This window comes from Bos taurus, chromosome 2 (assembly GCF_002263795.3).
Source record: "Bos taurus isolate L1 Dominette 01449 registration number 42190680 breed Hereford chromosome 2, ARS-UCD2.0, whole genome shotgun sequence".
Taxonomy (NCBI): Eukaryota; Metazoa; Chordata; class Mammalia; order Artiodactyla; family Bovidae; genus Bos; species Bos taurus.
The window spans coordinates 128,209,592-128,281,680 of NC_037329.1; the positions used below are offsets into that span (position 1 = coordinate 128,209,592).

General features: G+C 43.1%; 1 protein-coding gene and 1 long non-coding RNA gene across 11 annotated transcripts in view; one reads left to right on the forward strand and one right to left on the reverse strand.

Moving 5' to 3' along the window:
• Positions 1 to 11,711: 11,711 nt before the first annotated feature.
• On the forward strand, positions 11,712 to 15,679 carry LOC132343452 (uncharacterized). The gene is made up of 2 exons (XR_009492280.1): positions 11,712 to 13,373; positions 15,490 to 15,679. It is a non-coding gene; the product is annotated as an uncharacterized lncRNA (long non-coding RNA).
• A 27,998-nt stretch (positions 15,680 to 43,677) lies between these two features.
• The window catches only part of SRRM1 (serine and arginine repetitive matrix 1), a 29,310-nt gene continuing 898 nt past the window's right edge, over positions 43,678 to 72,089 (reverse strand). For 2 of the 10 annotated variants that reach the window (XM_024982584.2, XM_059879695.1), the window contains exons 2-18: positions 70,268 to 70,357; positions 69,835 to 69,957; positions 67,563 to 67,733; positions 66,469 to 66,584; positions 64,353 to 64,556; positions 63,688 to 63,876; positions 63,279 to 63,398; positions 60,963 to 61,237; positions 56,069 to 56,149; positions 55,473 to 55,559; positions 54,047 to 54,191; positions 53,660 to 53,701; positions 51,137 to 51,247; positions 48,653 to 49,114; positions 47,873 to 48,068; positions 45,080 to 45,289; positions 43,678 to 44,704 (exon numbers count right to left, since the gene is read on the reverse strand). In XM_024982584.2, the coding sequence (XP_024838352.1) occupies positions 44,600 to 44,704; positions 45,080 to 45,289; positions 47,873 to 48,068; positions 48,653 to 49,114; positions 51,137 to 51,247; positions 53,660 to 53,701; positions 54,047 to 54,191; positions 55,473 to 55,559; positions 56,069 to 56,149; positions 60,963 to 61,237; positions 63,279 to 63,398; positions 63,688 to 63,876; positions 64,353 to 64,556; positions 66,469 to 66,584; positions 67,563 to 67,733; positions 69,835 to 69,957; positions 70,268 to 70,357 (2,727 nt within the window). In that variant the 3' untranslated portion in view covers positions 43,678 to 44,599. Of the gene's footprint in view, positions 44,705 to 45,079; positions 45,290 to 47,872; positions 48,069 to 48,652; positions 49,115 to 51,136; positions 51,248 to 53,659; positions 53,702 to 54,046; positions 54,192 to 55,472; positions 55,560 to 56,068; positions 56,150 to 60,962; positions 61,238 to 63,278; positions 63,399 to 63,687; positions 63,877 to 64,352; positions 64,557 to 66,468; positions 66,585 to 67,562; positions 67,734 to 69,415; positions 69,546 to 69,834; positions 69,958 to 70,267; positions 70,358 to 72,089 lie in introns of those variants that run through there. The other 8 variants (XM_015460794.3, XM_005203308.5, XM_005203307.5 and 5 more) reach the window with 8 other exon arrangements.

The following is a 72,089-nucleotide window of genomic DNA, read 5'->3' on the forward strand; positions in this document are numbered from 1 at the left end:
CGGTTCTTTAAAGTTGCTTCCATACCCCTCCTTATACCTTCCCAACAGAGTCCTCCTCTGGCCAGCCCCCCCCTATTCTGGGAATGTTTGCTCCAGTTTCAGCTCTGGGGGTGGAGCCAGTGAAGGCTAATACTAGCAGCTCTTGGCACTGTTCTGGTGCTGTTATTGGCCCACGAATGAGCACAAGACATAGCTTGACCAATCAGACTTGCTGTTCAGTCGCTAAGTCACGGCCAAGTCTTTGTGACACCATGGACTGCAGCATGCCAGGTTTCTCTGTCCTTCACTATCTCCCAGAGTTTGCCCAAACTCATGTCCATTAAGTCAGCGATGCCATTCAACCACCTCATTCTCTGTCACCCCCTATCCTCTTGCCCTCAATACCTGCTGGTATCAGGGTCTTTTCCAGTGAGTTGGCTTTTCACATCAGGTGGCCAAAGTACTGAAGCTTCAGCTTCAGCATCAGTCCTTCCAATTAATATTCCGGGTTGATTTCCTTTAGGATTGACTTGTTGGATCTCCTTGCTGTTCATCAGATTCTCAAGAGTCTTCTCCAGACCACAATTTGAAAGTATCAATTCTTAAGCACTCAGCCTTCTTTACAGTTTAACTCTCACATGCGTACATGACTATTGGAAAAACCATAGCTTTGGCTAGATGGACCTTTGTCAGCAAAGTGACGTCTCTGCTTTTTAATACGCTGTCTAGGTTGCTCACAGCTTTCCTTCCAAGGAGCAAGCGCCCTTTAATTTCATGGTGACAGTCACCGTCCACAGTGATTTGGGAGCCAAAGAAAAAAAATCTGTCAGTTTCCATTTTTTCCCGTCTATTAGCCATAAAGTGATTGGACCAGATGCCATGACGTTCGTTTTTTAAATTTTGAGTTTTGAGCCAGCTTTTTCACTCTCCTCTTTCACCCTCATCAAGAGGCTTTTTAATTCTTCTTCACTTTCTGCCATTAGAGTGGTACCATCTGCATATCTGAAGTTATTGATATTTCCTCTGCAGTCTTGATTCCAGCTTGCAATTCATCCAGCTCAGGATTTCACATGATGTACTCTGCATAGAAGTTAAATAAGCAAGGTGACAATATGCAGCCTTGACGTACTCCTTTCCCAGTTTTGAACCAGTCTGTTGTTCCATGTCTGGTTTGAACTGTTGCTTCTTGACCTGCATACAGGTTTCTCAGGAGGCAGGCAGGGTGGTCTGGTATTCCCATTTCTCTAAGAATTTTCCACAGTTTGTTGTGATCCAACAATCAAAGGCATTTGAGTAGTCAACAAAGCAAAAGTAGATGTTTCTCTGGAATTCCCTTGCTTTTTCTATGATCCAACAGATGCTGGTACTTTGATCTCTGGTTCCTCTGCCTTTTCTAAATCCAGCTTGCACATCTGGAAGTTCTCAGTTCACATGCTATTGAAGCTTAACTTGAAGGATTTGGAGCATCACCTTGCTAGTATAGGAGACGGGAGCAATTGTACGGTAGTGTCTTAGCAACTTTCTTTAGCATTGCTTTTCTTTGGGGTTGGAATGAAAACTGACCTTTTCCAGTCCTGTAGCCACTGCTGTTTTCCAAATTTGCTGGCAAGTTGAGTGCAGCACTTCAACAGCATCATCTTTGAGGATTTTAAATAGCTCCACTAACTTTGTTCTAATGTTTCCTAAGGTCCACTTGACTTTACACTCCAGGATATCTGGTTCTAGGTGAATGACCACACCATTGTGGTTATCTGGGTCATTAAGACCTTTTTTGTATAGTTCTTCCGGGCATTCTTGCCACCTCTTCATAATTTCGTCTGCTTCTGTTAGGTCCTTGTTGTTTCTGTCCTTTATCGAGCCCATCTTTGCATGAAACGTTCCCTTGGTATCTCCAATTTTCTTGAAGATCTCTAGTCTTTCCCACTCTATTGCTTTCCTCTATTTCTTTGCAACGTTCACTTAAGAAGGCTTTCTTATCTCTCCTTGTTGTTCTCTGGAACTCTGCATTCAGTTGGGTATGTCTTTCCCTTTCTCCTTTGCCATTCACTTCTCTTCGTTTCTCAGCTATTTGTAAGGCCTGTTCAGACAACCACTTTGCCTTCTTGTGTTTCTTTTTCTTGGGGATGGTTTTGGTCGCTGCCTCCCGTACAATGTTATGCACCTCCATCCATAGTTCTTCAGGCACTGTCTACCAGATCTAATCCCTTGAATCTATTTATCACCTCCACTGTATAATCATAAGGTATTTGATTTAGGTCATACCTAAATGGTTCGTGACATTATACAGGAGGCAGTGATCAAGACCATCCCCAAGAAAAAGAAATGCAAAGAGGCAAGATACTTGTCTGAGGAGGCCTTACAAATAGCTGAGAAAAGAAGAGAAGCTAAAGGCAATGAAAAGGAAAGATATACTCAACTGAATGCAGAGTTCCAAAGATTAGCACAACTAAAGACCTATATATAGAAAACTATAAAACACTGGTGAAAGAAATCAAAGAGGACACTAATAGATGGAGAAATATACCATGTTCATGAATTGGAAGATTCAATATAGTGAAAATGAGTATACTACCCAAAGCAATTTATAGATTCAATGCAATCCCTATCAAGCTACCAACGGTATTCTTCACAGAGCTAGAACAAATAATTTCACAATTTGTGTGGAAATACAAAAAACGTCGAATAGCCAAAGCTATCTTGAGAAAGAAGAATGGACCTGGAGGAATCAACCTGCCTGACTTCAGGCTCTACTACAAAGCCACAGTCATCAAGACAGTATGGTACTGGCACAAAGACAGAAATATAGATCAATGGAACAAAATAGAAAGCCCGGAGATTAATCCACGCACATATGGACACCTTATCTTTGACAAAGGAGGCAAGGATATACAATGGATTAAAGACAATCTCTTTAACAAGTGGTGCTGGGAAAACTGGTCAACCACTTGTAAAAGAATGAAACTAGAGCACTTTCTAACACCATACACAAAAATAAACTCAAAATGGATTAAAGATCTAAACGTAAGACCAGAAACTATAAAACTCCTAGAGGAGAACATAGGCAAAACACTCTCCGACATACATCACAGCAGGATCCTCTATGACCCACCTCCCAGAATATTGGAAATAAAAGCAAAAATAAACAAATGGGACCTAATTAAACTTAAAAGCTTTTGCACAACAAAGGAAACTATAAGCAAGGTGAAAAGACAGCCTTCAGAATGGGAGAAAATAATAGCAAATGAAGCAACTGACAAACAACTAATCTCAAAAATATACAAGCAACTCCTACAGCTCAATTCCAGAAAAATAAATGACCCAATCAAAAAATGGACCAAAGAACTAAATAGACATTTCTCCAAAGAAGACATACAGATGGCTAACAAATACATGAAAAGATGCTCAACATCACTCATTATCAGAGAAATGCAAATCAAAACCACTATGAGGTACCATTTCACACCAGTCAGAATGGCTGCGATCCAAAAGTCTACAAGTAATAAATGCTGGAGAGAGTGTGGAGAAAAGGGAACCCTCTTACACTGTTGGTGGGAATGCAAACTAGTACAGCCACTATGGAGAACAGTGTGGAGATTCCTTAAAAAACTGGAAATAGAACTGCCTTATGATCCAGCAATCCCACTGCTGGGCATACACACTGAAGAAACCAGAATCGAAAGAGACACGTGTATCCCAATGTTCATCGCAGTACTGTTTATAATAGCCAGGACATGGGAGCAACCTAGATGTCCATCAGCAGATGAATGGATAAGAAAACTGTGGTACATATACACAATGGAGTATTACTCAGCCCTTAAAAAGAATACATATGAATCAATTCTAATGAGGTGGATGAAACTGGAGCCTATTATACAGAGTGAAGTAACCCAGAAAGAAAAACACCAATACATGTATATATTTATGGAATTTAGAAAGATGGTAATGATAACCCTGTATATGAGACAGCAAAAGAGACACTGATGTATAGAACAGTCTTTTGGACTCTGTGGGAGAGGGAGAGGGTGGGATGATTTGGGAGAATGGCATTGAAATATGTATAATATCATATATGAAACGAGTCACCAGTCCAGATTCGATGCACGATACTGGATGCTTGGGGCTGGTGCACTGGGACGACCCGGAAGGATGGTATGGGGAAGGAGGAGGGTTCAGGATGGGGAACACATGTATGCCTGTGGCGGATTCATTTCGATATATGGCAGAACCAGTACCATAGTGTAAAGTTTAAAAATAAAATTAAAAAAAAAACACAAAGATTAGCACAGAGAGATAAGAAAGCCTTCCTCAGTAATAAGTAATAAATGCAAAGAAATAGAGGAAAGCAATAGAATGGGAAAGACTAGAGATCTCTTCAAGAAAATCAAAGATACCAATGTAACATTTCATGCAAAGATGAGCACAATAAAGGGTCAGAAATGGTATGGACCTAACAGAAGCAGAAGGTATCAAGAAGAGGTGGCAAGAATACATAGAAGAACTACACAAAAAAGATCTTCATGACACAATCATGACGGTGTGATCACTCACCTAGAGCCAGACATCCTGGAATGAGAAGTTAAGTGGGCCTTAAGAAGCATCACTACGAACAAAGCTAGTGGAGGTGATGGAATTCCAGTTGACCTATTTAAAATCCTAAAAGATGATGCTGTGAAAGTGTTGCACTCAATATGCCAGCATATTTGGAAAATATGCCAGCAATTTGGAAAACCCAGCAGTGGCCACAGGACTGGAAAAGATCAGTTTTCATTCCAATCCCAAAGAAAGGGAATGCCAAAGAATGTTCAAACTACCACACAATTGTACTCGTCTCACACACTAGCAAAGTAATGCTCAAAATTCTCCAAGCCAGGCTTCAACAGTGTGTGAACCGTGAACTTCCAGATGTTCAAGCTGGATTTATAAAAGGCAGAGGAACCAGAGATCAAATTGCCAACATCCGCTGGATCATCGAAAAAGCAAGAGTTCCAGAAAAATATCTACTTCTGCTTTATTAACTATGCCAAAGCCAGTCATTTGTGATCCATTTTGTGCGGATCCAACAAAATGGGGAAAATTCTCAAAGAGTTGGGAATAATAGACCACCTTACCTGCCTCCTGAGAAATCTGTATGCAGGTCAAGAAGCAACAGTTAGAACTGGACATGGAACAATAGACTGGTTCCAAATTGGGAAAGGAGTACAACGAAGCTGCATATTGTCACTCTGCTTATTTAACATCTATGCAGAGTACATCATGCAAAATGCCAGGCTGGATAAAGCACAAGCTGGACTCAAGATTACCAGGAGAAATATCAATAATGTCAGATATGCAGATGACATCACCCTTATGGCAGAAAGTGAAGAAGAACTTAAGAGCCTCTTGATGAAAGTGAAAGAGGAGAGTGAAAAAGCTGGCTTAAAACTCAACATTCAAAAAACTAAGATCATGGCATGCAGCCCCATCACTTCATGGCAAATAGGTCAGGAAACAGTGAGAGATTTTATTTTGGGGGGCTCCAAAATCACTGGAGATGGTGACTGCAGCCATGAAATTAAAAGACACTTGCTCCTTGGAAGAAAAGCTATGACCAAGCTGCTGCTGCTGCTAAGTCGCTTCAGTCGTGTCCGACTCTGTGCAACCCCATAGACGGCAGGGGTTGCCCACCAGGCTCCTCTGTCCCTGGGATTCTTCAGGCAAGAATACTGGAATGGGTTGCCATTTCCTTCCCCAATGCATGAAAGTGAAAGTGAAAGAGAAATCGCTCAGTCGTGTTTGACTCTTAGTGACCCCATGGACTGTAGCCCACCGGGCTCCTGCGTCCATGGGATTCTCCAGGCAAGAATACTAGAGTGGGTTGCCAGCATATTTAAAAGCTCATATTTAATTTATTATGTACCAGTACTTATGGTGCATAGCACTTACTATGTGCCAGTCCATTCCCCGTCTTGTCTTTGCTGACTGTATAGAGCTTCTCCATCTTTGGCTCAAAGGACATAATCCATCTGATTTCAGTATTGACCATCTGGTGATGTCCATGTGTAGAGTCATCTCTTAGGTTGTTGGAAGAGGGAGAAAGGCCATGTCAAGTAATGTTCAAACTACCACACAATTGCACGCATTTCACATGCTAGGAAAGTAATGCTCAAAATCCTTCAAGCTAGACTTCAATAGTATCTGAACAGAGAACTTCCAGATGTACAAGCTGGATTTAGAAAAGGCAGAGGAATGAGAGATCAAATTGCCAATATCTGTTAGATCATAGAAAAAGATAGAAAATTCCAGAAAAACATCTACTTCTGCTTCATTGACTTCTCAAAAGCTTTTGACTGTTTGGATCCCAACAAACTGTGGAAAATTCTTAAAGAGCTGGAAATACCAGGCCACCTTACCTGCCTCCTGAGAAATCTGTATGCAGGTGAAGAAGCAACAGTTAGAACCAAACATGGAACAACAGACTGGTTCCAAAATGGGAAAGAAGTACATCAAGGCTGCATATTGTCACCCTGCTTATTTAATTTCTATGCAGACTACATCATGGGAAATGCCAGGCTGGTTGAATCACAAGTTGGAATCAAGACTGCAGAGAGAAATATCAATAACCTCAGATATACAGATGATACCACTTTAACGGCAGAAAGCAAAGAGGAATTAAAGAGCCTCTTGATGAAGGTAAAAGAGGAGAGTGAAAAAACTTGTTTGAAACTCAACATTCAAAGAACAAAGATCATAGCATGTGGTTTCAACACTTCATGGCTAATAGACGGGGAAACAATGGAAACAGTGGCAGACTTAATTTTCTTGGGCTCCAAAATCACTGTGGACAGTGACTGCAGCCATGAAATTAAAAGATGCTTGCTCCTTGGAAGAAAAGCAATGACAAACCCAGATGGCATATTAAAAAGCAGAGACATTACTTTGCCTACAAAGGTCTGTATAGTCAAAGCTATGTTTTTTCCAGTAGTCATGTATGGATGTGAGAGCTGGGCAATAAGAAAGGCTGAGCACCAAAGAACTGATACCTTCAAACTGTGGTGTTGGAGAGGACTCTGAGAGTCCCTTAGACTGCAAGGAGATCAAACCAGTCAATCCTAAAGGAAATCACCCTGAATATTCACTGCAAGGACTGATGCTGAAGCTGAAACTCCAATACTTTGGCCACGTGTTGTGAACAGCTGACTCATTGGAAAAGACCCTGAAGCTGGGAAAGATAGAAGGCAGTAGAAGGGGACGACAGAGGATGAGATGGCTGGATGGCATCACCGACTCTATGGCCCTGAGTTTGAGCAAAGTCTAGGAGATAGTGAAGGCCAGTGAAGCCTGACATGCTGCAGTCCATGAGGTCGCAAGTGTTGGACACGACTGAGAGACTGAGCAGCAGCAACTGTGTGCCAGGCACTGGTCTGTGAGATTTATATGTGTAAATTCATTGAACACTCACAACTCCCTTAGTAGGTAGATGTGACCCGTGTCATTTGAGACCTCCTGGGTTTTTGCAACTCTGCTACTTATTGTATAAACTTAAACATCCTATGCCTCAGTTTCCTCATCTGAAAATAGAAGGTACTTCATAGGGTTGCAGTAGGAATTTTAAGAGGCGTAATCCGTATAAGGTATACTGATATCAGTGTCGAGCACATACTAGGTACTAAAAAAATTAGTCTTTATTATTCCCATTTTACAGATGAAATCAAGGCTCAAGGAGTCTATGACAGATGTAGTGAGTGTTTGACTCACATAATCTAGCTCTGAAGTTTGCACTCTACCACACGGCTCAAGCCTCCAGCACTGCCTGTAAGAAGCCCAGGAGATGTGCAGGTTACAGCCAGCCTGACTCACCAGCCTCCCAGGGCTGCATTTACTGAGTTCTCAGTCCCCAGACATCTCTTGTGTCCCACCTGTGCTGTGCATACCCCCAAGTCCCAGCCAGAAACAAGGCCCTACCCTTCACACCCTCACAATTTATCCCACAAGGCCATCTTGTGGGACGGTTGGTGGTAATGGTGGGTGGAGGCACCACTAAAAGATAAAATTTGAGTATTAAATATCCTTCTTCTTAAAAGTCCAGCAACCATTTCCATCCTAGGGGCTTTCAGAGTCTAGACAGATTGCTTCTTTCTTCCAATTGCATTTCTCTGCTCTCGTCCCCTCCTCCCACTTTCAGGCATCAAGTTTCTCCTTATTTCCTTCCTGGGGCTTTCTAGGCCTCCAGGCTGTGGTCAGCAAGTGGGCAGTGCCCAGGGCTGCCAATACTGGGTTTGGCCATGCAGAGACCCTCATCTTCCTGGAGGGGTGTCATGGCCAGGTTATAACCCAGCATCTTGTGGTTCTGGGTTGGAGGATTCAGGCCTCTGGCTCCCTGGCCCAGCCTTATTCCAGTGAGTGCCCAAGAAAGGAAGGATGAATTTAATGTGCTGCTCGCCCTTCCCTACCGGCTGCTCGCCCCGCCTCCCAGCGAGTCAGCATCGCAGCCAGACCTCTCAGCCTTTCCTGTTAGCTCCTCGGGCTCCGGAAGAACAGCAGGATGTGAGCTTTTCCCAGGCCGTTTTTGGACTTGGCAGAGCGGCAGGTGTTGGCAGACTGTCCCCAAGAGGCTGGACCCATTGCTCAGTTCTGCGCATCTCGTGGCCAGTCCCCGCCTCTCACCCTGAGGATGGGAGAATCCCATCCCAGGAGATGTGTAACGGATGCCCGTGGATGGGTGTGTACGCTGTGTATGTCAGTTCTTGAACAGACAGGGCAGGGTCAGAGAAGGTCTGAAGATGAATCTGGAGCCAGAGGGCCTGAGTGTAAATCTTGGGTACACTATCCTGACTCCCTGCCTCAGTTGCTTCATTTGTGAAAAAAACGGAGATAAGGGGCCCTGGTTTGCTCCCTGGTCAAGGAACTAGATTCCACATGCCACAACGAAGATTGAAGAACCATTGTGCTGCAGCTAAGACCTGGTGCAGCCAAATACATAAATTAATTTAAAAAAAAAGAGTCCCTCCCTCCAAGATCGCAAAGAGTGAATGCATTTATATCTGTCTGTAAAGACTTCAGAGGCGTGCCTGGAACATAAAAATCTCTAAATCGGTGTTTGTTTCATTAAAAACACACACACACACATAAATTCAGTAAACATTTACTGAGGGTCCATCATGTGCCAGGTCCAGGTCAGGTTTTGGTGACCCAGCAGGGAATGAAGCAAGAAGAAGGAGGACACAGTGGCTCCCAGAGAAAGGACATCTGGCCTCTCTCCCAGAGGGAGTGATTTCAGTGGTGGGGGCTGGAATCGGGAATCTCTTAGGAAATGGCCCCAAGAGCCAAGTCTAAACTTCACTGAATAGATGGGAAAGCCAAGACTTGGGGAGGGACTGGTTGTCGCCCAAGATCTTACAGCTGGAGAATAATAACAACAAGCACTGAAAGGTATGGAGCATCCTTAATGTGCCAGACACAGAGTTGTTTCATTGTGTCTTGTCACTGTCCCCGATTCATAAATGAGGAGCTGAGCACAGAGAAGTTGAGTAATTTGCTCAAGGTCCCATTGCTAGGAAACAGTAGAGCCAGGACAGAGACCCAGACAGTCTGGTTGAGCAAAAAGCAAAATGACACTGATAATCAACTGTCTTTCACTGAGTGCCCACAACACATCCTGCAAAACACACCATCTTTCATCTTCACACCACCAGATCAAGTAGGTATCATGACTGTCCCCACTTTACAGATGAAGAAACTGAGGCCCCAGGGGATTAAGTGATCAAGTTCTCATATCCAGGCAGTGGCAGAGCTGGGGTTTCTAGAAACGAGGCCCTCTGGCCACCCCAGACCTCCCAATTCCCAGAAGCTTTCCCTAGCCTGGCTGGAGCCCATACTGTCCTCTTCCACCCCTTCTGTGCCCAGGGAAGTGCATGCAGAGAATGCAGAAGCCATTGACCTACGGTCTGGACAAATGAGCATTATGAGCAGAACCTTCTGCCAAGCAGAGAGAGCCCTAAAATGCAGCCAAAGCCATGTGGACACTGTCCCAGTCCAGCCACAGCCCCACTCCCTCCAGCCTGGTCCAGGATTCTCTGGGAAGACTGGACTTTACCAGGCTCAGAACACACCAGAGGTAACAGCAGTGTTCAGCTCTGCTAGTCCTCGGCACACATTATTCGGAGGTTAACTTTCACAACAACCTTGAAAAGAACGTGCTAGTCTTGCCCTCACTTTGCAAGGGGCAGGACTGCTCTGGCGACTGATGTGTGAGTTCCAATCCCAGTTCTACCACCTCCAAGTCATGGCTTCAGGCAGCACCTAACCTCTCTGGGCCTCTGTTGCTTCATCTATTATAAGGATAATATGAGTATGTCCACCCCAGAGGGTGGACAGAAGAATGAGGCACGCTGGCACCAGTAAAGCACCTAGAACAATGCCCAGCATGTAATAAACCCTATGCACTTGCCACTTTAGGAAACTGAGGCTCAGGGAAGTTCTATGACTCGCCCCATAAACTCGTGTGTCATGTGGAAGAGCCAGGACTCGGACTCAAATCTGTTCAATTTCAAAGCAGCCTTCATCTCACATATTAAGAGATGTGAGCTCCTTGATGGATGAGCAGGATTTATAGATTGAGGGGAGACAGATTTTTTTATTATTATTAATTTGACTGTGCTAGATCTTAGTCACAGCAGATGAGCTCTTACTGATGGCATGCGGAATCTAGTTCCCTGACCAGGGATCAAACCCACATCCTCTGCATTGGGATCATAGCGTCTTAACCACTGAACCACCAGGACAGGCTGAGACAGACATTTTAAGCTGAGGAAAGCTCATCCACACAGAGGTGGGAACGGGCCGCAGAGTTGCCTAGTAGTGGTGCCAGAGTCAGGGCTCAGCCCCATGATGCCAACCCCAAGCTGGGAGCCATCCAGTCTGATGGCAATTCAGATCATTTCACAAGCATTTCTGAGCCCCTATGATATGCCAGACCAGGTACTGTATGCTAAGAAAAGAAAATCACAGTCGCCCTCAAGAAGCTCAATAATCTAGTGGAGGAGATGGATTCACACACAAACCACTGTGATCCAGCCAAATAATGGTTCTATAGTGACCAGGGGCAAAGAGCAAATTCTCCCCCCGGAGGAGCTGACAGAGGCTCTATGGAGGAACTGGGCATTTGAACTGGACCTTTTAAGAGCTGAGCAAAAGCAAAAGGGAAAAGTGAGTTCATCACAGGCAGAGAGCCCAGTAGAGTCATCGGGTACATGGGGTGTTTGGGAGAGCAGCGAGTTTGGTATACCCAGACGAAGGCAGACAAAACGGCAGCTGCGGTGCTCCACTGGACTAGGGAGGGTCTCTGAATCGGTCAGAACTCCTGGGTTGCAAGACACAGAAAACACAATCCCAAGAGGCTTAAATGAGACGGAAATTTGCCCCCACCAAAAATAAAAATTTCATTTTCCCTGCTTCAGGAAAGAGCTGTATCTAGGGATTGAAATGCTGCCACGAGGACTTAGTCCCCATCTTTCTGCTTCTCCCTGTGTTGCCTTCCTTCTGGAGCAGTTCCTTTCCAAATGAAGGCAGCTCCAGACTGAACCCATCCCAATTTCCAGCCCAGTGGAAGGAAAAAATCAATGTCTCCCAGTGGTTAAACACAGGTTGTGCAGTTGACTCTCCCTGGACTGGTTTGGGTCTACGCCTGACTACGCCTGAACCAATCACTGTTTGGGGGCGGGGCTGAGCTACTCTGATTGGCCAGGTTGGGGTCACCTGTGGCAACCCACTCCAGAGTTCTTGGCTGGAGAATCCCAGGGACGGCGGAGCGTGGTGGGCTTCCGTCTATGGGGTCACATCGAGTTGGACACGACTGAAGCAACTTAGCAGCAGCAACAGCAGCCTTTCCCTAGCCCTGAGCCTCATCCAAATTGCATGGACAGAGTGAGGGAGGGATGGCTTCCCTGGAATAAAGGAATTTAGAGATATTAAGGAAAAGGTGGCGAAAGTCCAGACTTTGAGGTCATGGTCCTTTGGGCAGTGGGGAGCCAGTGAAGGCTTTAATTTGGGGATTGAGTGCCTTAGATTAAATTTAGGCACTAGGAGTAGAGAAGGGGGCAGGTAACAGGGACAGAGTGCTGAAGAACTGATGCTTTTGAACTGTGGTGTTGGAGAAGACTCTTGAGAGTCCCTTGGACTGCAAGGAGATTCAACCAGTCCATCCTAAAGGAAATCAGTCCTGAATATTCATTGGAAGGACTGATGTTGAAGCTGAGACGCCAATACTTTGGCCACCCGATGCGAAGAGCTGACTCATTTGAAAAGACTCTGATGCTGGGAAAGATTGAAGGTAGGAGGAGAAGGGGCCGACAGAGGATGAGATGGTTGGATGGCATCACCGACTCAATGGACATGAGTTTGAGTAAACTCCGGGAGTTGGTGATGGACAGGGAGGCCTGGTGCGCTGTAGTCCATGGGGTCACAAAGAGTCAGAGGCGACTGAACTGAACTGAACTGAACAGGGACAGAGAAACTTGTAGGAAGATGCAAGTTCCTTTAAGAGCTCCTGGAGTCCTGGGGCAGAAGGCATGGGGACAAAGGGGAGGGGCAAAAGGTGCCTGGCTGCGATGCCCGGATTGTTACAGGAAGGGCTGTTTCAAGGACCAAGACCACGTCACCCTTTTGCTATGGGCCTGGAGATGCCAGCCAGAGTGTGGGCTGAGGGCCCAGCCTCCCTTCCCCCAGAACACCATGACTAACTCCTTCCCTCCATCTGCTCCCACACTTATTTGTTCCCCCACACCCGGGCCCCAGGGAGTCTGATCTCTGTGGTGTTGGCTGTGTGGTGGTCACCTCGCTGTCATGTGCGGTGGTGGCGGCGGCAGGGACTGAGCACCTTGCCCTCTCCCAGCCTCGGCCGCCCCTTCCTGAGTTTCTGACCTCCTCCTCCCTGCCCCTGGGGCTGGGACATCACCCCTGGGGCTCCAGGGTAGCCAGCTCCTCTCCCTGGTGAAAGGGGCCATTGTGAGATCAGCCTGAGAGCTGGCAGGCGCTGGGCTGGCACACGTGGCTCTCCCAAAGGCCCTGGGTCCAGCCATGCCTGTCTCTGGCTGCATGGGAGGGCGGAGGAGGTGTGAGGAGGCTTGGGCAGCTATGGAGGCTACTGGGCCTGCTGTAGGTAGGCCCTGAAGAAATGCTGCGTTCTGATTTCTATCTGCCTGGGGGCTGAAGGAGGCTGGAGGGTAGAACACCCTGCTGGAACCTTCTGAACCTTGGAGCAGGAACAACATGACAGCTGAGCCCTGGTATATCTGGGGCCTTCGGCAAACTGAAAGTCACGGTGTGCTTGACAAGGCCAGAACCCTGTTCCTCAACAGCCCAGCCAAGCCTGCAGGGCCCTGGAGGAAGAAACCAGGCATGGAGGCCATCCAGGAAAGGTTGGGAGGTTTGGGAGTGGGCAGTGAGAAAGGGAGGCACCTAAGACTTGCAGTTTCACCACAGACTGCCAGACACCTTCCAGACAGAGCCTGTGATGAGGGTGTCATATTTAGCTACTATTTATTGAGCACTTACTAAGTGTTGGGCACAGTGCCAAAGACTTTATGTCATTTAGTCCTTATACCATATAAGGCAAATGGCTCAGTGATAAAGAATCCACCTGCCAATGTAGGAGACTTGGTTTTGATCCCTGGGTGGGGAGAATCCCCTGGAAAAGGAAATGGCAAGCCACTCCAGTATTCTTGCCTGGAAAATTCCATGGACAGAGGAGCCTGGAGGGCTACAGTCCATGGGGTTGCAGAAAAGACTCAGACACAACTTGGCAACGAAACAACAACAATCTGTCTCTAGGGCTGTTGTGTGTAGTTGTTGACTGCACAGGGGAGGTGCTTCTGCTGTTTTAGTCACTCAGTTGTGTCTGACACTTTTGTGACCCTGTGAACCGTAACCTGCGAGGCTCCTCTGTCCATGGGGTTTCCCAGGCGAGAATACAGGCATGGGTTGCCATTTCCTTCCCCAGGGGATCTTCCCAAACCAGGGATTGAACCCACGTCTCCTGCAGTAGCAGGCAGGTTCTTTACCACTGGATCATCAGGGAAGTCCCCTGGCCTTATCTCTTATCGTTCACATTTCCTCTCCACACCTCATCCCTCTTACCTGTAAAGTGTGTATGTCAATTAGAGTTCTTAAGAAACCACGACAGAAAGCAACTTGGCTTTCCCTAAACGACAGCAAATGGAATGCCTTGGAAGGGTCTGGGTCTGCCCAGAAAGAATGGGAGGAGGAGCTGAACGAGGCCTTGGAAAGGCCAGCAACCAGGGCCACTCGGGGGACCTGGGCTAGGACCAATGAACAGTACCTTTGAGCTGATTCCCTAAAGGATCGACCAGGCCCTGTTATCAGAAGACGGCGTGATTGTTGTGTAGCCTCAGGCAGCCTGCGTGCACCTTGCAGGAAGACGGTCTGCTCGTAGGCATGGCCTCCATCAGGTTAGCTCCGATGGGGAAGCTCTTTGCAGGCTGTACACGAGCAGGGAGATGAGATGAGCAGGGAGATGAGATGGTTGGATGGCATCACCGACTCAATGGACATGATTTTGGGTAGACTCTGGGAGTTGGTGACGGACAGGGAGGCCTGGTGTGCTGCAGTCCATGGTGTCGCAAAGAATCGGACACGACTGAGCGGCTGAACTGAACTGAACTGAAATGAGCAGGAGACCCATGGACCTAGAGGAAACAGGGCCGTCTCCCACTCCTGCTCTGCCACTGACCGCTTCTGCACCCGCGGGCAAGTTCCGTCTGGACCAGAGTTTCTTCATTTGTAGGAGGAAGGCGATCGTCTTCAAGGCCCGCTTTTAGCTCAATAAGGTGTTGGTGACCCGCTTCAGAGGGATTTGGGGATATTACAGGATGTTTCTGGGAGCCATTGCTCAACTTGAAAGAATGAATCATGAGCGCTAGAATTTCAGGCATCCATGAAGATAATATGGATTGGGTGGGGTTTGGTGTGGTCCCACCAAGCGGAAAAACACCCAGTTCACTTAGAAGACCAAGTAAGAAGAGGGGCAGTGTGAGCACAGGGTCCTGACCTCGTCCCTCCGGAAACTCTGCCTTCAAAGGGTTGTGGAGATCCCTGCTCAGAGGTCACAAGTTAATCATGGTTGAGATTTCGTTTGCTGAAGGATTTATGGGCAGAGGAAGCATGGTTACCTGACAGGAGAAAGGCCCACTCACGTTGGAGTGTCTTTGTTTTTATGTTTGCTTGTTTGTTTAACTATTTGGCTGCACCCCACTGCGTGTGGGATCCTAGTTCCCTGACCAGGGATCAAACCCACACACTCTACATTGGAAGGCAGAGTCCTAACCACTGGACTGCCAGGGAAGTCCCCAGTGTGCCTTTGTTAAAGGGACACATCGATTTGTGCCTAGACAGAGGCACTGTGCAAAGAGGACATCCATGCTCCTCTCTGGGCCTCAGTTTCCACCTCTGTCAAATGGGGAGAAGGTCAGTATCATGCCAGCCTCATGGGCTCTTTCTGTTTTTTCTTTTTAATAGTCTCTTCCTGAGGATCAAATGGGACAATACACATGAAAGAAAACTTGAGGAAGCCTAGGGCCCAGGTGCGGGGTAAAGACAAAAGTGTAAGCCTTGTGACAGGGCTTGTGTCTGCCCAGTTCTCAGCTGCAGCCTCAGTGCAGTAAGGGGTGCAGCATAAAGATTCTGTTGAACTATTAATAGCTAACATGTGATATGTATTTATGTTCCAAGTACTATTCTAAGGGTTTCCAAGTATGTGCTCTTTTAATCTTTATAATAATATAAATACTGTTATTATCATTCCTGTTTAGAGATAAGGAAGCTGAGGTACCAAGAGACTATGTTACTTGCCCAAGGCCATGGGGGATGTGGGAAGGAAGAGGGAGAATTGGGCTTTGAACCCAGGCAGTCTCTAGAGTCTGGGTTCTTAAATATACCTTTCTGTCTGAATGGGTTACAAAATGAGTGAATGAGTGGATGAATAAATGCATGAATGAGTGAATTAGCATGGGCATTGATGAATGAGGACTGGGGTTCTAAGCTGAAGCTTCCAGAAAGATTTCCTCTCTTTTTGTCAGTCTATGGGCAGGCTCTTGTATTTATAGAAGACACTTGGCAAATGCAACATTGTGTCCAGAACTGATCTCATCATCTCACCCAAACCTGCTCATCTCCTGCTATCACTGAGGGCAGTTGCTCAAGATAGAAACTTCCAAGTCACACTTTTACTCACCTGGTGAGTCTCTGGCCAACTCCTAAAGGTCACAGCAGAAACTTTTTATCTCATGCCAAGTTCCTCCAGATGTCACTGCTTTCGACCTTCAAGTTTAACAGCTTGCTGGGCATCCCCCACCCCCGTGCTTTAAGATCTCATGAAAAATGGGCTTTCCTATCCTATCCCACTGTGAAAGGATTCATAACTAGTCTCCTATTCCAGTTAAACTGTTGCTGTAAAATGAATCAACCGAAAAACTTCGTCGCTTAAAACAATATCATTTGTTATTATTTCTCACAGATCTCTGGGTCAACTGTGCTTAGCTAGGCTGGGTTCTGTCTCACGGTTCTCCATGTGGTTGCGATCAGAGGGTGGATGGAATGCTTCTCGGCCTTTGGCTGAGATCACGTGTAGATAGTGGAGTTGGAGTGTTCTAGAGGTTAAGTCCAGTACTTTGGGGGCAGGAGGAGAAGGGGACGACAGAGGATGAGATGGCTGGATGGCATCACTGACTCGATGGACGTGAGTCTGAGTGAACTCCGCGAGTTGGTGATGGACAGGGAGGCCTGGCGTGCTGCGATTCATGGGGTCGCAAAGAGTCGGACATGACTGAGCGACTGAACTGGACTGAACTGAACTGAGAGGCTTCCTCCGCTCACATGTCTGGCAGTTGATACTGGTTGTTGGCTGGTATGTCAGCCGGGGCTGTCTGGCAGAACATTCACACGTGGCCTCTTAAGGTTCCCTGTGCACAGTATGGCAGCTGGATTCCAAGAATAAGTATTCCTGGAAATAGGAAGTGACCTTCCAGTTTCAAGATTTGGGTCATTTCCTATATTCTATTGGTCAGTCACAAAATCCATGTTCAAGGGGAAGGCGTACAAAACCCCTCGTTTTTATGGGAGGGGCAGAAAGCATTTGGGCACAATGTTTTAGGACCACCACGCCTCCTAATCTCTATGGGGGTTCTTGGGAAGGGGGTCCATTTCTCCTAGTCAGCCTCTTCACTTCCTCCTTTCATAAAACCTACTCCTGCTGAATTCTTGATCGCCTTCAGTTCTCCACTCCCATAAAGGCCCTTTCCACTCCACTGGTAACCCAAAGGTTGAACACAGCCCACCCACTTTGTAAAAACTTTCTCCAAGGTCATGTGTGAGGACGTGGTAGACTTTCACTGATCCATGGGTAATAGGTAAGGGGAGTTGCCTTTCAGTGAAGCAGTATACAGATAGGAAAACTGATCCCAGAGAGGGGAAGGGAGTTTCCCAAACACAGAAAATTAGATGCCCAGCTGAGGCTTGAACTCAAGCCTCTTCTCACTCCTGGTCCAGCTTTTGATCAATTTAACTAAGGGCTGATGCCAAAAGGAAAGACCAACACTGAGTTTGTTTAGGATTCAGTTCTGTGGAGCTTGCCCACATGGACTCCTTTCATCTTCTCAGTAACCCTGTGAGATGAGAATTAGTGACCCCAGCACTGACTTCCCAGTTGGCTCAGTGATAAAGAATCTGCTGCTAGTGCAGGAGATGCAAGAGATGCGGGTTCTATCCCTGTGTTGGGAAGATCCACTGGAGGAGGAAATGGCAACCCACTCCATATTCTTGCTTGGAGAATTCCACGGACAGAGGAGCCTGGTGGACTACAGCCCATGGGGTAGGACGTGACTGAGCAGCTGAGCACACACACACACACACAGCCCCAACATACACACAGAAAAACTGAGGTTCAAAGCAGGTGAGAGACTTGCTCACAGCGATACATGTGACTGTTGGTTGAAATGATCAGAGCTGTGTCCAAAACACACAATCGGCAGGGAAAAGGTGGAGAAACACTAGGAAGGAGAAGAATAAGCCTCTGTAAACAATGAGCTAAGAATTCTGGTGGGGGAACTGGCCCAGACCCACAGGAAAATCAGGATAAGAGGAGAAAACACTTGCAAAAGCCAAAGCTAAAAAATGACCCCAAACATCTCTGTCCAGAAGTGGGCGGGGCTCTGGTCTTTGGACAGCCATCTATAGGTTGGCTAGCAACCAACAGGCAATCTGGCATGAATGCTTTGGCCAGCAAGGGAAGTACTGGCAAGCTAACGATAAGAGAACCAATCACATCCTCTCTTACATGAGATTTGGCTCTACAAGGTGTAAAACTTATTTAGAAAGAAGCAGAACAAGGAAACAGGTTGTTGCCTTAACTTAAAACTACGTAAGTGCTGCAGCCACAGATGTGAGCATATGAGCAATGGTGAGTTCAGAAGAAGGGATTACTTAAGAGCTCTCAACCAGTAATGAGTAATAAGGGACAATGGTCCAATGCCCTAAAGAACAATTGCATAGGAACTTGGAATGTTAGGTCCATGAATCAAGGTAAATTGGACACGATCAAGCAAGAGATGGTGAGAGTGAATATCGACATTTTAGGAATTAGTGAACTAAAATGGACAGGAGTGGGTGAATTTAATTCAGATGGCCATTTTATCTAGGGCTTCCCGAGTGACTCAGTTGGTAAAGAATCTGCCTCAATGCAGGAGACCTGGGTTTTATCCCTGGGTCAGCCATTATATCTACTACTGTGGGGAAGAATCGCTTAGAAGAAATGGAGTACTCCCCCACAATCAACAGAAGAATCCAAAATGCAGTACTTGGGTGTAATCTCAAGACAGAATGATCTTGGTTTGTTTCCAAGGCAAACCATTCGACATCACAGTAATCTGAATCTATGCCCCAAACACTAAAGCCAAAGAAGCTGAAGTTGAAGGTTCTGTGAAGACCTATAAGACCTTCCAGAATTAACGCCAAAAAAAAGATGTCCTTTTCATCATAGGGGATAGGAATGCAAAAGCAGAAAGTCAAGAGATAAACTGGAAAAACAGGCGAGTTTGGCCTTGGAATACAAAATGAAGCAGGGAAAAAGCTAAGAGAATTTTGCCAAGAGAGCACACTGGTCACACCAAACATTCTCTTCCAACAACACAGGAGATAACTACACATGGACATCACCAGATTATTTTCAATACATTAGTATTTTCAATACTGAAATAAGACAGATTAAATTCTTTGCAGCCGAAGATGGAGAAACTCTACACAGTTAGCAAAAATTAGACTGGGAGCCGACTAGGGCTCAGATCATGAATTCCTTATCAAAAAATTCAGGCTTAAATTGAAGAAGCTAGGGAAAACCACTAGACCATTTAGGTATGACCTAAATCAAATCCCTTATGATCATACAGTGGAGGTGGTATACATCTCTCAAATGCATTTAAAGGATTAGATCTAGTAGACAGAGTGCTTGAAGAACTATGGATAGAAGATCATAACACTGTACAGGAGGTAGTGACCAAAACCATCTCAAAGAAAAAGAAATACCAGGAAGCAAAGTGGTTGTCTGAAGAGGTCTTACAAATAGCTGAGAAAAGAAGAGAAGTGAAAGGCAAAGGAGAAAGGGAAAGATATACCCAACTGAATGCAGAGTTCCAGAGAATAGCAAGGAGAGATAAGAAAGCCTTCTTAAGTGAACAATGCAAAGAAACAGAGGAAAGCAATAGAGTGGGAAAGACTAGAGATCTTCAAGAAAATTGGAGATACCAAAGGAACATTTCATGCAGAGATGGGCTCGATAAAGGACAGAAACAACAAGGACCTAATGGAAGCAGAAGGGATTATGAAGAGGTGGCAAGAATGCCCAGAAGAACTGTACAAAAAAGGTCTTAATGACCCAGATAACCACAATGGTGTGGTCACTCACCAATAGCCAGAGACCCTGGAATGTAAAGTCAAGTGGGCCTTAAGAAACATTACTATGAACAAAGCTAGTGGAGGTGATGGAATTGCAGCTGAGCTATTTCAAATCCTAAAAGATGATGCTGTGAAAATGCTACACAGCCAATATGCCAGCAAATTTGGAAAATTCAGCAGTGGCCACGGGACTGGAAAAGGTCAGTTTTCATTCCAGTCCCAAAGAAAGGCAATGCCAAAGAATGCTCAGACTACTGTACAACTGTGCTCATTTCACATGCTACCAAAGTAATGCTCAAAATCCTTCAATTAGGCTTCAACTGCATATGAACTGAGAACTTCAGGATGTGTAAGCTGGATTTAGAAAAGGCAGAGGAAACAGAGACCTAATTGCCAACATCCATTGGATCATAGAAAAAGCAAAGGAATTCCAGGAAAACATCTACTTCTGCTTCCTTGATTATGCTAAGCGTTTGACAGTGTGGATCACAACAAACTGGAAAATTTTTGAAGAGATGAGAATACCAGACCACCTTATCTGCCTCCTGAGAAACTTTATGCAGGTCAAGAAGCAACAGTTCAAACCAGACATGAAACAACAGATTGATTCAAAATTGGGAAAGGAGTACAACAAGGCTGTAAATTGTCACCCTGTTTATTTAACTTACATGCAGAGTACATCATGTGAAATGCTGGGCTAGTTGAATCACAAGCTGGAATCAAGATTGCTAGGAGCAATATCAACTACCTCAGATATGCAGATGACACCACTCCAATGGCAGAAAGTGAAGAGGAACTAAAGAGCCTCTTGATGAGGGTGAAAGAGAAGAGTGCAAAAGCTGGATTAAAACTCAACATTGAAAAACTAAGATCATGGCATCCGGTCCCATCACTTCATGGCAAATAGATGGGAACAGGTAGAAACAGTGATAGATTTTATTTTCTTGGGCTCCAAAATCACTGTGGATGGTGATTGTAGCCATGAAATTAAGAGATAATTTTCCTTGGAAGAAAAACCATGACAAACCTAGACAGCATATTAAAAAACAGAGACATCACTTTACTGACAAAGGTCAGTATAATCAAAGCTATGGTTTTTCCAGTAGTCATGTATGGATGTGAGAGTCAGACCACAAAGAAGGCTGATTGCGGAAGAATTGATGCTTTCAAAATGTGGTGCTGGAGAAGACTCTTGTGAGTCCTTTGGACAGCAAGGAGATCCAATGAGTCAATCCTAAAGGAAATCAACCCTGAATATTCATTGGAAGGACTGATGCTGAAGCTGAAGCTCCAATACATTGGCCACCTGATGGGAAGAGCTGACTTATTGGAAAAGACCCGATGCTCGGAAAGATTGAAGGCTGGAGGAAAAAGGGACGACAGTGGATGAGATGTTTGGATGGCATCACCAACTCAATGGGCATGAGTTTGAGTAAGCTCTGTGAGACGGTGAAAAACAGGAAGCCTTGCGTGCTGCAGTCCATGGGTCACAGAGTCAGACGTGACCGAGGCACTGAATAACAAGGGACAAGGGATGGCACTGTGCCGTATGGGTGATAAGAGCGTCATCACAGGAGATACTCGACTTCTTGAATATCTTGAAGGATGGGGGCTGTGAAGGCATCACTTCCTCTACCCCCCACATTCCTGTTAGAGAAGGCATGCGCACTGGCATTTTCAGGGTCTGCTCCCACCATCATGGGTCCTGGGCGGTGGCCGCTGAGCTGGAAGTGGCTTCCAACCCCAGCTAGCGAGTCAGATTCACTCTCAAAGAATTTGAAATTGAAACCTAGACACCAGTCTCAGTTGGGTGTTGGAACTGAGAGGACCTGCACCCCTGGGGCTGAGGTAGCCAGGAGTCCTGAGAAAGCGAGTATTCAGAGAAGGGGAGACAAGAGGAGGCGTTCAGCCCAGATGGGCGGGGTTGGTGGTGGGTGACGTCATGTTCAGGCTGCTTTTCCTGACCTTGCCCTTACACAAGGGTCCTGCCAGTGACCCTCTCTACCTCCCACCACCCTGTTTATGCGTAAGTAGGCTGAGGGGAGTCTGTCCTTGGAACTAAAGTAAGGTGTGTGTGTGTGTGTGCATTGGGGGAAATGTATTAAATGTTGTGTCTGTGAGAGCCTGTGTGCCTTGTGAGGGATACCCCCTGCAGTCTTCCCGTGTGTGACGTCAGGGGCTGAAGAAGAGGCTGTTCTTTTTAAAAAAAAAAAAAATTATTTATTTGCTTGCACCAGATCTTGGTTGTGGCCTTCAGGATTTTTTAATGGTGGCATGTGGGACCTAGTTCCCAGACCAGGGATTGAACCCTGGCCCCCGCATTGGGAGCAGAATCCTAGCCACTGAACCACCAGAGAGACGTCCCGAGACTTGGTTCTGATAGTCAGCTTTCTGTTGCAATTCTAAGTGCCTCCAGAAAACCACCTTCATTCAACAAGTCAGTCATTCTGAAAATGTTTATTGAATATCTACAACGGGCTAGGCACTGTTCTAGGCAAATGGATGAGGCAGTGAATGAAACAGATAAACCAGACTTTTATGCAAGGTCAGCCTCAGTTTTTCCATCTGGAATGTGGATCAGGGCCCTCAGGCAAGAGACTTGGAACTTGAGAAGCAGGCAAGATGGGTGGCTGGGGTCGCCTCCTTGGCTTGTGTTACAGGCTGGGCTGGGCTTGCCGGCCAGCCTGGCCCCAGACCTATTCCTGGCTACTGGACTTCCCAAGCAGCTGACCCTTACCTGTCACTGCTCAGCCATCTCTATTTGGCCTGGGGGCTGCCCCACGTGTCCTCTGATTCACCCACCTGGGCCTTCTCTAAGCCCTTCCCTTAATCTTTGTGTGTGGTAGGATCCTGGAATACCAGTTCAGTTCAGTTCAGTTGCTCAGTCGTGTCCGACTCTTTGCAACCCAATGAACCACAGCATGCCAGGCCTCCCTGTCCATCACCAACTCAAGGAGTTCACCCAAACCCATGTCCATTGAGTCGGTGATGCCATCCAACCATCTCATCCTCTGTCATCCCCTTCTCCTCCTTCCCTCAATCTTTCCCAGCATCAGGGTCTTTTCAAATCAGTCAGCTCTTTGCATCAGTTAGTCAAAGTATTGGAGTTTCAGCTTCAACATCAGTCCTTCCAATGAACACCCAGGACTGATCTCCTTGCAGTCCAAGGGACTCTCAAGCGTCTTCTCCAACACCACAGTTCAAAAGCGTCAGTTCTTTGGTGCTCAACTTTCTTTATAGTTCAACTCTCACATCCATACATGACCATTGGAAAAACCATAGCCTTGACTAGACAGACCTTTGTTGACAAAGTAATATCTCTGCTTTTTGATATGCTGTCTAGGTTGGTCATAACTTTCCTTCCAAGGAGTAAGTGTCTTTTAATTTCATGGCCGCAATCACCATCTGCAGTGATTTTGGAGCCCAGAAAAATAAAGTCAGCCACTGTTTCCACTGTTTCCCCATCTATTTGCCATGAAGTGATGGGACCGGATGCTATGATCTTAGTTTTCTGAATGTTGAGCTTTAAGCCAACTTTTTCTCTCTCCTCTTTCACTTTCATCAAGAAGCCCTTTAGTTCGTCTTCACTTTCTGCCTTAAAGGTGGTGTCATCTGCATATCTGAGGTTATTGACATTTCTCCCGGCAATCTTGATTCCAGCCTGTGCTTCCAGTAGGTGGGCAGGAATCCCTTAGAAGAAATGGAGTAGCCATCATAGTCAACAAAAGAGTTTGAAATGCAGTACTTGGATGCAATCTCAAAAATGACAGAATGATCTGTGTTCATTTCCAAGGCAAACCATTCAATATCATGGTAATCTAAGTCTATGCCTTCAGTAATGCTGAAGAAGCTGAAGTTGAACGGTTCTATGAAGACCTACAAGACCTTCTAGAACTAACACCCAAAAAAGATGTCCTTTTCATTATAGGGGACTGGAATGCAAAAGTAGGATGTCAAGAAACACCTGGAGTTACAGGCAAATTTGGCCTTGGAGTACAGAATGAAGCAGGGCAAAGGCTAATCGAGTTCTGCCAAGAGAACAAGCTGGTCATAGCAAACACCCTCTTCCAACAATCCAAGAGAAGACTCTACACATGGACATCACCAGATGGTCAACACCGAAATCAGATTGATTTTATTCTTTGCAGCCAAAGATGGAGAAGCTCTATACAGTCAGCAAAAACAAGACCAGGAGCTGACTGTGGCTCAGATCATGAATTCCTTATTGCCAAATTCAGACTTAAATTGAAGAAAGTAGGGAAAACCACTAGACCATTCAGGTATGACCTAAATCAAATCCCTTATGACTTGACTATACAGTGGAAGTGAAAAATAGATTTAAGGAACTAGATCTGATAAACACCGTGCCTGATGAACTATGGATGGAGGTTCATGACATTGTACAGGAGACAGGAATCAAGACCATCCCCAAGAAAAAGAAATGCAAAAAAGCAAAATGGCTGTCTGAGGAGGCCTTACAAATAGCTGTGAAAAGAAGAGAAGCAAAAAGCAAAGGAGAAAAGGAAAAATATAAGCATCTGAATGCAGTGTTCCAAAGAACAGCAAGGAGAGATAAGAAAGCCTTCCTCAGTGATCAATGCAAAGAAATAGAGGAAAACAATAGAATGGGAAAGACTAGAGATCTCTTCAAGAAAATTAGAAATCCCAAGGGAACATTTCATGCAAAGATGGGCTCAATAAAGGACAGAAATGGTATGGACCTAACAGAAGCAGAAGATATTAAGAAGAGGTGGCAAGAATACACAGAAGAACTGTACAAAAAAGAACTCCATGGCCCAGATAATCACGATGGTGTGATCACTCATCTAGAGCCAGACATCCTGGAATGTGAGGTCAAGTGGGCCTTAGGAAGCATCACTACGAACAAAGCTAGTGGAGGTGATGGAATTCCAGTTGACCTATTTCAAATCCTGAAAGAGGATGCTGTGAAAGTGTTGCACTCAATATGCCAGCAAATTTGGAAAACTCAGCAGTGGCCACAGGACTGGAAAAGATCAGTTTTCATTCCAATCCCAAAGAAAGGCAATGCCAAAGAATGCTCAAACTACCACACAATTGCACTCATCTCACACTCTAGTAAAGTAATGCTTACAATTCTCCAAGCCAGGCTTCAACAGTACATGAACTGTGAACTTCCAGATGTTCAAGCTGGTTTTAGGAAAGGCAGAGGAACCAGAGATCAAATTGCCAACATTTGCTGGATCATGGAAAAAGCAAGAGAGTTCCAGAAAAACATCTATTTCTGCTTTATTGACTATGCCAAAGCCTTGACTCTGTGGATCACAAGAAACTGTGGAAAATTCTGAAAGAGATGGAAATACCAGACCACCTGACCTGCCTTTTGAGAAACCTATATGCAGGCCAGGAAGCAACAGTTAGAACTGGACAGGGAACAACAGACTGGTTCCAAATAGGAAAAGGAGTACATCAAGGCTGTATATTGTCACCCTGCTTATTTAACTTCTATGCAGAGTACATCATGAGAAACACTGGGCTGGAGGAAGCACAAGCTGGAATACCAGACAGAGTTCAAGTACCAGGGCCATCACTTTCTGGTGGTGTGATCTCAGACAAACTTCTTGTTCTCTGAGCTTCCATGTCTGCCTCTATAAAGTGGGTATAATATTAGCATCTCACCTCACCGTGATGGGATGATACACAGCTGGCACAGTGTTCATGGAGCAGTAGGGCTGCCTAAGGAAACTCCTGGTTTCCGTAACAGGAGCCACAATTTTCTCCTTGGCCAGCTAGATGACCTTGTGCAGGCCTCTCCTGCTCCCATGGCAGACCCCTTCTTCCTCTCAAACAAGACCCCCCTCTCAGCATCCAGTCTCCAGAGGGACCCCACCCTGGAGGTGGGGCCGGATGGGTCTGGGCCACAAGTGAGGTCTGGTCCCTAACCCAGTGATGGTTTTAGGCAATTCCGGCTGATGGTAGGGGTTTCCCAGGTGGCGCTAGTGGTAAAGAACCTACCAGCAATGCCGGAGACATAAGAGACATGGGTTCGATCCCTGGGTCAGGAAGATCCCCTGGAGGAGGGCATGGCAACCCACTGCAGTATTCTTGCCTGGAGAACCCCTTGGACAGAGGAGCCTGGCTGGTTACAGTCCATAGGTCACAGAGAGTCAGACCTGACTGAATCGAGAGCACAGATGCACAGCTGATGGTGAATGAGGGGGAGTGTGCTGGGGGCGCCCCCCATGAGCGGAAGAGCCCAGGTCCTAAGGGCCCGTGGGCCTCTGGATAAAACCTGGCCCTTGCTGAACCTACAGCTTTGGAGGTTTTATCAACTCAATGTATTTATGGTTTAAGCCACGTTTTTTTTTTTTTGCATGGGATCTTAGTTCCTCAACCAGATATTGAACCCGGGCCCCAGCAGTGAAAGCACGGAGTCCTAACCAGTGGACTGCCAGGGAATCCCCTAAGCCACTTTCAGCTGGCTTTTCTGTTACTGGAAGCTGACAGAGTCCTGACTGATAGACGCTCCTGAGCCTCAGTTTTCCCATCTGTAAGCTGGAGATGATCATTCTCGCGTCTCAGAATTACGGTGAACGTTATAGGAGAGAACCTGTGTGGAAAGCCTAGTGACCTCTGTGTGAGGTCACTCAAGGGGCTCCCTCCCGTCTTCCTCTGCCAGGCCCCCGACCCGGTGGCCCTCACAACTGCGGCTGACTCACTTCCTGCCCCTGCTCTGGCCCCAGCTCCCCGCTGTGCCTCCCAGGCTTGAGTGGTTATCTCCAGCGGGCCCAGTATGACAAAGTCAACACAAACGTCATCCCCAGTCTCACAATGAGTCAAAGCAAGAAGGAACCAGTGCTGGTTCTCTTCATGGGCGAGAGGCAGCTAGACCTTGGGACTGAGTCATGGCTCTGCCCCAGCCTATATGTGTGTCAGCCAGCCGCATCCATGCCTCTATGTCTCAGCTATTTCATCTGTAAAATAACAATGGCACCTGCTTCCCAGATGTGCTATCATTAAATGAGCAGATGTGGTCAGGTTCTTGGCACGAGTAGGAACTCAAAACACCAGCTCCCTTAGTCCTTGACTCTCCATGACGGCTTTCTGGTCCTTAAGAGCCTTCAGTTTTAGGGGAATCACATTATCTAGCTTTTTAAAAAAATATGTACACATGTGTACATTTTTACCTGCCTCTTGAGAAACCTGTATGCAGACCAGGAAGCAAAAGTTAGAACCAGACATGGAGCAATGAACTGGCTCAAAATTGAGAGAAGAGTTTGTCAAGACTTTATACTGTCACCCTGCTTACTTAACTTATATGTAGACTACATCATGTGAAGTGCTGGGCTAGATGAATCACAAGCTGGAATCAAGATTGCCAGGAGAAATACTAGTAACCTCAGATATGCAGATGATAGCACTCTAATGGCAGAAAGTGAAGACGAACTAAAGAGCCTCTTGATGAGGGTGGAAAAAGAGAGTGCAAAAGCTAGCTTAAAACTCAACATTGAAAAACTAAGATCTTGGCATCCCATCCCATCACTTCATGGCAAATAGATGGGGGAAAGGGGAAACAGTGGTAGATTTTATTTTCTTGGGTGCCAAAATCACTGTGGAAAATCACTATGGATAGTGACTGCAGCCATGAATTTAAAAGACGATTAATCCTTGGAAGAAAAGCTATGACAACCCTAGATCGAATATTAAAAAACAGAGACATTACTTTACACACAAAGGTCAGTATAGTCAAAATTGTCGTTTTTCCAGTAGTCATGTACAGATGTGAGAGTTGGACCACAAAGAAGGCTAAGCACCGAAGAATTGATGCTTTTGAATTGTGGTGCTGGAGAAGACTCTTGAGAGTCCCTTGGGCAGTAAGGAGATCAACCTTGAATATTCATTGGAAGGAATGATGCCAAAGCTGAAGTTCCAATACTTTGGCCACCTGATGGGAAGAGCTGACTCATTGGAAAAGACCCTGATGCTGGGAAAGTGAGGGCAGGAGCAGAAGGGGACGACAGAGGATGAGATGGTTGGATGGAATCATGGACTCAGAGGACATGAGTATGAGCAAACTCTGGGAGATGGGGAAGGACAGGGAAGCTTGGCATGCTGCAGTCCATGAGGTTGCAAAGAATCAAACATGACTTAGCGACTGAACAACAGCAATACCTATTAAAACATTTATTTATTCATTCATTTATGTATTTGGCTGCATCAGGTCTCAATTGCTGCATGAGGGATTTTTGCTGCATCCTGTGGATCTTTCATTGTGGCAGGGACTCTCTGGTTGTGGCACAGGGGCTCTGTAGTTGTGCTGTGGGCTTAGCTGCTCCACAGCATGTGAAATGTTTGTTTCTGGACCAGGGGTCTAACTTGCATCCTCTGCATTGCAAGGCAGATTCTTAACCACTGGATCACCAGGGAAATCCCCTAGCTTTTTTGTTTCTTTTAATAGTGCAACTTTTTCAGATAAAATCATGTGAACTGGAACACTCATAGCAGGAACATGCATTTGTAATACCTAAAAACTGGAAACAAACCCAAATGCCCATCAACAGGTCAGTGGGTTAACAACTGTGGTGCCTCCAATACAACAGAACAGCAGGCAGCACTAAAAAGGAATGGGCCACTGCTACATGTGCCTACATAGATGGAGAGGAATCATGCTGAGTGAAAGAAACCAGACAAAAAGGAGACCGTACTGGGTGAGTCCATTTACATAAACAAATGTCGAAAATGACCACTGGTGTGCGGTGATAGAAAGCAGATTGGTGGTTCTTGGGTAATGGGGGGAATTGGAAAGGGGCACGGGGCAAGTTTTGAGGGGGATGGATACCTCCGCCCTCATGATTGTAGATGGTTTCCTGCGTGTACATATATGTCAAAACTTATCAAAGCGTACACTTTCTTTTTTTAAGTCTTTTTAAAAAAAATTGTTTTTGGTTTCTCTGGGTCTTTGTTACAGTACACCAGCTTCCCATTTTGATGACTTCTCTTGTTGCAGAGCGCTGGCTCGAGAGCACAGGCTCCACACTTGTGGCACATGGGCTTAGCTGCCCCACAGCACGCAGGGTCTTCCCAGACCAGGGACCCAACCTGCACTGGCAGACGGATTCCCTGAGAGCTCAGCCGGGAAAGACTCTGCCTGCAACGCAGAAGACCTGATTCAATCCCTGGATCAGGAAGATCTGCTGGAGAAGGGATAGGCTACCCACTCCAGTATTCTTGGACTTCCCTTGTGGCTCAGCTGGGAAATAATCTGCCTGCACTGTGGGAGACCTGGGCTCGATCCCTGGGTTGGGAAGATTCCCCTGGAGAAGGGAAAGTCTTTCCACTCTAGTGTTCTGGCCTGGAGAATTCCATGGACTGTATAGTCCATGGGGTCACAAAGAGTCAGACACAACTGAGCGATTTTCACTTTCACTTCCTTATCCACTGGACCATCAGAGAAGTCCAAAAGTGTATACGTATTAAATATGGCAGTTTATTGTGAATGAGTTAAGCCCTAGGAAAGCCTTAAACACACACACACAACACAAATGCCAGGTTTGCCCAATGCATACAAGTTAAAAGTGAAGGGCAGAGCAGCTCTGGGGGCAGGGTGGTGTTGAGGTCTGAAGTACCAGCTCCTGCCCTGGGCCTCACCCCACCACCCAGGAATACCCACTGCTCACTCTCCTTGGAGCCACAATGTTCCCTGGGTCTCCACTGCTGCTGCTGCTAAGTCGCTTCAGTTGTGTCCGACTCTGTGCGACCCCATAGACGGCAGCCCACCAGGCTCCGCCATCCCTGGGATTCTCCAGGCAAGAACACTGGAGTGGGTTGCCATTTCCTTCTCCAATGCATGAAAGTGAAAAGTGAAAGTGAAGTCGCTCAGTTGTGTCCGACTCTTAGCGACCCCATGGATTGCAGCCTAACAGGCTCCTCCATCCATGGGATTTTCCAGGCAAGAGTACTGGAGTGGGGTGCCATTGGTCTCCACTGAGCACGCTTCAAAGAGCCACGGATGCTTCTGGGAGAGGGGAAGGGCCCTGAACAAAATCACGCAGTCTGAGCAGGGGGCAGTTGCAGTCAGAAGGCAGGATTGCCCCATCTGTGTGGCCAGAACTCTTTCCCACAGGCCCTGGGAGTGGACTGAATGTCTGTCAGGGGTCCCCAGGATGGCCCAGCAGCACAATCAGTGAAGAGGCGCAAGGTTCACTCTGTGCTGGGCTGGGCTCTGAGGGACGCAGAGAAGCGAGCAGGCCCCCATACTCAGCCTGAAGGACCTCTCAGCCTAACTGGGAGCAAGAAAGACCTAGAATTCAGGAAGCATCAGACATACAGAATCATAAAGATGGCATGCAAGTGGAATCCCTGGGCTGGAGGACTGTGACGGTGACCCTGCGGGCAGCCTGGGAAGAAGGATGGGAGGGGCACTTTGTGACAGGGTAGCAGGGGCTCCGACTTCACCCCAGGACTGCGGTGCCCTTCCCTGACATTCCTGGTCCACGGCGGGGACACCGAGGTCCAGAGAGGGGAGAGGCCTGAGCCACAACAGAGGCTGGGCGTCCTGAGTCCAAATCCCAGTCGCCCTTAAAGCTGCCGCTCGGGAGGGTTGGGCGCCGGGCCATCACCGCTGGGGTCTGCGGTCCGCGGCTCCTCTTGGGAGGATCGGGCTCTGGCTGGGCCTCGGGTAGGACAGTGAGACCAGGGCAGGGCGAGGACGGAGGCTGCGAGGCCTGGATTTCCGCCAGCCCTTCCGGGCCTCTCTCTGGCTGCTGCTGGCTCGGCGATGACAGCCTTCCTCCCCGATGAGCCCTTTGGAATGCCTGGAACTCGGTGGTGACAGTTCGGAGTTGCTCTTCCCCTGGAGGGCCCGGGGTGGAGGGAAGTTCTAGATAAGAATCCAGGGCTTGGGCCTTGCCTCTTGCCCTGTCTCCTTCTTTCCAGAGGACTTGGTGGACGCCAAGCGTGGAAACAGCCACTCTGGGACACTTGGCCCGCCCTGATCGGCCTGCCTACTTCCTGGCCCAGCCCCTGCTCCGGGATTAAGAAAAACAACAGTCTCTTCATTTAGACCGCTCTGAAGTACAAAAGAGATGCTCACTTACACACCCTTGCTATGAATATTTCCCCCTCCCACCCCTCCCAAGTCCTCACGATTCAGATGAGAACCATTAGCCCCATTTTAAAGAAAAGGAAACTGAGGCTCAGTGAGATGGGAGATTTTTGCCCTGGCCACAGAACTAGTAAGTGTATAGAGTTGTTTTCTTTTTTTTTCCCCTAACTTTTTTGTGTGTGTATGCGCACATACCCAGTGTGTGCTAAGTTGCTTCAGTCAGATCCAACTCCTTGCGACCCCATGGACTGTAGCCTGCCAGGCTCCACTATCCCATGGGATTCTTCAGACAAGAATATTGAAGTGGGTTGCCATTTCCTTCTCCAGGGGATCTTCCCGACCCAGGGATCGAACCCACATACCTTAGGTCTCCTGCGTTGGCAGGCGGGTTGTTTCACTAGCGCCACCTGGGAAGCCCTTTTTTAGGGGTGCTGGTGGTTTAGTTGCTAAGTCGTGTCTGACTCTTGCGACCCCATGGACAGAGGAGCCTGGCAGGCTACATCCATGGGATTCTCCAGGCAAGAATACTGGAGTGGGTTGCCATTTCCTTCTCCACGGGATCTTCCCAACTCAGGAATCAAACCCAGGTCTCCTGCATTGTAGGCAGATTCTTTACCAACTGAGCTACAAGGGAAACCCTTTTTTCTAGTGAGGTATAGTAAATTTGCAGTCTAATATTAGTTCCAGGTGTACAACATAGTGATTCCGAATTTGTATAGCTTATACGCTGTGTAAAGTTAGTTTAGACTATTGGCTGTATTCTCTATGCTGTATAATATATCTCTAGTCAGGGTTGTGGTTTTTCCAGTGGTCATGTATGGATGTGAGAGTTGGACTATAGAGAAGGCTGAGCACCGAGGAATTGATGTTTTTGAACTGTGGTGTTGGAGAAGACTCTTGAAGAGTCCCTTGGGCTGCAAGGAAATCAAACCCGTAAATCCTAAAGGAAATCAACCCTGATTATTCATAGGAAGGAATGATGCTGAAGCTGAAGTTCCAATACTTTGGCCTCCTGATGGGAAGAGCTGACTCACTGGAAAAGACCCTGATGCTAGGGGTGGGGATTGGGGGCAGGGGGAGAAGGGGACGACAGAGGACGGGATGATTGGATGGCATTGCTGACTCGATGGACATGGGTTTGGGTGGACTCCAGGAGTTGCTGATGGGTGAGGAGGCCTGGCGTGCTGCAGTCCATCGGGTCACAAGGAGGTGGACACGACTGAGCAACTGAAATGAACTACACTGAACTGATAGCTAATTTATTTATTTTTTATTAATTTTTATTGGAGTCTAGTTGCTTTGCCATGTTGTGTCAGTTTCCACTGTGAAGAACTAGTGAGTGTTCAGAGTTTCTTGCGATCCCAAGTCTGCATTCCGAGTTCTGCCCCACCCCACTCCCACCCTTGTGCTCCTGTCAACACCAAGAGGGAGTGCTGTGTGATGGAAAACACAGGCAGCCTCCGAGACGCTGGAGCCGCCTCTGAATCCCAGCTCCACCGCTTCCTTTTGCTTCCTTTTCCTTGGACAGTTACGTCACCCCTCTGAGTTTCAGGGTCCTTATCTGGAAAAGGGACTAATAATAGTAACCACCCAGCAGGGTTGACGTGAGAGTGAAACAAAATGATCATACATGAAGTACTTGGCACACAGTCAGCAGAAAGTACTCAATAACCCACAGCGGCTATTTTATCCCAGGCCCTGGAGGTGAGACCATATCTGTCCTGCAGGTCTGTCTGGTCCTGTCTCCTCACTGGCTTCTGGGAGGATCAAATGAGATGGCAGATGGCAAAGGGCATAGAGTGTATGCCTTTATCTCTGCTAGGATACCACTGACTGCACAAGACTCAGATTGTCTGAGTGAGGCTGCTTCTTAAATTTCATGTCTCCTCTGGACAGAAGGGAGCCAAGAACATCCTGGAGCAGGTTGTGACATGTTGGTGTAACCTTCACCTCCTTTTTTAAGGGAGGACACTGAGAACCAGAGAGATGCAGGCACCTGCTCACGTTCACATGGCAAGGCAGGGTGAAGGTGGACACAGAGCTCGTTCCCCTTGGAAACCGACAGTCCCCATGGGACAGACTCCTCTGTCTCTCTCCTCCCAAAGGGGCCTGACTCAGAAAGACTCGGAAACTGTTGCCAAATATCTAAGGGCAGGTTGTGGATGGAAAAGGCATGTTTTAGCAGGAGCCACTGGTGGAGAAATGAATCCGAAGGATCATGAGTCAACAGAGCAATGCGTTTTCCCACATCCATCTTCACCAGTGGCCATGGAACTGCGGCATGTACTTTGTTTCAGAATAAAGGACTTCTCCTGGAGCCTGGGACCAGCTCTTATCGCTGCATTTAAGAAGGACACCGTCAGAAAAGACAGGTCTGGAGAAGGAGACGAGGCAGACAAAAGCTCTTCCCATGAGGCACCAGAGGTACTAACCAGGGCTCTTTGATTTGCTGGGATCATAAAACCCAGCCCAAACTGGCTTCAACAACAAGGAGAACTTGAGGACTTCCCTGATGGTCCAGTGGTTAAGAATCCACCTGCCAATGCAGGGGACACAGACTGGATCCCTGGTCTGGGAATATTCTACATGCTGCAGGGCAACTAAGTCTGTGCGCCTCAACTACGGAAGACCCCACACCCGGAGTCTGCTCTACAACAAGAGAAGCCACCACAGTGAGCAATGCACCCCAACGAAGAGTAGCCCCTATTCACCACAACTAGAGAGAAGCTGCACACAGCAAGGAAGGCCCAGAGCAGCACCCCCTCCCTAAAAAACAACAACAAGGAGAATGGCCTAACTCACGCATCAGGGGTGGATCCTCAGGTGTGCGCTTGATTGAGCAGCTCAAGTGGCATCACTACAGTGGTGGGTTAAAAGCAGTCCGTAAGAAAAGGGACCCCGCCTACGCTGTCGGTGGGAATGTACATCGGCACAGCCACTACGGTCAATGCTACGAAGGCTCCTTAAAACACTAAAAATAGATTTCCCACACTCCCTGGCACATATGTAAGCAAAACTATAATTCAAAAAGATACACACACCCCAGTGTTCATAGCAGCACTATTTACAACAGCCAAGACATGGAGACAACGTGAATGTCCATTGACAGATGAACGGGTAGAGAAGGTGTGGTTCATGTATATGATAGGATACACTCAGCCATAAAAACGATGAAATAAAGCCATTTGCAGCAACATTGTTGTTGCCGTTCAGTTGCTCGGTCATGTCCGACTCTTTGTGACCCCATGGACTGCAGCACGCCAGGCCTCCCTGTCCTTCACCCCTCCCGGAGCTTGCTCAAACTCATGTCCATTGAGTCGGTGATGCCATCCAACCATCGCATCCTCTGTCGTCCCCTTCTCCTCCTGCCCTCAATCTTTCCCAGCATCAGCGTCTTTCCTAATGAGTCAGCTCTTTGCATCAGGTGGCCAAAGTGTTGGAGCTTGAGCTTCAGCACTGGTCCTTCTAATGAATATTCAGGGTTGATGAACCTGAAGATTATCATACAAAGTGAAGTAAATCAGAAAGAGACAAACACCATATGACATCTCTGACGTGTGTGTGTGCTCAGTTGTGTCTGACTCTTTGCCACCCCGTGGACTGTAGCCTTCCAGGCTCCTCTGTATAATATCCAGGCGAGAATACTGGAGTAGGTTGCTGGTTCCTCCTCCAGAGGATCTTCCTGACCCAAGGATCGAACTGTGTTTCCTGAGTCTCCTGCATTGGCAGGCAGATTCTTTACCACTAAGCCATCTGGGAAGCCCCACTTACATGTGGAATCTGAAATATGACATGAACTTATTTATGAAACAGAAAGAGACTCACAGACATAGAAAGCAAACCTAAGGTTACTAAAGGGGCAAAGGGGTGGGAGAGGAGTACAGGAGGAATTTGGGATCAGCAGATACAAACTGCTGCTGTTGCTGCTGCTGTTGCTTCAGTCGTGTCCGACTCTGTGCGACCCCATAGATGGCAGCCCACCAGGCTCCGCCGTCCCTGGAATTCTCCAGGCGAGAACACTGGACTGGGTTGCCATTTCCTTCTGCAAGATACAAACTACTACCTATGAAATAGATAAGCAACAAAGTCCTCCTACATAGCACAAGGAACTAGATTCAGTATCCTGTAATAAACCATAATGGAAAAGAATATGAAAAAGTATGCATATACATATCTGTATAACTGAATCACTTTACTATACAACAGAAATTAATACAGCACTGCAAATCAACTATACTTCAATTTTTAAAAAACGTCTCCACTAAAAAAAAGCCAACAGGTCCACAGATTCTTCAACTCTCCCTTCAAAGGAAACCTAATGATCCTCCCCTTCAGTCTGGGCTGTACCAAGTGACTTGCTTCTAGAAGACAGTAAAAAATGGAAATAACCATGCGACTCGAGAGACTTAGGTTCTAGAAGGCATGGTTGGTCCTCCCTTGCTCTCTAGGGTGGGTGGGAGTGGGGGAGCCATGTGCCACGGAAAGGTCTACTTGGTGAGCAACTGAGGCCTCCTCCCAACATTCATGTAAGTGAGTCATCTTGGAAAGGGATCCTTCAGCCTCAGTCAAGCCTTCAGATGAATGCAGCCATAGCCAACATCTTCCTATAAACTCCTGAGAACCTGAAACAGTACCACACCCATTTAGGCTCTCCAAATTCCCAACCCTTGACCATGTGGGATAATAAATGTTTGCTGTCTTTAAGTTGTTAAATTTAGGGTAATTTGCTATACAATAGTAACTAATAAAAAACACAGACTGAGTTCTATTTCTCAATGAAGTCTCTAGGCTCTGCCTGCCTCTGTATATTGACTTTATCCTCAAAAGGGATCCTCCTTGGGCAGAAGAGCTGCTGCACCTCCAACTCTCACATCCCCTCAGTACACTCTGCAGGCAACCATATCCTGCCCAATACTTCTGCAGAAGCAAAAAGTAGCTTCTCTCCTCTGAAAGCTGTACTTTTCTTTTTTTAAAAGAAAATCTTTATTGAATGTTACAATAGTGCTTTTGTTTTTTAATGTTTTGTGGTTTTTTTGGCAGTGAAGCTTGTGGTATCTTAGCTCCCCAACTAGGGAACCAAAACACACCCCCGGCTTTGGAAAGCAGTCTTAATCACTGGGCCACCAGGCAAGCCCCCGCTGCTGCCTTCTTTTGGCAGATCCCTGACTCTGGCTCAGGTAGTGTCTGTTTTGTGACTGAGTGTAAGGGGATGAGGCATTGCCTGGTCCAAGCCATCAGAGCCCCCCCTGGAGGTGGAGGTGCCACGCTTACCCCCAGCTAGTCACGTGGGGTTCCAGTAGAGCCAAATATGGTTCCGACATGGGAGAGACGGGGAACACGTGATGAGAAGCCACATAATAGCCATGACGTCACAGTGGTGGCGGTGGAATGCTCAGGAACAGGAAATGAACCACGGGCTCCAGCATCCTCCAGAGCGAATGGATGACAGACAGGACTGAGGGGTTAAGGGGCAGGCTGTGTGATCAGACAGGATCCAAATCCTGGATCTATACTCACCTGCTTATGTGACTTTTCTGGGATGAGTCCTACTGTTCATTCAAAAGCTTCACTGAGCACCCACTGTCGCTTCATCGTCTCTTTCCATGGCTAGACAAAAAGGCGCCCAAAGAAAACTCTGTGATCAAGTCTTTGTTGTAGTAACCCAAGTGCTTGGCACGCAGGAGGCACATGTGGCTCGAGAGTTGAAGCATTTGGAGAAGTGAGCAAATGTTCTTCGTGGCTCCAAGGAACCTGAAAGGAGCTCTAAAGGACAACTTTCAGATAAGAGGAGCACAGATACTGGAAATAAAAGAGAAAATGAAAGAAATAATTATAGATACTTACTATGTGCCAGGAAAAAGCCTGTTTCAGGTCCGATTGCGTTAATTCTTCGCAAACATATGAGGTGAATACTGTTATGAACCCATTTCACAGGTGAAGAAACTGGATGCAGAAGACAATTGACGTTGCTCATTTACTTATTTACCACATGAGTGCCTTTCCTGTGCCAGGCCCTGGTGATTCACTCATAAACAAAGCAGCAAAGGTTTGAATCACTCGTTGAGCAAAGAGCAAAACTGGGACATTAGAACCCAGCTGGGTTTATTTTCAAAGTTTGAGTGCTTGACTATTACATGGATTCCTTGCACAATAGAAGCCTCATAATGTAGCAAGTTTCCTGTCACTGAAGGTATGCAAGTGAGAACTGGAGAGAGCTAGGGACTGGCTGCAAAAGAATTACAACTTGGGATGGACTAGGTGAGCTGCCAGGGCCCTGGAGCTGTTCTTCAAGCTCTGGAACCCTCCAGAGAGCCTCTGAGCACTGAATCTAGTGTCCCACCGACCTGAAGAAAGATAGGGATGGAGGGAGAAGGAAAGAGAAGGAAAAAGGAAAGAGAAAGCAGGAGAGATCGACTAACATCTAGGGCGTCTGCTCCTGCTGCGGGGCCCAGGGTCTGGGCGCCACCTCGTGGAAGAATGTGAGAAGCTGCTGGAACAGGAAAGAGAAAATGAAGGAGCTGGAAGTAGAGTCCAGTTGCTAAGTCATGTCCAGCTCTCTGAGACCTAGTGGACTGCCGCATGCCAGGCTCGTCTGTCCTCCACTGTCTCCCAGAGCTTTCTCAGATTCATGTCCACTGAGTAGGTGATGCCATCCAACCATCTCATCCTCTGCCGCCCCCTGCTCCTTTTGCCTTCAATCTTTCCCAGCAGCAGGGTTGGCTCTTCACATCAAGTGACCGAAGTATTGGAGCTTCAGCTTCAGCATCAGTCCTTCCAGTGAATATTCAGGGTTGATTTCCTTTAGGATTGACTGGTTTGATCTCCTTCTGACAAATCATGGTTCACTGGAGAAGGTAATGGCAACGAAGATAAACGTGCATGTGGAACAATTCTCACAGGAAACCAACGGGGAACAGGCTGAGGGAGGTGAAGTGGCTTGCCTCGTCTCAGTGCGTCTGGCTGAGACGCTGCTGCAGAACATTACTCCTGACCATTGCAACACTGCACCGCTCCTCTCTTTCATGTCCCTGAGCATGAAGTCCATCCCTGATTCATCACCCCTCTTCCCAGCCATGTGCCAAGAGCTTCACTGGGGCAGGGACTACGTTCTGTTCATCTCATTTAATCCTCCTCACAACCCTGTGAGGTGGGTACCATGATTACCATTTTACTCATAGAGGCAAGAGTTTAAATAAACTAGAAGTATCTAAGGTATCCACCACCTTCCCTGGTGGCTCAGAGGTTAAAGTGTCTGCTGGCAATGCGGGAGACCTAGGTTCGATCCCTGGGTCAGGAAGATCCCCTGGAGAAGGAAATGGCAACCCACTCCAGTATTCTTGCCTGGAGAATCCCATGGACGGAGGAGCCTGGTGGGCTACACAGTCCACGGGGTCGCAAAGTCAGACACGACTGAGAGACTTCACTCACTATCTAATATATACGTAAAAAAAACTAGATATTAAGTATACAAAAGGGAGAACTGTAGCGGTTTTGATGTTGGCCTGAGTTAATTCACTTTCTATTTTCCAAACTTCCTGGTTGTAGAAAATCTTTACAATGTATCCGCAGTTTTAGTTCATGGTATGTTGAATGGAAAATACAACACTAAATTTTACAACGGACTTCTCTGGTGGTCCAGTGGTTTGGAATCCGCCTTGCAATGCAGGGGGCGCAGGTTCTAGCCCTGATCAGGGAACCAAGATGTCACACGCTTTGGAGGACTAAGCCCTTGTGTCACAACGAGAGAGGCCCCGCACCCCAACAAAGGACCCTACATGATGCAACGAAGATCCTGTGTGCCAGTTAAGACCCAACGCAGGCAAACTAATAAAATGTTATATATATACATGGTTTGATCCTGATATGCTCTGTACTTATAAATATATTTGGGGGAAAACCTGCTTTGTTCCATATATTAAAGGAGGGGAGCTCAGTGATGGTTGATTGTTTTCAAGTATAGTACTTGACCTGAGGTAGGTGCCTTTGGTTTTATTTGGATGATGGGATCAACAATTCCTTTTTTTTTTTGGTGGTGGTGGTGTGGGGGCACACTGCTGTTCTGTGTGGCTTGCGGGATCTTAAGTATCTAGACCAGGAACTGAACCCAGGCCCCCACAGTGAAAGCCTGAGTCCTAACCACTGAACTGCCAGGGAATTTCCCAAGTTCTTCTCTTTTTGTTTTCCAGTTTCTCTAAAAGTGAACATCAGTATCAGTTCAGTCACTCAGTTGTGTCCGACTCTTTGTGACCTCATGAACCGCAGCACACCCGGCCTCCCTGTCCATCACCAACTCCTGGAGTTTACCCAAACTCATGTCCATTGAGTCAGTGATGCCATCTAACCATCTCATCCTCTGTCATCCCCTTCTCCTCCTGCCTTCAATCCTTCCCGACATCAGGGTCTTTTCAAATGAGTCAGCTCTTCGCATCAGGTGGCCAAAATATTGGGAGTTTCAGCTTCAACATCAGTCCTTCCAATGAACACCCAGGACTGATTCTCCTTTAGGATGGACTGGTTGATGTGTATTTTATAGTTAGAGACCATCATCTTAAATACAGTTCTAAGTCCCCAAAGGACTTGGACATTAGGAGACAAGAAAGGGTATCCCAGGCAGAGAACAGCAAGAGAAACGCAAAAGAACGGAAGTGGGAAATCAAGGGTACCTGAGGGCTGCTCAGCACACCTTGGCTGTCTGGATGGGTCCCAACTGGTTGAGGTGAGCTTCCCCCTCCAGGTTGGGTCCAGACCCGGCAGGCTTACCAACTTCTGAGCCTGTGGGCTACGTAAGCCAAAGCCTCCACGCTTAAACTGCTAGAAAGGTCCCTACCCAGTTACGCTCTAGGTAAGGAGCAGACGTGGGACTTGAGGTTCACAAAGGCCACTTTTGCACATCCTTTCCTGTTTGGGGGTTTTTCCTTCCGCATTTCCACTATTCATTGCAAGCTACTACTACCCCTGCCTCAGAAGCACCTGGGTACTCTGTTCCCTTCGACTACAACAGAATTAAAGCTGGGGGCCCTCAATTCCTTGAGGGGATGGAAATAATTCTGAAAGAAAGTGAAAGTGAAGTTGCTCAGTTGTGTCTGACTCTTTGTGACCCCGTGGACTGTAACCTACCAGGCTTCTCTGTCCATGGGATTCTCCAGTCAAGAATCCAACTCTCCTGCAATCCCATGGACTGTAGCCCACCAGTCTCCTCTGTCCATGGGATTTTCCTACTGGAAGGGGTTGCCATTTCCTCCTCCAGGAAATCCCAACCCAGGTATTCAACCTGCATCTCCACTGCCTACTGGATGGCAGGTGGATTCTTTACTGCTGAATTCTCCTCTGCAGAAACCCTGAGAGCCTACAACTACAATTTTAGGAATATTCTCATACAGATACAAATCTGCCTTAATACGGCATTGAAGTCTGTCAGCACATGAAAAGATGCTCAACATCATTAGCCATCACAAGACAAGCAAATCAATCCACAGTGAGATACTAGTTCACACCCACTAGGCTAGTTATTATCAAACCGTATTGTTAAGGATGTGGAGAAGTGATAATCCTCATACTCTGCTAATAACAATGTTAAGACAGTACAGCTGCTTTTGAAAATAGTCCAGCAGTTTCTTAAAAAGTTGGATTATGTATGACCCAGCAATGCCACTCCAAGGTATACATATGTACGTATATACATACCCAAGAGAATATATGTCCACATAAATAAAAACTTACATGCAAATGTTCACAGCAGCTTTATTCACAATAGCTAGAAAGCACAAACAGCTCAAATGTCCAACTGATGAATGGATAAACAAAATGTAGTATATCCACATAAGGCAAAGCCACTTAAGAAATAAAAAATATGAAGTGCCATCGATGAACCTTAAACACACGGGCTTCCCAAGCAGTGCAGTGGCAGAGAATCCACCTGCCAATGCAGGAGATGCAAGAGACGCAGGTTCTACCCCTGGGTTGGGAAGATCTCCTGGAGGAGGAAATGGCAGCCCATTCCAGTATTCTTGCCTGAAGAATTCCATAGACAGAGGAGCCTGACAGGCCACAGTCCATGGGGTTGCAGAGTCAGACACAACTGAGCAGTTTGTAACTTAAATGACAGAAGTCAGACACAAAAGGGCACATACGAAATGATACCAATGAAATGTCCAGAATAAACACATCTATAGACAGCTGGGTCTGCTGGGACTGTCAGGAGAGTGAGAAGTGACTGCTAATAGGCAGTGTCTTTTTAGGGTAATGAAAACGTTCCAGAATAGTGGTGACGGTTGCATAACCTTGTGAATATACTAAGTACCACTGAACTGCACACTTTAAAATGGTGAATTTTATTTAAAGAAAAAATTACATTGTAAAGAGACGATTAAAATCCCTTTCAGACAGCCAAACTAAAACTTGTCATAGTTAACAGAATGAGCACATATTATGTTACCTAAGAAAATGGGGACCTCGCTTTGTACTATCGTTACTTTATATGTATTAACTAACACATTAAACTCTTTAAAAACGGAGGTTGTTCCATTATTTGACTCAGATCCAAGAAAGGGAAGCACTTAGATGTTAAGTAACTTTAACCAAGGTCACACAGTGGAAAGCTATGGCAGAAACTTTGGCCTGCCAGACTTATGTTCTTGCCCACTCCAGATTGTATGTTTTTATCCCCAGGAGGCAAATCCTAGATAGCTGGCAGGAGTCACCATGTCTTCGCGTTCCTCACCTCGAGCCCCAGCAATGTCCGGCAAATGACAGTCAATTAAACTTCTTTCCCATCTGTTCATCCAGTATTTGTGCCTCTACAGCCTACTAGGCACTGGGGACAGTCACAAGCAAGACCAAGTCCCTAGGGACCAAAAATACGTCATTTCAGGTCGTAATCATTGCCATAAATGAAAAAAGAGAAGTCAGGAAAGCCTGTCTGAAAAAAACCTAGTAAAGAAACAGGTTAGATTGGGCAGTGAAAACAAAGGCTTTTGGAGAGAACAACTTTGATCAAAGCAAGAGCAAGGACGTAGATATGGCTTGAGCAGACTGAGGGGAGGAGATGAGGATGCCCAAGCAGGTGCTACTGGGTCTTGCAGGCCAGAGTAAGAAATTTGGATTTTACTGAGGCAGGAAAGAAGAGTCTCTTGAGGGTTTTGAGCAGTACTATGATCTGACAAGACTCCCTGGTAGCCCAGTTGGTAAAGAATCCACCTGCAAACGCAGGAGACCTGGGTTGGATCCCTGGTTGGGAAGATCCCCTGCAGAAGGGAATGGCAACCCACTTCAAGTTCTTGCCTGAAAAAATCCCATAGACAGAGCAGCTGGGCAGGCTACAGTCCACAGGGTTGCAGAGAGTCAGATACGACTTAGCAACTAAACTACCACCATGATCTGACAGGCTACTGGGAACAGAACAGCCTGTGTGCATGAGTACTGGAGGGTGGACGCCGCCACTGACACTATCGACTCAATTCTGAGTGAATGTAACAGCTACCAAATGAGACTGAGACAAGATCGGAGAACACGTTCAATTTGGTATGCCTTTCAGACACCCAAATGAACTTACCAACCAGGTAGCTGGACAGGGGTCTAGGTCAAGGGGAAGTTTAACTGGAAAACGTGACACATCAACAAAAAGACATTTAAAATCAAAGGACCAGGGATTCTTTTGTGTTCGGCAGCTTTCTCTCCAGACTCCCATCACATCACATTTCAAAGCATCCACGAGAGAGAAAAGAGCTAGTGAGGTAGAGGAAACCTGGTGTTCCCTCTAGAAGGTAAGGGTTTCAGCAAAGGAGCGAGTAAGTCCAAGTCTGCCAGCAGGGCGAGCGAAGGAGGGAAACTGATCGCTCACTTTGGCAAAATGAAGGCTGCTGCTTACCTTAACAAGCACTTCAGTCAAGTGGAGGAAGGAAAGCCTGCTGAATAAATGAGACAAGTGAACAAATGCACTGAATGAGTGAATGGCTAGACACAAGTACCCCCAAATAATGTTCATGGGTTTGTTCATATTGGAAGGGGTAAGTCAGGAGCAACCACCTTAGATACGGGATATTCTGTGCATTTCCAACATTACCGAATTGTAAAATCAAAAGGAAGTCACATGGAAGATCCTTGAACGCTCTCTTAAGTTGCCCCATACACAGAGATGTGAATGCTACTGTTCTACCTTACACAGTGTTATCAGCTTCCAAGTTCTCTCAAATTATATTACTCTCCTCAATCTTAAAATTAAAAATGGCCAGTAGGGAGCCAAACACCATACCCACTGACACCAGACACCACCCATACCAACCACCCTCGCCCCGCCCCCCACACAGGTGCACGAACGCACCTCTGATAGAGGGAGGCTGCTCCAGTCATTTGTTAACCTTCATTCACTTCCTGGAATGTGCCACACTCCTTCTGCCTTGGGGTATACATACTGTGTGCTCTGCCTGAAATTCTTCTCTTCCCCTACGCCTGGCTGACCTGCCCATTATATATGTTCCAATCTCACTGTGTACTTCCCTCTCATGGCACTTATCATATTACTAAATAAAGATGCCAGGACAATTTTATCACCTTGTATTTCCCTTGCCCAATCCTTCCTCTGCCAAAGCTGCCAAGGGGGTAAAAATATAGGCACTGTAAGATTTCTAAGGTGGGTCTCCTGCAGTATTCAGATGGGTAATAAAAGTGAGTGGCCAACATTTTTAAATTTAGAAATTTATTCTGTTTAATCCACAAGCTTTATATAGCTTTAGTTAAAAAAAAAAAAAAAAAAAAAAACAGAAACAAAAACAAAACAATAACAGTGAAAACAAGACACTATTTCAAAGTCTGGGCCCTTCCAGCTTTCCAAATACAAGAGCTCTGAAAGTTGTATATACTGACTGGAACAAGACAAAATTATGAATGGAGCCATGACATTTCATAAAACAAAATTTTACGTAACTGAAGGATCCTTCCTGGGGCTAATTAATTGCCTTTACAAAAAAAGAGAAAAGAATGAAATTCCAGTGTTCCAAATCAACTTGTTACACATCTATATAAACCCACAGTGTCCTGGCAAACAACATGCTTTCATTTTCTGTCTCATCTTAGAGCTCGAATCCTGATTCATTTCAGCAGAGACTCCACAGGCAACAGGAAAGATTGTGGCATTAAAATATTCATTTATACTTTTGTGGTAGTTCAACAGTGGTCTTATTTCTGGGCAAGCTTGCAAACCATCAAGGTTGAAAGCATCATAACTTAAATGGGTGCTAAGACTCAAATGAGAAAAAGGAAAGAAAAAGAAAGAAAAACCTCTGGGAATAGCCAGGGGTATTTAAAGGAACCATAAGAATGCCAACAATATTTAAACCCCCTTTTTTAAAAAGGGGATTTTTCTTTTTTGGCTTAAAATACTTCACTCTAAACGAAGTTATGTCAGCTGTCAATGAAAGAATGTCACTAACACACTGGGGACACCTTTGCAATGTAAATCCATGCCCTTGTTTACATGGTGAACTTCAACCTAGCAATTATTACAACAAATGTTATAGTCTAAAGCTCAAACACATTTTAGCAATTTTGAAATTGAATTGCGTACAAACCAAATAAAATTTACATCGTAACAAACATTTCCACCTAGGACTGTGGGGACACTTGAGCCTTCCGCATTGATCTCAGGGCCTTTTCACGCAGGTGCTTTTCTAAGTCATCAAGGTTATCTTCAGGCTCACTTTCAGTCTCCTAAAAACAAACAAACCAGAAAGGTCGTATCGTTAAATCTTGAGACAACGGTTGCCAATGTTGAGTCTTATCTGTGGTGATGGCAGCACGACTGTGTGAATATACTAAACCATAAAATCACTCCACTTTAAATGGGTGAATTACATGTTTAATCACGTCAAAGTGCTCTTTAAAATATACATTAAGCCTTTTGAACGTTATTCATATTCTTATTTAGCCTTAGCAAATTCCTGCTCTTGCTGGGTGGTCCTAGAGAAACCAATCAGAACAGAGTTAACACTGGGCATCTAATTATTAGAAGAAAATTACAAGCTACTTCTGCACACCAAATAATTTAGCTCTTTGTACAAACTGCAAGACAGGGCCCATAAATACCTTCTTAGGCTCTGGCTCTGCCTCCGGTTCTTCCTGTGCTGATGTGGTTGTGGGAGCAGCTACAGCTGCAGGGGTCACAGCGGCTGCAGCAGCGGCAGCTACAGCCTTCTCCTTCTTGTGTTTTTTGTGCTTCTTGTGCTTCTTATCCTTTTTGTGTTTCTTGTCCTTCTTTTTCTTCTTTTTCTTTCCACCTCCTTCTGGGTCTGAATTCTAGAAATCCAGAAAAACAAAAGCAGTAAAGTCAACCTGTCCAATGAAAAATTTTATTTCAAGGGAATAACCAGCTGAATTAATCTCAGAATTTCATAGGGCTTCAGGGGGAAGAAGGTCCAAGACCAGTCACCACCAAGAAAAGTACTCCTAAAGATGGGAGTAAAGACTTCCAAGAGCTGAAATAGATCCTGAAGGTAAATGATTTAAATTTCCCCAACTAACTTTGGGCTTTTCCGGTGGCTTAGCAGTGAAGAATCTGCCTGCAATGCAGGAGACGTGGGTTTGATACCTGGGTCAGGAAGATCCCCTGGAGGAGGGTATGGCAACTCACTCCAGTATTCTTGCCTGGGAAATCGCATGGACAGAGGAGCCTGGTGGGCTACAGTCCACAGGGTCGCAAAGTGTCAGACACGATGGAAACAACTGAGCATGTGCGCCAGGTCTCCCAGTCACAAACCATGAACCAGGTCTCCAAGACTGGCCTGAGGCTGGGTCTACTTCCAGATGCAAGGAAAAGCTCCATGATGAATACGAAGAAAAGTCTCTGAACTCACCCAAACTGAATTCTGGTTCCTGAACCTACTGGTCAACCTCACACAAGTTGTCTGACTTGTTCTGAGGCCTTTTTATCAACCCCAATTGAGTATTACAATCCCTAATAAAGCTGTTTACGATAATTAAAAATGGGAATATCTGTAAATCACCCATCATACCAGCCTAAGTAATAAAAAACTATTACCCTAATTATAAGTGTGTGTGATTGCCACATCTCTAGTCACTGATCTCTAGAATGCAGGGTTATTTATTCTCCACTGCATATATTCCAAATTTAAGCCAAGAGTAGTTTCTGCTATAAATGCATCTAGTCTGTAATGTAATTTTTAATTTCATATTTCCAAGCAATTACTTAAAATTCCTCATCATTCAACTAGTCTGCACAATAACACAACCCAATTAAGATGGACAACTAACTACTGATGTTTTTTATACAATATAAGAATCTGCCACGATTAATGAATCACAAAGGAAAACAGTTTAAGCTCTGATATTTTACTATCCCAATGATATGTAAGCTTGATGATGTAAAAACAAGAATGTTACTCTTATTTATGTAGCCTGCCAAATATAAGACTGCTGCCGCCGCTGCTAAGTCGCTTCAGTCGTGTCCGACTCTGTGTGACCCCATGGACTGCAGCCCACCAGGCTACCCCGTCCCTGGGATTCTCCAGGCAAGAACACTGGAGTGGGTTGCCATTTCCTTCTCCAATGCATGAAAGTGGACAGTGAAAGTGCAGTCGCGCAGCTGTGTCCGACTCTTAGCGACCCCATGGGCTGCAGCCTACCAGGCTCCTCCATCCATGGGATTTTCCAGGCAACAGTACTGGAGTGGGGTGCCATTGCCTTCTCCAAGATAAGACTATCTGGGTCAATAACGTACTTTCTGTTTCATCTAATATTTCACATGTTCCAAGATTCATTTGTTATTACAGAAATAATGTATTTCCAAATTAAGAGCATTAAAATGTAAAGGAGAAAAATTAAAGATCACTAATTATTCTCCTCCAAAACCACTGGTGACATTTTGACATCTTGTGATACTTTTCTTAAAAAATAAAATGTAATCATACTAATAGACATGATGGTGACTGCAGCCATGAAATTAAAAGACGCTTACTCCTTGGAAGGAAAGTTATGACCAACCTAGATAGCATATTCAAAAGCAGAGACATTACTTTGCTGACAAAGGTCCGTCTAGTCAAGGCTATGGTTTTTCCAGTGGTCATGTATGGATGTGACAGTTGGACTGTGAAGAAAGCTGAATGGCAAAGAATTGATGCTTTTGAACTGTGGTGTTGGAGAAGACTCTTGAGAGCCCCTTGGACTGCAAGGAGATCCAACCAGTCCATTCTGAAGATCAGCCCTGGGATTTCTTTGGAAGGAATGATGCTAAAGCTGAAACTCCAGTACTTTGGCCACCTCATGTGAAGAGTTGACTCATTGGAAAAGACTCTGATGCTGGGAGGGATTGGGGGCAGGAGGAGAAGGGGACGACAGAGGATGAGATGGCTGGATAGCATCACTGACTCGATGCAAGTGAGACTGAGTGAACTCCTGGAGTTGGTAATGGACAGGGAGGCCTGGCGTGCTGCCATTCATGGGGTCGCAAAGAGTTGGACATGACTGAGCAACTGAACTGAACTGAAGATCAAAACTTTCATTGTTGTGTAATCATAACTATTCCTAAACAATACTAGAGAGAACAGAAACACTAATTTGCTCCTAGATAATATTAGAATCAAGGTGTTTTTTTTCCCCCATTTTTCTAAGTTATTTATATAGCTCAACCTTCACCACCAAGATTATAGAAATTAATACTATAAAAGACACTGGAAATTAGTGGATGTCTATAGAGTATTAAGCATGCACAGTGATGCAAACACCACCACTTATGCGCCTCCTTTTGAAGTCCATCTGAATCACAGAAAATTATGCTCCTCTGAACTACAAAAGACAAAAACCTCTCTCCTTCCAAGTAACCATTTACACTTATAAAGGATGTCCACAACAGGGCAGACATACCCTTGCCGGTGATGGGCTTGGTGTTGGGCTTTTAGCCTTTTTAACCGGTACCGCTGGTGACCAGTTGGTGGAGGGTGACTGAGACTGGACAGGTGACGGAGGTGCTGGGGGCTTTTTAGCTGCTGGCTCAGGAGATCCCGAGACAGATCGGGAAGATGAGACCCTCCTTACCGACTGAGGGCTTGGTGAGGCAGCTCTAGAAACAGAAGGAAAAAATAAAACATTCAGCATTCAAAACAGAGATCCTTCTTTAAGAGAAAACCACCAACTACCATTACACAACCAGATCACCAACTTTAATATTTTACAGCACTAGTTTGCTGGTTGATTGTATCGACACAATTTTTATCATTTAAGTCTCCTGGAGAGTAGTTCCAAGCCCCACTATCCTCTACCCATTCTATTAATGGTTCTTCTTGTAGGAAATTAGTAATGCCATATTTAACACTGCTTTTATCAGTCTTACAGACATGCAAGAAGCATCCTATGCATCGCTTCAGAGCTGGATTTGGAAGCACACTTCTCAATTAACCTGATATCCTTAAGAACCAATAAAATCCTCATTTAGCTCATACCACAAGGAACTATCCTGAAAACAGAAAAGGATATATGAATAGGACCGAGAATTTGCCTTAAAGTTTGTATTCACAGCTGTTCTTTCCTGTTCTAAATGTGTGTGTGTTGTGTGTGTGTTGGGGGTTGGGGGGAGGGAGGAGCTTCCAAACATAAAGAGCTATGCAAGTTAAGTGTTCCTAACCAAAAAGGATAAAACGTTTTTACTTTTTTATCTTTTTGGGTTCCGGAGTCCTGGAGACTCTCCTAATGGGCCTAGAACTTGGAGATGGGGACTGCCTTCTTTGGGGTGACAATGATGCTCCTCTTCGAGCAGGTGGAGGACTTGAGGTCTGAGGAGCGCGAGGCCGTGGTGAGGGCGAATGCCGTTTGTTTGGCTGTGGTGACCGGGCCTCCCGGGCAGATCGGCTCGGGGAAGACCCTTTCCTATGCTTTGATGACAATGAAGGCGAACGTCTCTTGGTGACTGGGGAGCTTCTTTGTTTGGGAGGTGGTGAATGGGAGACCCGACGCTTTGGTGGTGGAGATGGTGATGCCCTTCGTTTAGGAGGGGGAGGGGGCGAAGCCGTTCTTCTCTTTGGAGGTGGAGAAGGAGAGTATCTCCTCTGTATCGGAGGAGAGTATCTTCTTGGGGAAGGTGAGCGACGGCGTGGAGGAGGAGACGGAGTCCTAGGAAAAATACATCATGACAGCTTAAAGGTCCAACAGGACTAGAAACAGAATGCAAAAAAAATTATGCACTTACAACACCAAAGAGAATATTTCTAAGGGGAAATGCCATGCCTTTAAGTTTAAAAAAAAAGAGAAATCACTTAGTAAATTACTGTGAATCCTAAATGATAACAAATAAGACATTCTGGGTAGTGGAGATTTAGGGTTCAGATTGAATTCAAATTTGTCAAGTCATTCAGCAAAACCCATGTAGAATCAATTTAATATTTCTTCAGAAAAGAATCTTGCATTGCTCTGAAGAAACTGAAAATCCATTACTACTATGTAGAAACTAGATAACTATATTCATAAGATTCTACTGACTATGCAACTTGAACTCAGAAGTCTGCTTTAAAGAGCTGTCCTGTGGGGAACACTCTCTACACTGGTGTTTGGACTCTGTATTAATAATTAGTGCTCACTTGCACAAGGTTTAAAAGACATCACCCTGCCCTCACTGAGAGACTTGCATTTTGGGAGTCAAAAGAACAGTATTCAATGGAAATCTACTGCTAGGGAGAATGCATTCCTGCTGAAGTCCCACTTGGCCTTCCTCTTAATGCTTAATCCCTATATAACCTTAACTTGCCTCTTAGAAACTAAACCTCAAAATAACATTCAGCTTCAACCACTTGATTTTCTCCTGAAACATTCAGACCTTGAGCTCCAAAGTTTTACTGTCTAAAAATCATCTTTGGGAAAGGCCATACATTGTGCAACATCATAGAATGCATTTCCATTTAACTCTTATTAGTAACTCTGGGCTTCTGCCTATGGGGTCACATAGAGTCGGACACGACTGAAGCGGCTTAGCAGCAGCAGCAGCAATAACTCTGAACCCAGATTTCCTCACCTGGAAAATGGGAATACCACTATTAAGCAAGACCATCTTGCGGACTAAAGATAAACTACATAAAGCGTTTAATGGTTTAGGTGGCACATAAAAGGCATTCAGGGTGTAGTCACTATACCATTTGATAATGTGTTTGAGCGATTCTCTTAAAAAAAATTTTCCTTTTACTTTGAAATCATTTTTTATTGACAGAAGAGCTGAACAATAGTAAAGACGTGCCACTTAACATCTCATATAACTGTAGAAAAACTGCCAAGACTAGAATGAACCTTAGTGCTAATTTGCTCTTAACTAAAAAATACTAATGCCACCTTAGTTTTCCCCAGTAATGTTCTTTTTCTGTTCCAGGTTCCAAAAATTAGGATCCTACATTGCATCCAACTGTCCCATGCCCTTAGTCTTTCTGCCAATTTATAATAGTTTCTCAGTCTCTCTCACAATCCATTTTTCTTTGAAGAGTACTAATCAGTTACTATGTAGAATAGCTTTCAATCTGGGTTTGTCTGAGATGGTCAGTGCTCTGTGTTCAAAGACCCAGTATCCAGAGATTTAACCAACCCATATTCAATGGGCTGAAACTATTTGAACATAAAAATGTTCCCCCTAAAATCACTAGAGTGATTCTATCTTTTAATTTACTTAACCTCTTTTAATGATATATGGTTTACAAATCATAAAATTCACCCAATTTCAATTGTTTTAGTATATAGGTGACTCATGAACACAGGTTTGAACTACATGGGTCCACTTATATGTGGATTTTAAAAAATACACACAGCAGTACTACACAACCTGCCGTTGGATGAATCCACAGATATGGAAGGCCCAACTGTAAAGTTAGAGTCAGATTATCAGCTACTCGTTGGTACCTTTGACCTCGCTGAAGGTCAACTGCATTCACAGTCTTCACCCATCATGACTCCCAGTTCCCATCCCACCCTGGCCACCATCACCAATCTACTTTCTCTCTCCCTCTACATTTGTGTGTCCTGGACTTGTCAGGTAAATGGAAATGTATAATATGTGGTATTTTGTAAACAGCTGGACGAGGCCACTCGAATAAATGTTTCAATCACAGAAATCCAAAGTTGCTCCCACTAGCACACACGAGCCTATTTCATAAATACCTTCGTCGTGGTGGTGGTGTGGGAGACCTGCGTCGACGAGGTGGAGGAGCAGGAGAAGGAGAACGTCGCCTTCTGGCGGGAGGTGGGGAGGGACTTCTCCTCCGTCTACCACTAAACCAAAGAAGAATTATAGTTGATTCAGAGTCAGTAACATCTGTAACTAAGTGATCGAGATGATTTAGTTTCAGTCACTGTCAACCCAAAGGGCAGGAGCCATCACTCCATCCCTAGAGCAGTGTTTTTCAAACTACACTGCAGTCAGTCAAAACTCCGTCAGAACAGATTTAAATTAAAAAAAGAAAGAAAAGAGAAAATCTAAGTGTTTTAACTATGGTAAATTTTCTTGTGTGAAACTTTTGTTGCAGTATATAAATAAGCACTCTGGGTCACATAAAACATTCTTAACATGACACAAGGTGAAAAAACTTTGATAACACTACCTCAGGGAGTTGCTTTTTAACTGGACTGTACATTGGAAACAGCTGGGAAACTTATCTGAACTTTGTGTTCACCAGGTCTTGGCTGTGGTCCAGCTGATATAGGTTATTAATAAAAAGGTTCTTCAAGTAACTTTTGATTCCTTGTTAGGAAGAACTGCTGTAAAGCCTAGAAAAATACAATGTTCTAATATAGATATTTAAAATTAAAGGCCCAAAATCTGGGTGTCAGTGCTCCAAGTTCTTGATAAAAAAAAAAAACAAAAACATTCCTGTGGTTGAATATGAGTTGCAAACAATTAATTAAAAACACTACTCCAAAGACAAAGAAACAAAGCTGCCTGAGCACTTAAGCCATCATGAGGAGCACTGTGGTTAAAATATAGATAAGAATCATAGACCTTTATTCTGAGCTCTGTTGCACAACCACAAAAGGCACACTTTCTCAAGTTAACTTGTCTTGATTCCCCAATAAAACTAAGGAGAGTTCATGAACAGAACAATGAAAATTCTAACATTCATTAACAAACTTGATTTTTAACTTAATTATGCTTTGTGAAGACTAAGATTTCACTTTAAACAGATTTAAGACATAAACTACAAGCGCCCAATAGGTCAAGACAGATCAGCTTCAGATGACATGCAGACACCAAAATTTTAATTACAAGAAAGACAGTAAAGGAGAAGTCAGTTCATTAGCAGGGTTAATACAGGTAATGAAGATTTCAAATGGGTAAAGACATCTGGGTTTTGACTCAAAGAGAAAAAGGTTTACACTCACAAACCTGAGCGATGAGATGATACAAAGCAGAACTCCTAGTGTGTTATCAGTAGATATAATAGCGCAAGAGGCTATTACTGTTGATTATATGGCTCCTCTTTTAAAATATTCTCATTAAAAAAAAAAAGACAAACCTGAACTCAGATTAGAATCTATGATATACTAATGACCTGAGATATTCACCCTGTGCCTCAGTTTCAGTTGTAAAATGAAAGGCTTGGCATAACTAAAAGGTCTCTTTCCCTATGTTTCCATGTGAGAAAATTGAAAAGAGAATAAAACCATAACCTGTTAAAAATAAAATAACTAGCATACTTAAGGAACTACAAGAAAAACTTGATAATCACTTATAACTGGAATCTTGACACTGAATAGATCTACAGCTTCTTTAAGCTGATATGACACACATTTCAGGGATTTAAAAGAGAAAAAGGTAAATATCTTCTAGTTACTCTGAACACTTAATGCCAACCCAAGCCTTCAACTGTGTGTAGACACTGTTGAGTATAGAAGTCCCCCACCACCCCACATTATGTAAGAACCAGTTTCATTAAGCCTTGAAACACAAAGCAGCCCTCAGGAATTAGGAATAGACAAGTCTCAGAATGAAGACAGCTTATTATCTATGCAGTGGCCTCTTCAGAACCACATCATTTCCTTAGTCACATGGTAATGAGGACAAGTTATACATGCAACAACTACTGTTTTACACTAAGTATGATTAATATTTGGGCTTCCCAGGTGACACAGTGGTGAAGAATCTGCCTGCCAATGCAGAAGATGCAAGAGACATGGGTTTGATCCGTGGGTTGGGCAGAGTCCCTGCAGAAGGAAATGGCAATCCACTCCAGTATTCTTGCCTGGAGAATTCCACGGACAGAGAACGGGCTACAGTCCATGGGGTCCCAAAGAGTCAGACACGACTGAGCACATGATTAATATATCTTTAACTATTAAGGAAGGAATATTCAACAGCCAAAGACAAAAGTTTAGAAGCATGAAAAATATTGCTTTAAGCCTTAGTCATTTTTTAACCTTTTAAATGTCTCTCCTAAGTTTCTCTTGCCTTCCCTATCATCATCACAAAGTCCCCCCACCCCTGCCCAAATCTAAAGAGCTATTACTACTGTCCTACCTCATTAATTTGATGTGTAAGAAAATATAATTAAATCGAACCAAAACAACCGAGGAACTTCTCCACCATCATAACCTGTAAACCTGAGAACAGGATGTTACCTAAACAGTAAATTAAGTCACTAGAACTTTGACATGTAATCCTAATTTACAAAATAGCATCTAACCAACCTTTTAGTCATTGGCGATTGCCATCGCTTTCCCATCTGCATCCTGAGAGCAGTGGAAAAAAACAAGTGTCAAGAATTCCATTCACCAAATTAATAGAGATATATATATATATATATTTTAGATGTTCAAAGATAGTCAGGAAGTAAATGCCATGATTTAACTGGTCTATTCAGGTCATGCACATGCATGACATGCTGGTACAAACTTACTAAATTCTCATTAAACAGTAATCACTGAACAAAACAAAATGCAAATACCCCCAAATCTGACCATTTCCTACTATAAGCGCTAATGAAATGGAGTTAACCAAATTCTAAACAAGCCCACAGCCCATCCCTTAAGTTATGAAGCTTTATCACAACTACAGATCAAGAGTGAAAACATTACCGAGGGGAAGCCTCTTTCTGGCGCTTTCGAGGTGATGGAGAGGCACTCCGGGAAGGGGAATGTCTCCGTCGCCTGCCTACCTCACCATTCTTCACATGGGACCTTTTGGGTCGTTCATCTTCTGAGGAAGAGGAGGAGCCAGAATCTAAAATTACACAATAAAGAAAAATTTACATCAGATGTATGCTTAACAGCCTGTACCCGTTTTTGGAAGCTAAGCAGAGGGAGTATCCAAATTAGCAAATCAAGTTCACTAATGTAAGTGAGCACACATACAAGCCATGAGTTCTGAAAAAAAAAAGACAATTACCAATATGGGCTCAATGACTTCAAAGTCAAGCATACATAAATATATATTATTATATAATTATTTCATACAAATCATTTCCATAGCACAAGCCAAGAAAACAGCACTCCTTAAGAATCTAGTGATTTTCCAAAAAGCTCAGTCAAACTTTGCTCAGTCAAACTCGAGCAATTACTTAATTCTAGTTACTCTAAGCACTTTTAAGGCTACTGAAAGCCTGACTGGGGTTTGAATAATTTACTTCATATCCCTATTATTATCAAACAAAATATATCTGACATTTCCTATAAACATCAAAAAAATATCCAAAACATAAACGCATTTTCAAACATTTCCATAATTAACTATATCTTAAAGGAGCTGCAAAAGCTATATAGCTTTAACTGACTTAATGTCATTGTGGAATGCTTTGGTTTCCATTTTATAAATGAAAAGGAAAGGCAGTGTCTAGACTCCATCACAAATACCAACTGAGTTAATAAAACCAATATATCTGACTTTAAAATCAGATTTCTGTGTATGTACATTTTAATTCAGAAATTTCATTTTATAGATACACTCATATAAACACATACACAGGAAAAAAACTAGAAATAACCTAACTGTCCAAACAGGCAAGTGGCTCCATAATATATTATCAATATTTTAAAAATGTTGCAGCCAGTAAATAAATGAGGTAGATCCTTAAGAACTAACAGGGGAAGATGTCTAGATATAGTAAGTTAAAAAGGCAAGCAATATAATCTACAGTTTGAGCCTGTTAGGTGTTTTTGGTTTGTTTTTAAACTACAGATACTTAATACATGCACAGAAAATTTCTAAATAAAACCTTTGGGGAGTAAGACTGAGGGTTGAGGAAAGAAACATACTTTTCCAATTTTTATTCCTGTTTTAAATTTTGTACTCTGAAGATCTATTACTTTTACAGCAATCTAGAAGAAAATTAAGTTTTTAAGGAAATACTTAATACCAAAGCTCCAAAACTAACAATCCCTCGTATTTCTATGAAGGCACAAAAATATTTCTCCTAAATACACTCACTACACTTACGGATATTTTTATCTTAAATATTTTTATTAGGATATGCAGAGAGAAAAAGCATGTAGTCAGTGTCCATACCAGATGAAGACTGCTGGTTCTGTCGTCTATACTGGCGTCTCTGCTGCACAGAATCTGCTGCAGCCATTTTGCCACCTTTATCTTCTTCTGAAAGAAGGACGCATTTAGAAAGTGCTTCTTTAGTTATGCATACAGAAAATATACATATTTGAGTTGGGAAATGTTCTCCTAAACTTTTACCTGTGATAGCTGGGTCAAGCACTATCTACTCTTTTTTTTTCCCCCCAAATAAAGGAGGAGCTTAAAATGTCAATTTAAATGCTAATTTAGATTATCTTCACCAAATATAATGAAAAAATAAACTTATCCAGGCATTTGTGACAGTTCAGGCTGTGTGCCAAGCACTTATAAACATTATTTCAGTTAATCACCAAAGACTAAAGGATGGTACTATTATGCATTTCAGAGATGGAGGGGAGGGGAGAAGAGGCTCAGATAAATTAAGTAATTAAAGCAAAACGTAGTGGAACTAGGGATTCAAACAGGCCAGTCTGACTTCCAAGTCCTAGCTCTTAATCATTAAGCCATAAACTATAATTAATCTTTAACCAGAATCAAATTCAGCTTAAAAAACAAAACAAACACAAAACACGTACCCGATTCAGACAACTCTACTTTCCGAGGCTTCGGTGCTGGTGAAGGGGATTCTCTTTTCTCAGTACCTTTATGTTTTGTCACTAAAAACAAGCGGGGAGGGGAAAAAAAAGCCCCACTTACATACATTAAAAAAAGAAACAAAAGGCTACACATCTTAATGATACAAAAAAAGTGTGACTCTTCTCATAAATAATTTACTGACAATTAAAAAGTTCTTTTAAAGATCCTGTTGTCATTACCTGAAGCAAAAGAAGTAATTCATAAATGTTTGGTGAAAAGCCTCAGAAAGTTCTACAATGACTTTAAAACTTTCAAACTTTCTCCCAAGAGAAACAGTTCAGAGAATAGCATTTCAGTTCAGTTCAGTATGCAGAAGGAAATGGCAACCCACTCCGGTATTCTTGCCTGGAGAATCCCAGGGAGGGAGGAGCCTGGTGGGCTACAGTCTATGGGGTTGCAAAGAGTTGGACACAACTGAGCGACTTCACTTCACTTCAGTTTGGTAAACCTCTATGTGCTACCTTAAGCACACACTCTTGACCATGTAAGCACTTTTAAGCACTACTATAGGTTGGTCCAGAAAAGTAATAAAGATGATAAACAATTAATACATAAGATCTGATGAAACTTTCACAGAGAAAAACATTTGATCTGGAAATCTGAGGAACAAATTGGTCATCTAAGAGATGAAAAAAACTTTAAAAAAAGTTGGTCTTCCCTGGTGGCTCAGTGATAAGGAATCTGCCTGCCAATGCAGGAGACACGAGTTCAATCCCTGGTCTGGAAAGATCCCACATGCCACGGAGCAACTAAGCCCGTGCACCACAACTACTGAGCCCTCACACCTCAGGGTCTGAAGCCCACACGCCCTAGAGCCCAGTGCTCAGCTACACGAGAAGCCACTCCAACGTGAAACCCGTGCACAACTAGAGCACAGCCCCAGCGTGCCACAACTAGAGCAAAAGCCCAAGAAGCAATGAAGACCCAGCACAGCCAATATATAAAATCATACACATATATATATATATATATGTAGACTTTCACCATGGTAAAAATACTAAACGCTAAGACTAAAGGCTTCTTTCTAAAGCTTAATTTAAAAAAGTAACCTCAACCAAAGTCACCCAAATAATTCAAGTGAACTAGGATCTGAATCCAAGACACTATTTCTATGGCATAGGCATAAGCTTTAATTTCTAACAATTACTATTTCTGTTTATACTGTCCATCCCATTGCTTCAACTAAAATCAAATGTTTATACATAATCATTAATCTTACCTAAGATTAACCTGAAATATCAGAGAACAGTCCTCTAAGAACTAAACCTGAAGACAATATGATCCCCTCAGGATCCTCACATTTGTTTTTGTTTCACTGAAGCAATTAACATGGAATGTTTAACCTAACATTTATATAATTTTGTTTAACAGACATTCATATTCAAATTTCTCTAAAGATTTATTTTAAGAGGCAGTAATGGCAATCTAATCATCTTTGCTGAGGCAATCCAATCAAAGAATTTAACTATACTTTTTATTAATTCTACCTAATAATAAGCCTTTTGGACAAATCACTGGAATGGCTAATGAATCCAGTGATTAGATAATCCAGTGACTAATTAGTGATCAGTAGCAAGACTGCACTTAACAAGTATTAGCCTCCAATTAAAATAAATAAATTTATATTAAAACATGCATTTTAACAAATTCAAAGGCACAAATAGAAAGGCCTTTAAAATTTTAAACGTGCAAAGCTCTTTTCTGGCTAGGTCCCTCTTCATTTTTAAGTGTCAGTGAATCTTCAACTCTTAAAATGATATTTTAGGGGATCTAGTTTATAAACCTGCATATCAAAGTACCACTTTAGAGAACTGGGTTCTGAAATGTGTACTTGGATGCCAAAATGCATTTTCCTCTAAGAAACATCAAAAATGTGGTTATGTTTGCTATATATTTGGCAAATAAATGCCTGTTTAGTAAATAATGCAATTGAGCTATAACATTATATTTTTCCCCTACAGAAGCTTGTTTTTGGAGTTTTATCCTGATTTAATCTCTACAATGGGTTGGCTAAAATAGTCTTGAGTCATTATTGATATAATCAGTGCTAAACATACTCCCTACTCTGGCTTAATAAGACTAACTGAATCATAGCATTATTAATACTGTTTCATCAGTGCTTGCTTGTCTAGGTAAGATTTTTCAACAGTTCATTTTTATCTTAAAAAAAAAAAAAAAAAAAAGCTTATTTTTATGTTGATGTTGTTTCGTTTTTAGTGTTAAAGGGGGAAAATCATTCTAGCATGAAGTTTGAAATCTCCAAAGTCACCGAAAAATCAGTATTTTAAATTTATTTCAGTAGTCCTATTAATCATTAATCTTGCAGACTTGCTTGAAAGATCAATCTGGTAAAGATAAGCTACTCTGTGACCAGAATTATTAGTAAAAGAATCATTAAGTATTTACAGAGCATAATTTATATTGCTGCACTGATCTCAACTTAAAATTATCATCACCACTATAGGTACAGATCCTCTGGAAACATATTTCATTAAATATTTCACTGATTTCAAAGCACTGTTTTATGTACTAAGATAATGCCAATTTACCTATGACATGCCATTGATTACAAAATGCTTCCTTTCAGATGAGAATGTGTATTATATTCCAAATAGTTTACCTTTAATTCTCCAAAAGTTTTCCTTCTTTCCCCCCACTCCATCCACCCACTATTAACAGTAGAACCTTAAGGCCGTGATTGATAACTACCACATGAAATACAAGAGTAAAATACATCACTTTTCAATGGTATCACTACTCGTATTAGCAGTGGAGACAAGAAAGGAACTTCTGAAATCACACTACCAGCTACAGAAGCTGAAAAACTTGATCCTGCCTTCCATCTCTCTCCCCTAACAATCAAAACAGGCATTTGGGGTTAGGAAAGCTGGGAGACATTTTTCAACTGAGAACCCAAATTCTAGTTCTGGCTGGTTGACCCTGACCAAATCACTTAACCTGAGAACCTGTTTCCTGATGACAATCTCTGAAGTCTTTCCTAGCTCTGAAATTTCATCACAAAGGGTTGGGATCTCTTTACTATAAAAAGCTATTTATCTCCAAGTAGTTAGAACCAGTATTCAGCTTCAGTGGACAAAAGGCAGCTCTCACTACACTGCCCACAGTCTGCTTCTTTGGTTGGGTTTTGCCTGGACATGGAAGACCTGTCCCATCAGCTCCAGGAATATAACTGGTCCCTTGTCTTCCACCTTCACTTCCCTTCACTGTGACTTGTTTTCAAAAAGCAGCAGTCCACTCTTTCTGACAACATATCAAAACAAGAGGTGGTACCTGTGCAGACCCTAAGAAAGGTAACAATGCTTAATCAACTTATTTAATAAGGATTCAGTCCTTCCGCTCAGGTACTTTAATTAGCCTTTGGTGATGTAAATAGAAAAATCATAATCTGATATATGTCTGCAAGGTAACAGGTATCTTCATAACACATTTTTTTTTTTTAACTAGACAACTTTATAGCTCCAGAGAAAGGAAAGAAGTATTCAGAAGTGCAAAAACTTCACCAGAAAAGAAAAATAGGTCAGGGCAATAGGCATCAGTGACTGGGAACTCTTCAACAGAAAGTAATATGGGACATGATTATTATGAAAGCAAGTTATCCTAAGACACCCATACTTAAAGGTATCTCTGTTTTTATTCAGCTGTCAGTCTGATGAGTCAATGCAACAAAAATGACTGCATAATATTCATGTTATCAGCACATTAACCTGTTGAAGTTCAGAAATAATCTAATCACTCTTTACATATTACCAGCATCTGACAGTACCCTCACCCCTCACTCTGACAGCATGTCTACACTTCACAGTAACAGACTTCAAAAAAGCAGAATGTCTTTCTAGAAATCACCATATTGCAGAGTTATGGGGCCAGGGGGTGATGGAGGGGTGGACACAAACGAAGCAGCAGGGTGCTGATTAGAAATGCTGCTCTCGTCAACCTCAAAAAAACGCAACAGTTAAGATTTTGCCTGCGATATCCCCATTTTTTTCCTTTATAACCTGAAAACTTAAATGTGATCAGAGCAATCCCAATATATATTAATCTACAGATTGCTCCTTAAAACCCAGTTACTGTAACAGTTCTTTTATGATCTCACCCTTCCCCCTCTACTCACCTATCAGGTTGTTTATTATTCCAGCCCTAAGTACCAGAGGCTCAACTCAAATGGATACCATAGTTTTTCTCCACTGTGTATTTAACGCTTAAGAAACAAACGCCAGCAGACCACAACCTTCACTCAAGACTAACATAGCATTCTACTTGCCTGGCAGGATCACAGATCATAAGTGCCTCAGAAATCAATCTGCAGAATAAAGCAAGGACGACACTCAGAAGAACCTTGCCTAGAGCCTAAATTAAAAAAAACCAACCAGCTTTTAGGAGGACACCATGTTCCTCCCTAGAGAGTACAATATGCCACAGAAAGAATTAAAACAGAATATTAAGTCCTCCAGTAAGATATCAAACAAAATATCTGCAGGGTATAAAAAAAGTTAACTGGTCTCATAGTAATAAAACGATCCCTTTACCATGACAACACAAACTTCTGGTAAGTTACCCCAACTCTAACAGCTCACGGCTGGTAATAGTACATTTTTCCACCTACTCAACGCCAGAGGGCAATGCTAAAAACAAAACCATTTTACACGTAAACTCCATTTCAGCAAACCCCCAGGAGCTTAAAGCAGGAAAAAAAAGGTGAGAGTCTAAGCAAATTTGCAAAAAGCACGACACAAATACTACCCAGCTATCTCATACTCTGAAAGGAGCAGGGACAACATGAAGAAGAACATACTGTTTTTATGTGATTTTTACCTTTACCTGAAGTTCTCCCTGGAGAGACAGAAACACGACTTTTCCTTGTACGGTTTGACTGCTGGGGTGTTGGGGAATGACGAGTTTTTGGCGGCGGAGTAGCTGGAGGTGATGGCCTATGCCTTCGCCTCGGAGGACTTGCTGAAGGAGATAACCTACGAGTTTTTCGAGGAGGGCTGGATGTCCTCTTCGGAGGCTTCTTTGGCGGTGACCGGGAACGAGATGAAGATGATGATGAACTACTCCCAGACAAGGATGCCGATGAACGCCTTCTTCTGTGGAACAAAGTACTCATGTTCATTAACTGCATGTTTAGAGAGAATGACCTTACAGGTATGTATATGTACAGTTTACACAAAAATACAGCTATTTTTATCCAACTTTTGAGTTTATGTAGCTAAGCACATAAATGAGTTTGCTTTTTTAAAAAAGTGTGAAACAAAACCAAAACCCAGGATAGGAAACAGCTAGTTCTGAGACTAACTAAATAACTTATTCTGATAAATGCTTCTGTTTGAGAGTTGTCTTTCCCATAGTTATAAAATGTCAAGTGCTATACAACTAACCGGTCTCTTCTCGCCTTAGGAATAATGAGTGCTTTGGAGTCTGCATACAAAATTGGGGTGGCAAAGTATTTTTTCATTTAATAACACAATGTCAAGCAACCTTTTATGTTGCATTAAAAAAAAGCACAATATTAGGAATTCATTTAGCTACATAAACTTAGAAGCAGGGGACTCTCGAATTCTGCGGCAAAATCTGTGGTAAGTTCTGTTGCAATTATGTGTACCTGCAGAATTCACCTTTGGCGGAAGAATTCCTGAGAACCTGAAAAAAAGAAACCCTACCTTAAGTGTGAGACAAAAACTGGCTGAAAGGGAATCTTACACAATCTGCAAATTATCTTGACTGCTAAATGGCTCAGTAAGCAATTAAAACACACTGTTTGCAAAACTCCAGTATGAGAAGTAGCTGTTTCCACTAACCTTATACTACAAAGCACCAGCATTACTTTTCTCCTAAGGAGGAACAATAAATTTTAGAAAAGTGGGATGCCTAAAATTGACCATTTACATCTTTAGTCTCACTAGTAACATCAATTCCATAATTTCTATTAGTACTTATAAAAAATGGTCCAAAATATCTGGACAACTCCTCCCTGGAAAAAAATACTGTCTTTTTTGTTTGTTTCTGTCTTATTTTGGCCACATTGCAAGGGTTGTGGAATCTCAGTTCCTCAATCAGAGATTGAATCCGGGCCACATTAGTTAAAGTGCCTAATCCTAACCACTAGACCACCAGAGAACTCCTCCAAAATATCTTCTTTAAAAATATGGGATTCTGGAAAACTTCAGACTGCAGAAACAAAACAAAATTACAGAGCTTATTATCTCCAAGTTGATTTGGTTCCTTGAAAAAACTTCAGAGACTCAAAACACAAAAAATTCTGTCCTAAATATAATCTGAAGCACAATAACCAGTTCCTTCTAAAAACAGGTGAAATGCATCGTCAAGAAGGCACAAAACTCTGCTACCAGTACACTACACCTCTACTCAAGGCAGGTGTGGCAATAATCTTTTTGTTCAAAGTATTTGATCCTAACATTTTACCTTATGCTAATTTAAAAATTAAGAACACCAGTATTGACAAAGTGACTTTTATGCCAAGTCTCTTCAAAAATAGGACCAAACTGCCATTAATGGTTATTATCTATGGAATGAGGCTGTAATTTTCAAATCATTTCATTTCTACTTGAACTGTTTATTGTTAAGTACTCTTATTTCTTTAATATGGAAGAAACATTATGTATAATGGATTATTTTAACACTCCAGCATTTTTGCCTGGGAAATCCCATGGTGGGCTACCATCTACTGGGTTGCGAGAGTTGGACACGACTTAGTGACTGAACAGTAACAAAAGCTGTTCATCGACTCTATAGTCATCTATATTCAGAAGCTAGTGGTAATCAAAAGCCAAAAGGAGAAGGTGGACAATTCCCTTACTTGGTTTAAGATTTCCTGGTAGGGTCCAAAAGGGTAAAGATGAACACAAATACCCAAAAAGATGGTGAATGTCTTGTTTTTTCAATCTTCTAACACTGGATTAAGTGTTATCACTCAAAAATAACAGCATTACACCTCAAATGAGGTATCCCTTCATGAGACATTACCTATTATTGCTCATGAGTTCTTTTTTTTTCTTTCCTGAAGGAACACTAACTCAAAGATTAGCCTGGAACAGACAAAATGCACTTCTGTACACCTGACAGCTCCACATTTAGAAAAGCCACCCCCCCAAACCCCCAAACCCTCACCGTCTCACTGGAGATCTACTCCTCCTGTGCCTTGGTGGAGGAGGCATTCGTCTCGGCGGGGTTCTTCTTCGAGGAGATGGCCGTCTTCTTGGGCTTGGCCGCCTTCTAGGTGAGTATGATCTGCCACAACAGAATTAGAATCTGAATAAACCATACGCAAGGAATGAATTCCTTAGCATAGTTTTCTCAACAGCTACATTTAAAAAATGGATTTCAAGGGACACAATTTCTTATTTGTGTGGAGATTTTTAATAGAATGTAGAGAGTGTTCTCAAATTATCTCTGGAAATCCAAAACATAAACCTGTGCTAAATTAAATTTTCTACTGCTTTGAAATAATTTACCTAACTCTACCTAGGAGAACACATAAAAATCCAACATCTATTCAGATCTTAAAGGCACTACTCACCTTGATCGAGATCTATGGCGCCTTCTTGGTCTAGTATGAGAAGGAGAGCGAGAACGTGTCCTGGATCTTGACTTGGAACGTGACCGAGATCTTGGTCGGGTCTTTTCCTTTTCCTTTTTGGAGTTTTTCTCTGGAGAAGGTTCTTTAGGCTCTAGTACTGGTTCAGTCTTGGGAACTTTCAGGATGTCACTGTGGGGTGGGGGTGGGAGGTTGAAAAAAAAGCTTATTTTGTGCCTTTTCTACTCAGACTCCTAAGTCTTAATACAATGATATGAAAAAGTTATTTCTCTCTTTAAAAAGTTTTCAAAATCTATGAAGACATCTAGAAAGATGTATATACATCACTGAAATCCAGTGAACAACTAACAATTTTAATCACATGTATTTTTTAAGAGTGCAAAGGTGTCCATGATACGGGGGATGGGGAGCAAGCTACAGTATATACAATATCTGAAACAGCACCACCAGCAGGTAGCAGGGGTCACCTCTGGGTCATCTTACTTATACTCTACTATAAAGTTTTAATTTCTTTTCAACAATCTAACTTTACATTTTAAAAACCTGTAAGGAAAACAAGTTTACATTTCTAACTCACAAGTATATTTATTGTCACTTAATAACAGACTAAAACTGTGATATTTAAAAATGAATTTTTATGTACTTGCCTCGTAGAAGTGGCCTCTTGTACTGAAGGTTCTTTTACTTTCACTGATGGCTCGGGGAGCTCTGGAGTTTTTTCCTTCTTCTCTGGAGCAGGGGAAGGACTCCGGCTTTTGGTTCTGTGACGGGGAGATCGAGAATGACTGCGCTTTCTCTCTCTCCTGACAGGAGAAGATCGTCTTCTAGGGGAAGGAGATCTGGATTTGCGTCTAGGATGAAAGCAATTTTTTTTTCAGGTTTTTTAAATAACATGGACCAGGGAAAAGGGTCAAAATAAGTGAGGTTAACCTTTTACACCATTGTCTACACCTGTGCAATTCCTATAGATACAAGATATTGTCTCACATTTATTTAACAGGAAAAGGGCTGAGATAACACCAGAAAAACAAGCAAATGAAGGATAATAACATTCTCTAGTTTAACAGTTATAAGTGTTAATCAGTCATGTCTGACTCTTTGTGACCCCATGAACTGTAGCTCACCAGGCCCCTCTGTCCATGGAATTCTCCAGGCAAGAATACTGGAGTGGGCTGCCATTTCCTTCTCCAGGGGATCTTCTTGACCCAGGGATTAAACCTGGGTCTCCTGCATTGCAGGTGGATTATTTACTGTCTGAGCCACCAGGGCAGTCCCATAACAGTTATAAGAGAGGAACATACTGACCTAGGACTCTGGATTTAGGTTCTTAATCATTCTGAGAGTTGAGAAGACCAAAGGACAACTTTTTACAGGAAGAGGACGTGTAAAAGGAATGAAATATGTAGAAATAAGAAAGCTGTCCGTTTAAAGTGAAAGTCACTCAGTTGTGTCCAACTCTTTGAGACTCCATGGACTATGCAGTTCATCGAATTCTCTAGGCCGGAATGCTGGAGTCGGTAGCCTATCCCTTCTCCAGGGGATCTTCCCAACCCAAGAATCGAACCAGGGTCTCCTGCATTGCAGGTGGATTCTTTACCAACTGAGCTATCAGGGACACTCTGCATATAAATCAGATCTAAAAAAGCAGTTTAGATCCAGACAGATCCCATCAAAATTCATCAGGTACTCTTGGTATTGCACAAAAAATGACTAGGGCAATTAAAGCAATATGCTCTTCAGAAGAGGATGAATGTATCAAACTTGCCTAAGAGAGCTTTTTGGGAAGAGAAGCCCCTTTTCCATTTCAACAGCAGTTTCCCTAACCTGAAATAAAAGAGTAAATCTGGTTCACTTCAAATAGTTACCACTATGATTTGTGCATAACTCTAGAACTACTGCTTCCCTGCTAACAGCTTTTCATATCAAGTATATCAATAAAAGGGACAAAGAAATTACCTGCTCTCTTTACTAATTCCAGCCAGCTAATTTATGAAGATATTAGAATCCTAAAAACGGAAAGCCTAATGGAATTCTCACCAGCAAAAATACAAAAGTTGAATCATGGATTAAAAAATGGGAACCTAACCATAGTCTCAATGGAAGGAAAAAGAAAGCAAGTATCTGTTTTGCATTCAGTACAACCATCTAAGAAAAGTACAATATGAAAGGCTAGTAGGTATAGACTTCTAATTGGAAAAAAAAAAAAAAACTAAAGAAAAAAGAATTGGAGTACATTAAAGTAACTCAAAATAATTTAAAGCAATATGAAAGACAAGCCAAGATTTAGGAATTAAGGGACTGACTAATTTACCTAGATTTTAGAGATAATTATTATAGTCAAATGATGATCTGTCTTAAAACAAGAAATATCTTAGTCCGGAGGCAAGCCATAGCTCACCACAAAAACTGTATGATGGAAAAATTTCCTGAATTGTACTGTTAGCTTCCTTTTTAAACTGTGTAACTTTCTGGACACAATATTTTAATACCTAAGATACTCATAAAACATTAGGTATGCACCATATGTAAAATAGATAGACCATGGGAATTTGCTGTATGATTCAGGGAACTCAAACCAGGGTTCTGTAACAACCTAGAGGGGTGGGAAGGAGGTTCAAGGTGGGGAGGACATATGTGTACCTATGGCTCATTCATGTTGATGTATGGCAGAAACCAACACAATATTGTAAAGCAATTATCCTTCAATTAAAAATAAATTAACATAAACCCCCCAAAATATCAGGTATGCAGATTGTGCGGTACCTTCTTGGGCTTCGAGACCGCTCCCTTTTTTCTCTGCTGCTTTCTTTTTCTTCTTTATCCCTCTTATCCTTGTCTTCATCTTGCTTTTTCATAGATGCCAACTTTTCTTGTTCAATCTGTAAAGATAAGGTTTTCAAAGTAAACAGTTGACCATTTGAGATTAACGAGCAAACTGAAGACTGTATATCTGATAAAAACCAATGTTATATATAACTGTCTTTCACCACCCCAATTTTAGGTAACTGTCATTTCATCAGTCTCTGCTTTTCAATCAGACTGGTCTTTTTTCATCCATACTACAGACTGAATAACTCTGATGGCTCAGTGGGTAAAGAATCTGCCTGTAATGCAGGAGATGTAGGTTTGATCCCTGGGTCAAGAAGATCCCCTGGAGGAGGAAATGGCAACCCACTCCAGTATTCTTATCTGCAAAATTCATGGACAAGAGGAGCCCAGAGAGTTACAGTCCATGGGGTCACAAAGAGTTGGACATGACTGAGCACATGGCACTACAGACAAACTTTATGATTGGTACTGAATACTTGCTGAACTAAAGAGAATGGCTGTTGGCTGTTTTCAAGCTTACTAAGAAAAAAGAAATCATTTTCACATTTGTATTATCCATTCGTGATTTAAAATGTATTGCCCATATGAAGAGCTTGTGCTTACCTTTTACACTTACTAAAGTTCAATTTTCTTTTAAGCTATATGTAGCTTAATGTACTATATACACACACGCACATATATTTTTAATGTATATATATGTATATGGTATGTTTTATAAAATATATATATACACACATACATATATTTTTAATGTTTATATATATATATATATATACACACATACATATACATATATAAAACCTACCAAATTATTGGACTCTGGGACAATGACATTTTAAACTCACTGTTGAGGGTGGGGGAGGAATATGACAGTGAGGGAAGCAGAGAACTGAAGTTGAACACTCAAACATATTACGGTAGAGAAAAACATACTGACCCTCGCCAGGACATGTAAAATTTAAAATGTCTCAGCAGTCTGGATACTACTCTCTCAAGTCAAACATTACAAAAAAGTAAAGGCCATTTACCTGTCTCTGTTTTATTTCTTCCTTCTTCAGTTCTAGGAAAGCAGAAGGGATCCCAGCGATGTTTTCTTGTGCACTTAAGAGTAGGGGCCACAGTTCTCCCATAAATTCTCTAGCATTTTTTCCATTCAAAAACCCGGTCAGGTTGATTTGCATCATTTTCGAATCTGGATTCTGCAAAAAGACATGACAGGAAGAAAGACAGGTTACTTCAAAACAAACCAATCAACCAATCTAAAACTCATTTAAATTAGTATTTTTAAGTCTATCATAGGGGCTTAGATACATATATTCTTTACTATTTTAAAAATAGCTTTCCCTAGTAGTTTCTCAGCAATGTAATCTCTAGGACAGATTACCAAATTCTCTCTCTCACTCTACCAAAAGCCATCAGAGCAGCCTGTTAATCCTTTGTGGATTTCATAAGTATTTTTAGACTATGGCTGTTAGTGGGCCTTACATTTATCAACTTTAAAAACCAACATGGAACATCCACAAATTCTTGCATTTACTAACAAGGAAAGTGCCTGCTTGTCTGGAAATTCTCCCTCATCGAAAAATAGAAAGTATATAAACTGTTCACTTCTAACACTGTAGATAGCTTTCTATAAAATATCTATTGTCCAGTTATGCATGCACTCTGTAACTTTTGAAGACTAAGCTGAATGTTTCACTTCTACATAAGGAAAATCTATTATAACAACACCTCAAATTCTCAACTGTCCACAAAGGGCTAAGAGGTTATTATTTCTCAGAAATAACTGGGTTTTTAAATGCTAAATCTGTTGGTCAAGCAACAAGGTCCATATAACAAGCACAGCTCAATAGCACAAAGCAAGTACAGATTCCAGGTGTCTTCAGTTTCTTCTTGGAACCTTGGGGGTTTGGAATCGCCAAGTCCCCTGTAGAGAAAGATGTTCCCTTGGCTTGCTTCCGACTCCCTACTGCAACTCAACCACCTTGAGTTTAATGTTATATCATTTATCTAAATTGCAAAAGACGAACAAGCAATAATGAGTACACAACCACAAAAAAAGAAAAGATTGTTTAAAAAAGTTCTAAACTTTAATCTCATGCTCACTATAAGGGGAATACTACCAGATACTTAAGGTTTTTAAATGCACTAAAATACAAATCAGTAAAGCATTTCTCCAATAAAATCTATCTTTAATCATCATTTAAAAAACATTTTCCCATGTTCCTGGTTTTCTAAGTAAAATGCATACATTTAAAAAGAAACATGTTCTTAAAATTAAATACTATTTGCAAATATTCAAAACAAAATGTAATTACCAAATTATGTCTTAAAAATAGAAATACCTTATCAGTTGAAATGCCAACTGTTCTGTCAAAACACAAGGGCGAACTCTTTGGGAAAAGGATTAATGTAAAAGTAAATTCACATTGGTATATTTGCCAAAAGGTTATATGGTGCATCTTACTGTCCTTTGGGTGTCGTGGCATAACAGCAGACTATCTTATAATAAAATTGTTTTTAAACATCAATTCTATTGTCATCTCATAGCTCATGTATGAAGAAAGGAACAATTACATCAACTGGGTCTAACAATACTGTCAATTTAGTTTAGTCTGAAGTTTAACTATAATGTAAACAAAAAATTCTGTGCCTAAAATATAATCGCTGACTAGCTGACATGCAGCTACAACTAAAAATTTTAGTTTATTATTTTAAAAACAATATCCAATCAAATCAGAATTGCCCCTCATGCTTCACATAAAAGTCCATCTCATAATAGTATTTTTAAAGAGCAGTGTATAGATTTACCCATTGCTCTTTCCTGTTTGTATTTTTTGTTGTTGTTGTTGTTGATGTTCGGCCACTTTACACAACTCACCTCCAAACACACACTGCATCATCAAGGGAGTTGGGTCAGAGCGACATTGGGACACTCACTCTGCTGTGACCTAATAAGGTGATGGTGCTATACTTCAGACGCAAGGAATAACTTCCATTTTGGTTCAGGCCTTTTAAATCATAAATCACATTATCATTAGAAAATTGCTGTCAAAGTAACTTAACATGTAACAGCAAAATTACAAACAATAAGTTTGATTTTTCACCTGTGTATCTTTCAAAACTATGTACCTTCACTATACTTCCAGCCTTAATAGTTGTTTACAAAGTGAATTCTTTTCACAACAAACATTGTAAAATAACCCTCCTATATTTGTACTCCATAGAAAAATTCAGTTTCCATAGATTCACAAAATTATGTCACATATTCAGAAATAAGAGCCATCTGTATATTATTACCTTCACTTCCAGCTGGTTGAATATAAACTCAATCACAACATCATCTTCAAACCCAAGGATTTCCGTTACTCGTTTTGTTATCCAAGGCTTTATAACCTCCAAATTTACTTTGCTCATGTCCACCTGATAAAAGATGCAAGCAATTATTACTGAGTACAGCTTCACAATCCTGAAAGAAAGCTCACATAAGAATTTTATTTAACAAAGTTCCTTTGCTTATGATTCTTTAGTTTAGCATGATACAATTTATTAAGAGCTTGTTCTTATTTGCTTGTGCCAGTCTCCAAGTGTTTGCTATTGTTGCTAAAAGATGGAAAATGTTTAATTATAAATGTTTTCCTAAGTAGTTATGTTACAGTCCAGCTCCAAAACAGCCAAAATGTTTGAACCAACTGTGCTATAAAAGTGCAGAACAGTTTAACCAGAAGAATACCTTTTTTTCTAGGCATTCTGCGAATTTCAGCTGCTTCAGTAGCTTCTTCTGTTTGTTGCTGAACCGATTATCCTGTTCTGCACTTGTTCCCTGTAGGAAGAGAAGCACATTTCAATTAAGAGCTCAAAGTTAAACTCCTATTTTTTATTTGCTAATGATGGCTATGACCTTTACAGTTTTGGAATAGGGTAATCAAGTAAACAGAAATATCATAGCTAATATTCACAGGTACAAAATGTATATACTCTTTTCCCAACATAGCTAACATTTTGAAAACTTGACTGTATTTAAAAGTTACAAAATATATGCTCACTATAACAAGTCAAACAATACACAGAATATAGCATAAACCTAACACCTCCCCCATAACCAAGTTATATTTGATGTATATCTTTTTCACCTCTTTGTATGCTAAGACATTTAAGGTTCTTCTTGGTTTGTTTTTTTAAATGAGAACACACTGAAATATAGTAAATATTAACATCCTTTTTAAACAAAACCATTAAGCTTCATCCTCTTCTGAAAGCCAGTACCATGCTTGCAAAATGACTGTGACAAAACAGGGGGCGAGGAAAAAGAACACCCTGAGACTAGTTGTGTTAGTCACAACGTAGTTGTTTCACAACTTTCAGAACTTGAGATGCATGAAAAACATAGGAGGTTTACTTTAATAAACTCAATTTCTGCAAAGAAACTGCAAAAATGAGAGCCTTCAAACACTACTTGGACCACCAAGTAATCACTACGAGTTTTGTCATTCCTAACGGCCCAATTAAATACAGAAATAGCTGGCTGTGCTATGAAAACTACCGAATGGTTCAGAGAGTTGGCCACTGTCCCTTGGAAGGTGATCAAGAAAATTCTTTTAGGAAGGTAAAGAACGTGGATCAAAACCCCAACTCTGCCACTACGAAAGTCGTATGTCCTCAAACTTACTAAACCTCTCCGAGAATGTTTCCTTACTTGCTATCTCGCAGGGCTGTGTATATCAGAAATTATATACTTAAAGTAACTGGCAGATGGCAGTAGTCCAGCAAATGAAAGCTACTATTTCTATCTTACTACCTGAATGGCCGTGTACTCAAAGAATAACCTTCCTAAAATCTTTTAACTCAGCTCAAATCCAATCAATCCCTCTAAGGAACTGTGGGAAGTATATATTGTACTCTTTTCTTCTAGATTTTTACCAACACTAAAAGCAAACCTCGTTTTTAAATTTATCACCCATCTTGCTCTTTTCCTTTAGGAATTCCTTTCCATGAGAAATAATGAAAATATCAAAAGAATACGCTCGTGTTTTAAAACATTACATTAACACTACAGGAAATACTCAGGATTTACTACAAAATACTTTGATAGAATTTGCAGTGTGAAAATTTGATAAACTCAACTGAAACTAACCTAAAAACAGTCATATAACTGGCTGTGTTGAGTCAAACGCCTGGAATAACACTTCAACATTTAATGAAAAACTAACACATTTAAAGTCAATTGAAAAGAAATTTCAACCCTGGTTCTGAAGTGTCAAAAGCTTTCTTTACTGAAGTCCCGGTCTTTCCCTCTTTTAACTTTTCCTTTAAACACACACACACCCATGCATATTTCATACTCCACGGAGTGGAAAGAGCCAACCTATTTCTGACTTAGACCAACCGGTCTCTACACGGTCCGTTCAGCATTAAAAAGACCCTGCAAACTCTAGATCTCTTAATGTCACTTGCCAAACCAGGATCTAGATCTCGACTGGGTGCTCATTTCCTACAAAAGTGAAAAAGGGGATGAACAGGCTCCAACACGCGCTCGATAAATTATGGGCCCTGAG